General features: G+C 36.8%; 2 non-coding genes and 2 pseudogenes across 2 annotated transcripts; 2 read left to right on the top strand and 2 right to left on the bottom strand.

Moving 5' to 3' along the window:
- Positions 1 to 24,733: 24,733 nt before the first annotated feature.
- Positions 24,734 to 24,985, bottom strand: LOC126020602 (40S ribosomal protein S27-like; annotated as a pseudogene).
- Positions 24,986 to 33,208: 8,223 nt separating this feature from the next.
- LOC126021472 (U1 spliceosomal RNA) lies at positions 33,209 to 33,372 on the top strand. Its single transcript, XR_007499986.1, has one exon. It is a non-coding gene; the product is annotated as a U1 spliceosomal RNA (small nuclear RNA).
- Positions 33,373 to 33,816: 444 nt separating this feature from the next.
- On the bottom strand, positions 33,817 to 35,317 carry LOC126020587 (tubulin alpha-1C chain-like; annotated as a pseudogene).
- Positions 35,318 to 71,473: 36,156 nt separating this feature from the next.
- LOC126021388 (U4 spliceosomal RNA) lies at positions 71,474 to 71,611 on the top strand. Its single transcript, XR_007499911.1, has one exon. It is a non-coding gene; the product is annotated as a U4 spliceosomal RNA (small nuclear RNA).
- Positions 71,612 to 72,089: the final 478 nt, after the last annotated feature.

Genomic DNA, 72,089 nt, shown 5'->3' with positions numbered 1-72,089 from the left:
GATATTTTGTTTGACAAGATTCAGATATATGTGAGATGTGGAGGAAAACAGAATATGATTCCAAGTTGTTCATAGACCCACTGATGAGTGAGAGGGAACATAAATAAATATATTGGTATATATTTGTAAGTCTACAACCTTTAAACCTACTGAGTTTGAAAACAACTCAATTCAGCTCATTTTAGCTCACACAAACTTCCTCTCTTCATGCTTTGCCTCTGTGGTTTTGGTACCTAACTAAAGGTTGCTGTGATTTTTGCCCTTTCTGAAAAACCACACATTGACGTTGACTGATAATTGCAAATTAGTTTATTGGATACTCTAATTGACTTGTGAGCAGAGGCCAATGGGAATGCCAGGGAGGGAAGAATGAGCATTGTTTCTAGTCATAAACAAGGACAGTATAGTGGAGACTGTACCAGAAACCAGGCGAGTTTCCTCTTCATAACAATTTTCTATTTTGTTTAGGTTGAATAAAACAGCCTAAAGAATGAAAAAGATACCAAAAAGGAGCCATACTTATTATGCTCATTACTCAGCAAAATGGTCAAATATCTTTTACATTGAAGAATAAAGGGCATAGTTTATCTAAGTAAACTCAAAGGTGGCTGGTAGTGGGAATAGTCCACCATACATTCAAGGCCATAGAAACTAGATTCTTTTTTAGTTCTGCTAATTCTATAGCTCAGCTTCCAACAGAGTGCAAGGTACCAAATAAAGACTCAATATTGCTGAGTACCTTAAGTGATTGTCCCATGGGAACACAGAAGGAAGCAGTGAATTAAGCTGTGATAGATTAGAAAAAATATTCTGGTCAATAGCAATTTTTGCTTATTATAAAATATGCAAGATAAACTTAGATTTTAAAAAATTTTTTTTAGTTCTTGGAACATATCTGCTCAAAGGTTACTCTTGGTTCTGTTTGCAGGATTCATTCACTGACTGTGTATGGAGGAACATATTAGATTCTAGAAATCTTGTGTTTCCGTGTGTCAGACAAATGCTCTCAATGCTGTACTTTCACTCTAGCCCTTAACTGTTTTTATTTTGCTCATAGTATGAGATAATATTTCTGTTGTTCCTGAGATTCTTGTTTTGTCATTGCTACCGTGTTACAGCTTGAAAGGTATATTTAAGACCAATGGGGGAGAAAAAATATATATATTGAAGTAATATAAGCATTGTATAAGATATTTTATTTTAATTGTCTTATTTTAATTGTCTTTCCAAAAACTATAGTAACATATGACATCTTACTAAGTATAACTTTAAATCACTTGATAATTGGAGTATCCCATTAGTAATATTACGTGTTCAATGATTGTATAGGCCTACTCAGTAAATTCAGATGACTCTAGTATGGCAAAAGCTTTAATTAGATCTTAATAAGAACTGTGAATTAAATTCGACTGCTATGAGAACCTTTTTAACATATTAATGTGTCCAGATAACAAGGCATAGTATAGGTATTTCAAAAATAGATAATAATAGAGAAGGAATATGGTCTCAACTGGCTTTTACAAATATTGATAAATTTCTCTTTATGGGTTTTCAAGTATTTTTATGGATTATACCTTTCATAATTATTAGAAGATATGCTCTAATAAGATGTATAAAAGTAAATAATACATTAAATTATGAATTGATGCATATTTGAAAGCCAAAATGTAAACATTACCCATGCTGGGCTTTTCCCTGATTCCTTGCTCTCTTAGAGATTGCCTCAATATTCCAGTCTATAAACTACTTAGCACACACCATGGCTTACTTACTCAAAGCTTTGCCCAAGCTGGGCATATATTTATAGCTAAGGAGGTAAAAGTCAAAATTAAGAGAAACAGGAATGTTACGTGGTGTTGGAAAAAAAAAGTTCCCTGTTTTCTGCAACATTTTGTATTCTTCAATATAAAACCTATTAACTTTTTTACGTTCTGGAAGAGGAGCTGATTGGTTTGATAAATTTTTATCTGTCGAATATGAGGTTTATAGAGAGAATTCAAAAGTAAATGGCAGTTATACATTTGAAAATAAGACCACTTCATAAAGTACAAGTAATTCTGATATATTTTTTATGAAATAAGTTGGGTTTCACTAAACTATGTTATACCTTCAATATTAAATCTGTACTTTTCAAGTCTAATGTTTGATGAGATTCTGTAGTCAAAACTATGGCTTTCAAAGCAAATGATATATTATCCATGCAAGGAGTTAAATTAGAGACTTATCTTTTCTTTCTTCCTCTCCCTCTTTTTATTTCTCTCTCTTCAAAATAATGATACTAGTTAAGATTTCCAGACACAAAATATATAAAAGTACCGATCCTATAGACCCATGTTACTTTGCCTTTTTATTTTAAATTCAACAAGGGTATTTATTTTTTAAATAATTTATTTAAGTGCCATGGTTGTACAAATATTTGTAATTGGGGTTCAGTCATGGAATATACACTCTCTTTCACCAGTGCAACTTTCCCACCACCAATGTTTCCCATCTATCTCTGAAACCTTTTCTTCTGCGTGGATCCCATCTACTTTAATTCAGATCCCCTTTAAAGATTATTATCTGTGGACCTTTGGATTATTCTCAGAGTTCACAGGATGCCATATGACCCTGATAGAGAAATACTGCATTAGATGCTATTCCTCCTAGTCAGTGACTCTCACGCTAGCAGTTTTTCACATTCATCAGAAAAAGCCTGATGTTTTCCTGGTTTCAATCTCTAAGAGAGATCAGGCAATTCCTTTGCCAGCATTTGCTAAGTGCTGAAAACACCTTAGCACAGGATGTTCTACCCATACGATAAATTATTGTAATTATCATTCCGATCTTTGCTGCACCTAGTAACATATACAGCTCACCATCCATCTCATACTGATGTAGGGATTAATGAGATAATATCTATCAGACACTCAAGGCTCTGTGGAATCAGGAGTTTGTATAGGTACAAGAGTATCTGATTATTATGAGCTCCATATATTACTTTACCACCTTACTGTCCTTTTCTATCAAGTAGATGTAAATGATTGATCAAATTTACTTGAAAACAATGAAGCATACAATTGCTTTTGAAACTGGAAGGTGTGAGTGTGTGTGTTCATATATTTTGGAAAATCATGTGTCTCTTGTCTTTTAGTAAGCATATATTCATTCTGAACTATCTTGTTTTTATGTAATATAAAGTTATGTGATAATAAATTTTAGATCTTGGTTTATGAAGCTAAGTAGTTTTGAGTTACTCCATTAGCAAGAAAAAGCAATAAAGTGAGATATCAAGTTATTTTAGTAGCCTTGTGGCAAGATTCTATTTCATTGTTGTCATTTAGGATTTGACTCAATATATAGACACATTAGCAATAACTGAATGAAGTGATACTTTATAAACATTATAAACATTTTTCTTTTCCTTTCATAATATTTTCTTATTTTAGGTAATTGAATATTTAATATTCTTCAAATTAAAAACTGAATTTTGAATTAGTAGCAGGGTGTGGGGAGTGCTAGCATCAATCAGAAAGATTAAATTATGTATAATGAATAATGAGAATTAAGTGCCATTACTGATGTACTTTGAGAAATTTGATGAAAGGGTCTGGAACAGACAAGAACATTCTATCATATTTTGTACCAAGTATATTTGTTAGAGATGTTCTGTCTGTTCTCTCTCTATATCATTTTCCCAGCCATTTTTCCATCCATATTTTCACCTATCCAGCTATTTATTTCCATTCTGTGATCTGTCGAGGAGATGATAATTGTTAATAAGCAAAGCTTCAGAGATGGAACGTCTATGTGCATATTACTAGCAATATGCCTGATACAAAATAATTTTATGGAATGCTGCCTCAGTTTCTATCTCTATACAATATAGAGAACCACAGTTTATAGAGATCCTGAGAGAATGTTTATTTTACTTTTGGTGAAATAGAATTTTTTTACTAAAATTTATTTATATAGATGAGAGAGGAAAGGAGAGACAGACATGTGTGTTCAAAGGAGAACATGAACTTCTCTAGAGTGGAAACAGGCAAGCAAAGAGACAGACAGTTAAGCTAGTGAAATATGTGTCCAAGGGGGAGCATGGGCTTAAAGAGCAAGCAGAGAAGAATATTCTAAAACTGTCATTTAAAATGTCTAAAATAAGGTTCAAAATAGAATAAGGGCTCACTCTTTGTTGCAGTGAGGATCATGGCCTCATAGCAACAATAGGAACACAGTGTATTTTTTTTTCTTAGTTATGTTGGGCTGCAAGGAATGCATTCTAGCTAAATGCACAAACAAATATAAGTCTTCTATATCTCTGGTAAGTACACTGTATTGAAGGAAGATTAACAGCTAGTTTCCTTTTTATCCATACCAAATAGAGATTACTCCTGGGTCTGTGATCATAGATTACTCCTAGGGAATCTAGAGCAGTCAATAACTGGTGGTCTTCATGTAATTGCCCAAACAGCTATACTATTTCTTAGGCTCCTTATTTGCCTTTTTTTCAAAAAGGTCAATACACTGTAATTTACAAAATTGTTTCAGGCATTCTGTGTTCCAACACCAATTCCTCCATCACTGTGACTTTCTCTTTGCCAATGTCCCCAGTTTCCCACCCCTCTCAATTCTTTCCCCTTAGCAGTCACTAATGTACTTTATCTAGCTTGTTACAACAAAATGGCAAGTTAAATCAATAAGAAATAGATCAATTAAAGTCAGCTTGTGATCATTGTTATATCACAGCAGCATAACTTAAGTTGCCCGAGTATTTACTGGGTGGGTTGATGCTGGTTGAACCTACTTTTTTCCTACTCACTAACCCCGGTGTTCTTCTATGTAATGTTCCCATCAAATTTGCTGTGGTGCTACTGGGCTGATAGTACCTTGAAATTTGGAAGAGTTGTGGGCTTGCATATGTATCTACTGGACTCTAGGGGCTGTGGAGTTGGGCCATTTACATGTCAGAGGAAGTTGGGTGTGGTGGCTGTTGGATCTACTAGAGAAGAGGTGCTCATCAATGTTTCCAGGCCAGAGAATTTTCAGATGACCTGGGACAATATGACAGCTTCATTATTGCCATTATGTATTTTTAAATGTATTGACAACTAAGAATAATTTTCATTTATGTTACCTGTAGTCAATATTTACAAGGTCAGATTTCTTCATTGCCAGCCAATGCTAAGGTCATTTTATTACCAAGGCCTTGGATAATGTTCTACCATATCCACATTTCACTCACTGGTGGCTTTTGATGACAATTATGGAGATATCTCAGTCTTTTCACCTCCCAACAGGAAGGGATCCTTGTTGGCCTGCTGCTCAGACCTGGATTTTTGTAAGTCAATGCACTTGAAAGCATTTTTATTTGAACTCCTAAGCTTGATCTATTGCCTTTTCTTGGCAATTATTTCCCAATTCAGCTGCTCAATCACCAAACACTTGGCTGTAATTAATCCAGTGTGTGGGTTAACATAAATTCTTTGCTCTGCCAATATTTATGAAATTGGAGGGACAGATACATCAACAAGTATAATAAATATGATAAGTTTTGTAGGGAAGTTTATATATTGTGTCAAGGTGAAAAATATAAGGGAGTCAGAAAAGCATTTGGAATGAAGAAGATGCTAAATTGGATCTTTGTAATAACATTTTATCCCACTTTCTCCTTCACTTCCTTCTGTTACACCACATCTTTCACATTTTAACTCCTCTCAATACTCAAAGATTAGAATCTCTTAGTGTTTCTTAGTATTTCATGCTCAATTTTACATTACAATTCATTGGCTTTTCAAGTAATTTCAATTTCCCCCACCCCCAATCTGCAAATTATAGCATTGCACTACTTAGTGGCAGATAGGAAACCTTACATTTATTTTCTGTTCTGTATTATTGTTCCGCATGGTTAGCACACTCTGTCTTAACTTTAGAGGTGATTTTTTTTGACTTTTCATCTCTGAACTCCCTTATCTCTCTGCCTACAGTCTGTATGTAAATTTCCTACAAATTGATATTAATTTATATCTCAGAATTCCCGATACTGCGAATTATATACATTACCCTAGATCTTATAAAGGCATTACTAACAGAGCAAGTCTGAAAATGAATATAATGCTCCTTTCACTATTCTTCCCTGCCTATCTACTTCCTAGTTTTTATTCTTATCCTTCTGCTTATCAGAAAATTCACTCTATAGTTTCCACTGGCAACCTAGAAAATTCTTCCTCCCTCTGCCACTCCCCATTTACAACCCATAATTATGCATTACTATATATGTATTGTTTCCCTCCATAAATCTTACTAGTGCATATTAATTACTAAAGGAATAAAATACTCCTTCGTGCTCAAACTTGCAAATAAACTAAAATGTTTAACCTGAACATCTTATTCTCTTCATCTGTAGCAGACAGTCATCAAAGAGATCAAAGTAGGTGATTCTTTTCTCAAAGACCCATGGGGTATCATCAATGGCTTGAGGATTTACTTATTGATTCTGTTCCAGAGAGACCTCTCCCAGGGCTCATAAATGGATGGTGGTCTAAGGAAGAAGAATTATTAGCAGAGACATGATAAGTGAGAGAGCAAGAGATTTGAGGGGGGGGGGAAAGATGGCACTGGTGCAGAGAGCAGAAAGAAAACAGACGCCAAGGGGGACATGGACTCTATCCTGGTCTGCAACTGAGGCTATTAAGGGAATTTGCATTTCGTATTCCTATACGTCCACTGGGACTAGAGTGTGATTGTGCTCATGCTTGGTGTGATCAAGTTCATGTACACATCGATACACACTTAGGATAGATCCAGGCATAGGAATTTCTGAGGGAGTCATCAGAATTTACTAGAAAATGCTGCTTTCTTTCATCTCTGGTGCCCTGTTTTTGCTTTGATGGGGTCTTAATGGGGCATGTTGGAGGGCAGTTTAAAGTTTCTTGATATCTGGATATCAGGTGAAAACTTATAAAAAGGTTGTTTTTGCTTAGATGTCACCTAATAGTCCGAATCATCTCAAGATAAGTCAATGTTTTCTTTTTTCAGATAGTTTCTTAAACACATATCATGACCTAGAATAAAAAATGGCTATACATTTTCTAGAGTAATAATTTTTTGCAATGAATTACACACTTATCTGCTTTATTTTTTTTAATTTTTTTTGACCAAAGTGGATTACACATCTTTCACAGTAATTTCTAGGTACAAAGTGACATTGAATCAGGGGCATTCCCACCACCAATGTTGTCCTCCCTCCACTCCTGTTTCCAGCATGCATCCCATATCCCCCTCCTTTACCCACCCGGGTTGCTAGTATAAGTGGTCTCCTCTGTGTCTAGCATGTTGTAGATTGGGTCTTGATTCTGTTGTTGTTGGCTTTGGATTTGGTGTTTAAGCCTGATCATTTTTTTATTTCTACTTAATGTTCATATGACTGTCTGATATTGATACCCTCCATTATTTCCCCCTCAATTTGTGAGGTGAAAAAAGATGGTTCAAATTATATGGTTCTGTTTGAAGGAAAGAAAAAAAATAAAATGGGACAAAAATCAAACAAGCAAAAAAGAGAGGAGTCCTTCTAGAGGCTATAAATATCAATTTAAGAGAAGAAAGGGAAAAAGGAAGAAAAACATAAAAAAATACTAAAAAATTTTTTTAAAAAATCAAACAAAAAACTCAAAAAGCACCACAGCAATAAAGACACCAACCACACAATAACCACGGCCCTGAAATAAAAACAAAACCAATTCATTATGATTTTCTTGAATCATGATTGAATATTTGCATATCCACTTAAATTGAGATTTTGAGGACCTGTATCATGTTTCTTGAAAGTTCTGAGATATCTATGCTTTTCTCTTTTTGCTTTTGGACCATAGTGGTAGTATTAAGGGCTTTCTCATTGCCACATGTTCAGGGATCATTTCTGATGGGGCTCAGGAAACCATTAAATGGTACCTAGGATGAAACCTGGTCAAATTTGCCAAGGCTAATAGCCTACTTTTATGCTATCTGCATCTACACATTCAAAATTATTTCCAATTTCTTCCATAAATAAAACAATCAAATGTTTCTGTGGAGAATGGAAGGGACCTAGAAATCATATTTATGGCATTTGTTCTGTTGATCTCTTAAATTAGTCTGCTTAAATTAGTTGTAGATATTTTGATGATTGAATTTTTTATTTTAATTTATTTTTGAAAGGTTATGTGGCCCTGTGTAGTGGCTTCAGAGGCTTTTCAGCACTATTGGCATGAGAGTTGCTCTGGGCATGACACTATATGGGGTCAGGGATTAAATTGGTGTTAGTAACATGCAAATTAAGCACCTTCTGAATCTCTGTCCTCTCTCTGTTCCCAGATGATTATTTTAAAACTTATATTTTAATTGCATTTTGGGGGAAAGGAATCTGAAATAATTATATACATCAATAATCACATGATTGTAGTGACATCTTCAGTAGCATTATTATTATTCTCATCACCAGCATATTTGCATCAATGGAATAACCATTTATTAGAATAACTCTCCAACAGACATTGTGTGAATCCTTCTCTGCTGCTATTGATCCTGAGAAATTTCCCTTTCATAATGGAAGCTGAAATATATTTGGTTGTTGATCCTTCCCTATGCCTTTTCACCAGCTGTCTGCCAGATTTGTCATGGGAAAAGAGTTAGGTGCCAGAAAAATCCCATTCAGCCAGACTGCCATACATTTTGAGCTGAGGAGAAAGAAACTCTTTAACTGAAAACAAGACAGCATGGTGGGAATTACAGGCCATTGTTTCCCTTGATTTCACAGAAGAAAAATGTATAGACATCCATTGGGGACAACTTGATGTCACCAGTGGGAATCTAAACTAACTTAACTTGTCTTCTCCCTCATCAACTTCTTGATCAAACTACACATGACTTGGGAATTGGTGGCCCTGGGGACAATCCAACCCCAAGTTTTATGAGAGGGCGATTTCCCCAGAGGCCACTGATTCCAAAATGAATCCATGGGGATAACACTTTTTAGAAGGCTATTACTCTTGGCACCGACAATTTTGGGAAACGGTGGCAGGGTCTCCAAGAAGATAACAGCAGAATATTGACTTTAAAAAGCCACTGACTATTCCTGTGGACTTTGTTCCCAAAGAGTTCATCTTAAACCTATTTTTTGCGTTGGATATGAAGACATCCAAGAAATGAGTAAGTTTAGCTAAAGAGTTGATAGTCTGAGGAGAGAGGGAGAAAAGGTGATCAAAGAACTCTTAACTTCTAAATTACCAGAATGCCAGTGGGTGGGGGTCCTATATTCTCTCTTTTGTCCTGTTATGTCTCCCAGAGGAAGACAATCCATAGAGACTTTATATTAACTTTCTATTCTCTTACACCTTCGTTTTTTAAGATGTAAATACCCACTTTTGCTTGAATAGCATTTGATAGGTATTGGCCTGTTAACATCTGTCTTTCCTTCCATGTTGATTGCCCCTGAACAATAAATATTGTAGTGGAGGTCAGACAAGGCTTTCAGTTCACCGCAATATGGGCAGCCCTTGACCCCCTGCTTTTCGCTCATGACTGTCTTGTTTTCTTAATCCTCTAAGCACCCCTGCTTCAAGCCTGTTCACCCAGAGTTCATCCCCCCACCATTGTACAGATTCCTGAATTAAGTGAACCCATCATTATCACCCACATCAGCTGACAGACTGGAGAAATAGCATCATCCTCATTCTCTCAAGTTCTTTCACTCCTATTACTTCTCTTCCTCGAGTCCCACCAAACTCATTCCATCTTCTTAGTTTAAATTTATAAAAAGCACGCTTATGACATGAGAGGCTTCAAGCAGAAATAATAGGGATTTAAACAAAGAAAACTGACAAAAAGTACCCAGGGACAAGTTTGCCTGAAATCTAAATTGTTTTTATGGGCACAAACCAGTTTTCTTGCTGGTCTCAAGCTGTCACTTTGGGTTATTTTCATTGTAGTTGCTGTGGAGCTTTGCTGCAAAGCAAGCAGCTAACAATGAATGAAGCAAAGGAGGAGAGTGGCAGATTAGTGCTCAGGAAGCTTTGAGTCAAAAACACATGAAAATATGCCCACATGTACATATGGGCACTTATACATATGCAAACTGTCCAAACACACCCCATGCAGTTGCCCAAAGCAGGACACACTGGCTCCCTATATTTGCAAAGTACCCACACTCCATCCACACAAACCTTTGGTCAAATATCTCCATTTCCATTTCTTGCATATCCAAAATGAGGAAACAAAGTCTGAAAGCTTCTTTGCATTCCCAGCTATGAGCAAAGAGAGAAATCAAAATCATTTTCTCCCTTGTCTGAGTCTGAGTTAAAAGAGATGGATGGTTTTGAGCATTTCACCTAAGTACCACGAGCTCTCCTCTTCCCCATTTCTTTCTCCACCAATCGGTCATCATTAATGTGCGTTACCTTTGTCTGCAGGGAAGAGAGGGGCCAAACCTCCTCCATTAATCAAGCACCAGATGGAGAATTAGAATCTGCACAATTGGAAAGCAAGAATCCTAGCTTTCTGTCCTTTGAGATTTATGCATATTACCCAAAGGTCAGGCTTATTAAATGCTGATGGTGTGCGAACAATTAGGTTTAGAAATGGTGTCTCTTCTGAGACATGCGTATGTGTGTGTGTGGTTTGTTGTGTTGGAATGCCTGAGCAAAAGTATTGACCCTATACCTTCCAAAGTGTTTTTCAAAACATGTTTAATTTTAAGTTTAATCCTTGTTTAAAATCTAGTGGGATTCTAAGATCCAGTGCTTACTGAACACTAGCTATCCCCTGGTGTATATTTGAAGTACACTGTACTGGGAAAGCCTGTTTTAATATGTATGTGCTAAGTACCAAATGAAGCTGATGGGGTCAATGTTCAAGGATTGACCATTTCCCTTTCAGTCCCAGAAAGCAGAGAGGAGTGTGGGAGCTTTAGGTAGAACAGACTTCACACAGGTAAAATTCTAAGAACCCCATTGACCTTGTTCTCTGTAAAAACAGAAGCCACACATGTGTGTCTGAGGGTGTGAGTGTTTATGTGTGTGTTCATAAACATATACATATATTTCTCACTCCATACATATACATACATATGTAACACACATGCATATAGTATTCGTATAGCTAGCATGTGCATACCATATATACATATATATGTACAAATATATATAGTCTATGCCTCTATATTTATGAATACATGCATATACTATATATACTATATAGATGCATAGATTATACATGTATATATAATATATATGGAAAAAAGGATTGAGAGATAGCAAGAAAGGTTTATCTTGAAGAAATTTGTTTATGAATTAAGGACTAACAAAACAGACGTCTACATTATTTATTCATAGATATCACAATTGTTCAGCATTCACTTATTGGTTTCCACTTTCTTTTGATTGACATGCTTTTTTGATTCTGAGTTTCCCTGAATTTAGCTATTTTAAGAATAGCTAATGAGAATCTGAGGATTTTTTGGTCTTGGTTCTTTAAGTACTACTTTGGTTTTGTTTTTGTTTTTTGTTTCTGCACCAAGATGGATCATCTTTCCTAGTTTTGCTGTTCTAAGTTCCTACTCCTCAGCCCCTTTGAAGTCTGTGATTTATTTCTTTATTGCTAATGTAGGAAAATTTTGTTTCATGGATTACAATTGCTTCAAATCACACCTTAAATGTGGACCCTTGCAACATTGATTGATGCATATAATTGAAATACTGAAACAATCGTCTGAGCCAACTTTTCATTACAAGCTTAAATGTTCTCTTGAGGATAGGGCTTAGGAAGACAGAGGTGGGGAGAGAGAGGGACAGAGGTTATGTAAAGTACTTGCCTTGTATATGGCTGACTCAAGTTTGTACCTCTAGTATTTCCAAAAGCCCTGTCAGAAGTGAACTCTGAGCACCGAGAGAAGAGTGGTTGGTCTTTGAATACTGCCAGATGTGATTCACAAACAAAAAAATCCTGTATTTTGGTGAACCTTTGTCCTATGTTCTCTCCACTTTATAGAACAAATGGGTAGAATTATGTTAATCATCATTTTTTAGGGTCACAACTTCCAGGTTGAATACTACTTATAAAGTAACTTCACTCTCTGAAGAAGACTTAAAAATATGTCTCACTTGCATAAAAATTTAACATTCTTCCCATCACACATATTTTGTCCAACTCATGTGAGGAGGGACTCAAAATAAGATGATTTTGTCATCTGTGGGTTGGATAAGCTGCAACACACTAGAGATAGACTTATAACTGGTTCTCTTTGGTTTAAGAGTGGACAGACACTTGGCTAGTTAAGTCAAGATGAGTCAGATTTCGAGTCCCCATGATCAAGCCTTTCCAGAGAATACAACAATGAACTGATTGTAGAAAGTCTAGAAAATTGTTCCCAGGAGCCACCCATATATCTATTTTCTGAGAATCACGGTAGATTTGGAAGCCTCCTGAATTCCGGAACCTTATCTTAAGCAATGCTGAAGGAAGACACTTCAAGACTTGTGACCTCCTGGTTCATCATGTCTCATGCTTTTATGGCCAGCAAAGTACCCATCAAAGGACACTCCTGCAGTAGTATCTCAGAATGATAGTCTAGGTTCATGTTTATTCAGGTGTGCACAGCCAGCCTGCCACATGCTAGCAAACATTTCCTTCACTTGTTAAGTATTTCCACACACACCCTTGTTTATGCTCTCAGAATTTACTCTGAATCCAACTGTCATAATCAATTCAGCAGGAAGACCAGCATTACATCTTTAGCATCAAGGAGGAACAAATTTTAAACTTTAAAGAGAAGAATTTGATGTGCTAAGAAAAAGCAAAGGTGATGACGTGTGCAATACAAGCTCAGTGTAAACACAGATTTCCATTCCCACCTCTTGGAAGAAAGTGGCAAAGATGAGAGAAAAACTGGCAGTGATTTGTAGTGTAAACATTATAACCTGCTCGAAAGCCTTACAAGAAACATGTTGGGGAGTGTGACCACCAACTGTGGAACAGTCCGCTCCTCACTTTCCAATTCTGTTTTGCTTTTCCTTCTTTCTCTCTCTCCCTCTGTTATTTTCCCCTTTCTATCCTCCCTCTACTTTTTTCATCTCCTAACTCTCCCCAGATCTTGCTTTTCTTTCTCTTTGGAATGTTTGAAGTGTACCTACCTCATAAATACCAATCATCATACTCACCTTGGACAAAAATCATGGCCCCTTTGGTTAAAAAAATAGCCTAAGGACACCTGCTTTCCTTCCTTCTTCCTTTTTCAACCAGTTTCTTTCCATGCAATGGGGCCTAAGGTTAAAGCATCCTTGGAACAATAAAGTGGTTCTATTTCATTTTAACTGGCAGCCACAGGAAACCCTTACACAAGGAGATGTCACTAGTTTTGCGGGTCTCTCTGAGTCTGGCTGGGAGCACATAACAAAAGGCTCTTTGCCTAGCACAGTGTTTGTTAGTGACAAGAAATAATACAACTGGCTCTGTTCCTTTGCCAGGTCTCCATCTATCATTAAGACCCTTGTTAGCTGTTGATTAGACTTCCTGGATGTCAGTGATTACATTGCTAAAGCGCTAGCAATGCTTCATCTCTGTGGTTGCAATCATTGTTTGTGAGCAGGTCAGCTTGGAGGAGTAATCAAGTAACAGGAGATGCACATATTACCTGGCTCACTCTCAGATGCCTTTTGTGGTGCTTCATCATTTCCTATTTGTATGGCCCCTGAAGTCAGACTCCATGAGTTTTTAACTCATTGGAATGGTGGCTATGTGAGCAGCAGCCCTTGCTGTGCTGTGAGGAAACAGTGATAGTAGCTTTCGACCGGCTCTCCTGTAGAAGAAAGTCTGAGATACATTGGGCCAATTGGAGGTTGACTCTGTCAACATTTTGGTTTCTCAAATGATCAAAGGAGTGATTTGAGTTGGATTTATGTGATATTTGTTAACACCAAATCTCACATCTCTTTGCCTTTTTAATACATTGTTAAGGTATTATAGGAAGTTATTCATAATTGTTGATTTAAGTAAGATTATATTAGTGTATACTCTAACTTGGATCTCATATATATTCTTGTTTCATTATTTAACTTATTAAGACATTTATAAATGCAAAGAAATCACTGGCTTGCTCTGTGTGTATTAAAAATGCCATGCAAGAGGACTTGTGAAGGAACTGATTTTTTTTAATATTTTACTTTGTTTTGTTTTGAGCATCACACTCAGTGATGCTCAAGGGTTACTTGCTATGCACTCAGAAATTGCCCCTGGTTTGGGGGGACCATATAGGAGGCAGGGTATCTAACCAAGGTCTATTCTAGATCAGATGTGTGCAAGGCAAGCACCCTATGACTGTACTATCACTCCAGCCCCTGAGGTTTACTTTTTCATTGTGGACAACTCTAGAATTTGTGCCACACCACTTAAAGAAAATCTCACACCTTTCCATTGCCCTTTGTTTTTAGATATACAGACATCTAGTTTATTAGATCTCTTAGCTAGAAGGATGATAGTTTAAAGAGAGAGAGGCTGAAAAGATGATGTAGAGATTTTTAATTTCTAGTTATCCAAATTCTGTGTTCTCCTTTTACTTCTCTGCACACTTAGAGGCTTGTTTCCTCATGGACATGCTTCAGATTTGGCTTGTTCTTCTCTTATGAACTTCCACTGATGAGCTTCAATTTGGGTGTATTTCTAAACACCACTGTGAGTACAATCTCATTACCTCTACCTTTCTCTTAAATTGAACCACTAGATTTCTAGAAGCCTAAGACCATGCATGCATGCTCTGCCCGAGTTCCAACGTGTGGATATTAGTGGGGATCAGGTCTTATTGAATTCATTGACTACAATTAAGAGATGCTCATCTCAGTGACTCAGTGAGGAAGGCAGTTGACACTGAAAACCAAAGACTGTGGAATCTCTTTTTCTTGTCTAAACAATAGATGGTGGAGAAGTCTGTTTTCTAGCATTCTTTGAAGTCAGCATATTCTGTGTGCGCATAAGTTAAATGTCAAGTGTAATTCGCTCAAAATTCAACTCCCAAGAAATCAAAATAGTAAGGAGGTTGTCTATAGAAAACAATGTGGGGGCAGACTGCAACACAGAGGAAACACTGAAGGATTTGAAGTTTGAGGGAAAGTAAAAGTGTCAGATGTATAAATAAAGACAAGGCAAGTTCAAATACACAGAGAGCAAACTGAGCAGAATGTGAAGAAAAAGGATTGAAGACTGTGAAGTGAAGCTCAGGCAGTCTCCCCAGTTCTCTGACTGAGGGGCTTGGTTGTTCTCAGGAGCTACCACTTGCCTAACTATAAGGAGAAGAGAAGCAAAAACAATTGGCTGGAGCTCACAAAGAAAGTCTATTAATGAAAGATGGAGGCAGCCTGCAGAAAAGGAGAAGGGAAAATAATGTTTGCAGCACTGACTCCTGTTGACCTTCTTTTATCAGGAGCCTCAGAGGTCCCAGTGGGATTTTGACTGGGTTAATGCGAGGAAAATCATGTGAATTTATAGTGTAGGTGCATTGCAAAAATAAAGAAAATAACTCTTGACCTCTTGTCGTGGTCAATTTGGGCTGCTTTAGCAACATTTCAGAGCTCGGGTGTCTTAACAGAAAATTTATTTCTATTGTTCTGTAATGTTCCAGGAGCTAAGATGTCTGAGATCAGGGTATTATCCTGGTTTGTTGTAACTGGTTTTATCTTTAATTTGCAGATCACAATTCTAGATTTGTAAATGACTGTAGTGTGTGTATAATTGGGGCTAGAGCACAATGGATAAGGTTTTTGCTTTGCATGCTGTCAACAAGGGTTTGATCCCAGCATCCTATATGTCCCCCTCCTCTAGTCTGCCAGAAGCAATTTCTGAGTGCAGAACCAGGAGTAACTCCTTTCTGGTGTGACCAAAAATCAAACAAACAAAAAACACAAAAAGTGTATATGTGTGTGTGGGTAATTTCATCCTTCTCCAAATACCATTTTTTCTTGGGTTGGCTCAGCAATCAGACTGACAAAATATAACAAAATGACAAAATATAACAAAACAGTAACAGCATCAAAAGATAATAAAATGGTAACTTTTATTAAATAATACATGATTCTAGATTAAAAACCAGCGATGCAAAATGAGGGTGTTTACCCTGAGCAAAGCAATAGTGTAGTGACCTAGGCTTTCAAAGAGAAAGCAGAGAGATTCACATGATGAAAAGATAGCCCATGCAGCAAAATCTAGGTGCTCTATAATTAGTGGTTGGCCTGTCATATCCAGAAACTCTTCAATGAGACTACTATTTATGATGAAAATCCTACTCTAGATTTTACACCCAATATTCTTCATTTTAGGTCATCATGGGAGTGATAGTTTCTCCAGTACCTATAGGATTTTCTTGACCTCAGTTTAAATAATCCACACACTAAAATGACACCTCTTGGTAAAGTTCATTCTGAAAGTTTAAGGAAGCTTATTCAACAACTTCTTCCTATGTCCTTGTACACATATATTTACAAGGAGACAGATATACAGAGAGGCATATGTAGAGGGGCAGAGACTGAGAGAATAAAAGAGATAGAGGGACAGAAGTAGGATTCTTCTCACAAAGCCCCAGATCCTCTAATTAAGTGCTCTCTCCTCATGACATGATCAATTTCCTGAAGGATTCATATCCACATACCATCACACTGGTGACTGGAAATTCAACAGAAGATTTCAAACCACCAGTTGTTTCCCTAGTATCCCCAGAGAACCTGGTGTCTCCATGACTCCTAAAGCCCTGCCAGATGTGGCTTCCACAAATATCGCACCAGATTTTGGCCTCAGGTCACAAGTATTCATTCAATCCATAATACATCTCCAAGGAAACACTCTGGAATATAACATATTGAATGAGGTCTATTTTGATACGAGATCCTGGACTAGGCATCATTTCACTGTCAGTGATAAATGGTAGTAGAAATAATGGCTAACTAATGCATGTTTCTCTTCTTCATCACAGATAAAGGGGAACTTAGCTGATTATTTTAGCTCATAATATATGATTATATATGAAGACTCAAATTGTATGATTAGATTCTCATCAAATCCTCTCATTTTATTAATGATCGAAGAAGAGCCAGGCTGTTTAAGAACCTCTCAAAGTAAATCAATGTGGCTGACCTCATTAGGAATTCTTGATGCTTGTTGGGGGTCACACTCAGCTGTGTTCTGGGTTTCCTCTTGGTTCAGTGCTCATAGATTACTCCTGGTAGTTCTTCAGGGATTTTAAGTGGTGCTGAGGATTGAATCTAGTTCAGCAATCTTCAAGACAAGCTTCTTACTCACAGTACTGTTTCTCTAGCTCTGGATCTTTTGGATGTCAACTCTCAGCCCAGTGTATTTGTTTCATTTTTGTATTTTGTGTTTCTTTTTTGTATATTTGAATTTGGTATAAATTAGGAGTTATACCTCTATCTCTAATAAATTTATTTGGAATATTTTTACATTGAGTACATTTCTTATCTTATATCATAAATCCTTCTCGTTGAAACTTTATACATATATTTGGATCCCATGATTTTTTTATTGTTGTGGACTAAGTAGCTTAGATATTTAGTTATGTCCTTTCTTAACACCACCAATGCACCAGTGTCCATTTGTCTCCTGTTTCCTAATATTTCATATTATCTTTCTTCTCTTCCACATAGTTCTTTTTTCAGCTCACTAAACTATGGGGCAAAGAGTTTTCATTAAGCAGTTCTTTTGTTTTTGGTTTTGGGGCCATATCCGGTGATGCTGAGGGGTTACTCCTGGCTATGTGTTTAGAAATTGTTCCTGGCTTGGGGGACCATATGGGACACTGGGGGAATCAAATCGCAGTCCATCCTAGGTTAGCACATGCAAGGCAGACATCCTACTACTTGCACCACCGCTCTGGCCTCAAAACTTTATACATATTTCTAAAGGTTCCATTGTGATGAGAACTCTTTTTACTGTTCACAAAAATATAGCCATGCCTTTTTTTCTACTTTGAGGTTCATTTTATATAAAAAATATTCACCTTGACTATTAACATTAAAATCTCTTCATTAAAAAAAACTTCAACTTCTGGGGTCAAGGAAATAGTACAGGGGTTAAAGAATTGCTTTGCAAATGGCCAACCTGGTTATAATCCTAACACCACATGTTGTCTCCCCATATGTCTTGCTTTGTATGTGGCCAACCTGTTTATAACTCTGACACCCCAAGCACCTCAGAAATTAACATTGAGCACAAAGTCAGGAGTAATCTCTGGGCACACCCAAGGATAACCTCAAACAAAAATGATCATATTATAACTCTCTCATACCACCCCTCAAAGAATTACAAACCAAACAAAAATATGCCTAGTTTTCAAAAGCATTCCTTTTCTGAAAAGGTTTGACTATCATCACCTTCTAGTTTAGACACGGAAGAAAGATAAGTATTTTATTTGTATTTGCATAAAATGAGTCATCTTTCATGGATTGGAAATCATTTGTTGTTCAAACTTTGTCATTAATGCCCCCTTCTTTTGCCAAGATTATTGGTTCTACTTATTAGTGCTTTCTTGTGAGCTCTAGTATCCCACCATCAATGATCATCCCAGATTATAAACTCTGATTGTCTCTGATATTGCTTTGTCTTCCTCCTTTTCCAGTTTTTTTTTTTTTTAGTTTACCCTAAATCTTGAACTTCTTTTAGCTTTCTAGACACTCTCTCTCTTTCATGATTCCCTGAAACTTCTCCATTAGGGCATGTTCAATCTGTAACAAATTCTTTTTAGGTAAGAAAGAAAGAGCTAGTTGGAAATGCTGGAAAATGGCTTGAGAATCTTCTCATTTTATTAGGAAAAGTTAAGCCCTTCTCTACCAGAATCTCCATGAATTACACTCACTCAATAATGTTCTTTTGATTACCCTAAAACACTTCTATTTTAATTAAATAACCCAAAGTTTGAGGTTCAAGAGGCCGAGAAACAGGCTTCCAATGTCTGTTTTGTTGAAAGTGCATATTTCAGAAAGGAATGTGTTGGGTTTGTAATAGGTAACATTTCACAGCCACACCTTTATTCTCACCTGGAAAGGCTGGTTGCCAATTATTAAAAAACCTATATTATCTTGCTATATTTAGGAGGTTTTACTTTTCCTCCTTTGATGGCAATCAATGGTTCTGTGATTATAACTCTAGCATGTGCAAGGGCTAGAGTATAAAACTTTTCTATCGATAAAAGCATCATTGCTATAAACACAGACTCCCACTTTTTATTTGGCTAGTTTAAGGCATCAGCTCCTGCACATTCTGTGATGTTTATCTGACAAGCTGGATGCATTTCAAAGTGAACTTTCAGGACTATAGATATGAACATTTCATTTTTTTTTGCTGCCAAGGATTGATTGACTGTTTCTATAAATAGAATCCTAGGGAGAGAAAATGTCAGAAGTCATCTAGACTACTCTCCTGTTTCCAAGAACTTAAATTTAGACCAATTGCACTCAAAATTTGTTTCTTTTATTCTGTTGTTTTCCTTATACTTGTATCATGGAAACCTCACAGCTCAGCTTGGTGTTTCTCAGACAAGCATTTCTTCTAATACCTAATGCAAATCTCTGCCTTGATGTACTTTCATTCTTTGGAGTAGCCTTATCTTTCAGCTAGTACTGCTACAGCTTTTAGACTTCATTCCTGAGTTTGATTACAACGGCAGATTAAATTAATCATGTAAATTATCCAGAGACCAAATAGCAGGCCCAGAGGCCTGAGGTGAAACAGATCTTTTTCAGCTAGTGTCTAAATCCTCTAGAAACCAACAACCATGACAGAGCTGACTGCTTCTGGTGCTTCCTGGATCCAAGGCCAGAAAAATGAAATTTTCTGGTAGAGGAATGAAAAGGGAACAATAAGGCAAAAAAAAAGTGGGGCTCCACAGAAACAAAGAAATAGACACCTTTAGGAACCTAAAAAGTGGGTCTTTCCATTGTAAGAGCAGGGCTTTCTGCCTACGCCCCAACATGCTGAAGTGTCCTAGAATGGGAACCTACTGAAACTTTACCAGCATAACAGAGCTCATCTTTTTCAGTTCCTGGAGTAATGCATTTCTTATACAGTCTTCCAGGAGGAGAGAAGAGGAAATCTTTGGATTGTCCTTTCACTCTATGGTCAATTACTACGGAAAGCTCATCAGTGGTGAATGTGAAGAGGGCAAAAAGTTCCTCACTGGATCTTATAAGCTCATTGAATAGAAGTTTAAAAATAAGATTTCATGAAATAGTAGAGGCAGAAGGATAGTGGTGAAAGATCAGGAGCCATCTAGTAGTAGTGAAATGTAGTAATTTTATATATCAATTTCATAAGCTGACATGAGATGTTGTGACTCAAACTCAGGTCCCGAAGGAAACTCATCCATTGAACTATCTATCCTTTTCTTGCAGTTTTATGTTTATTAAAAATGACCTACATGCTTTATAAAAAGATAAAACATATTTATACTTTAGTCCATTATTTAATTGAGATTACCCTTGTTTTATAAATATTTATAAATATTTTATTTCTTTTCTTTTCTTTTTTTTTTTTTTTTTTTGGTTTTTGGGCCACACCCGGCGGTGCTCAGGGGTTACTCCTGGCTGTCTGCTCAGAAATAGCTCCTGGCAGGCACGGGGGACCATATGGGACACCGGGATTTGAACCAACCACCTTTGGTCCTGGATCAGCTGCTTGCAAGGAAAACGCCGCTGTGCTATCACTCCGGGCCCATATTTTATTTCTTATTTTATTACTTTTATACATGTGTAGCTTTGTTTTGCCAGTTTATTTCCCTGATAGAAAGTCAGATAGATAGTGTTGTGTAGGTGACCATTTCTTTAGCATCTTATAGATTAGAATCATGTATACTTAGTGAAAGACCTATTCTATATTACTCTCCCTAAAGTTATAATTTTATATATCAAATAGCCTTTGTTGGGATGTGTAATAAAGGTAAAATGGACTGGAATAAGGGATCTTGATGTACTAAAATTTTATTATCTTTAGACAAGGTAAAATTGCAACTCCTCTTTTTTTTGGGGGGGGGCACACCCAGAGGTGCTCAGGGGTTACTCCTAGCTGTCTGCTCAGAAATAGCTCCTGGCAGGCACGGGGGACCATATGGGACACCGGGATTCGAACCAACCACCTTTGGTCCTGGATTGGCTGCTTGCAAGGCAAACGCCACTGTGATATCTCCGGGCCCGTAAGTCCTCTTTTTAATGTACCATATTTTCCGGCATATAAGACGACTTTTGAAATGAATAAAAGTCAACTGAAAATCGGGGATCGTCTTATACGTCGAGTATAACCCAAAAAACATTTTGATATGCCGCTAAACGAAAATCGTCTGGATACTGCCACGAAATAAATTTTCCAACTCGATCCTGCACCAGCCCCTGCAAGGCTGCTCGGACCACCTCTCTAACTCAGCCAATCCAAGCAGGTTTTTAATGCATGCAAATTATACAGTGTTCTGTACCCGAATCTATACTGTAAAAAGCGTGCTCAGATTGGCCAGAGTCAGAGAGGAAGTCTACTATTTTGCTTGTTGTGATTGACTCACTGTGGTACATACAGTTGCAGCACAGGAATGTTCTGTCTTATACAATGAATATAGTTTTAACTGTAAAACTAGGGGGTTGTCATATGCCAGAAAATACAGTATAATCAAGATAACTTATGATCTTTCTACTCATACTTTTTTTTTTTTTTGAGAGGCCATACACTCTGGTGCTCAGGAGTTAATCTTGGCTCTGTTCTCAGGAATCTCTACTGGCCAACTTAAAGTACCATATGGGATGCCAGTTTTCAAACCTATTCAGTCACATGCATACTGGCTATACTATCACTCTGGACCTACACTTACAATTTTGAGAGATTAGGAAGAGTGGTACACAGTTGACAATTCAGTATAGGATTAGAATTGGTCTTCAACCTTAAAGAGTTCCCTTAAATGTGTCAGATACGCTATGATTTGCTGTAACACATATATTTATCACCTGATATTACCCAATCAAGTAACTTCTTTGTTCTGTGTATCCTACTTTCTGCCTGTCAAGCCATTTCTTTTAGCATTATGTCTGCTAAAAAGAATCTCTTTCACATCACTAATATATTGTGTCTATGTGTGTCTTTAAAATGCCCCTATAATTTAAAAAATGTTTTAAATGATTGCTGTCATCATTTCTGTGGTGACCAAACACGACAGCAAAATTTCAAAAATGTGCAGTATTTGATGTCCTATTGTGCCCACTCTGATACTGTTTGAAAAAATCTGAAGTTTTACTGTGAGGTTAAAATGACTACCATTGTGTTTTCATTTCAAAATCAAATTGTCAAAAATCAATAAGCAGTTTCTGAAAGACAGGAAAGAATTCTATAAGGAAAAGAACCTCAGGGTCACATATGCTTTTTCAAAAAATCTATTTAGCTTTGCCCATTTGGGGTAAATACTCTATAACTTCCTTTGGAAGTTGAGATACTCAAACAACATGAAAGACTGAAGCTTCCAGAGACTCAGACACAGTTAACACAGAATATCTTTTTATACATGGACTTCTGTCCTTCTATAAAATTGTATTATTTTTCAAAAAACAAATAATTTTTCAGTAGAAAATTTACACTCCAGTATCTGGGATAGTATTTCCTTTTCTGGTTGGGGTTAGTAGGCTAAAATTACACACAAATTGTTGAGCATCATTTCAGTGACTGCTGTCAATTTCATGGCAAGCAAAAGGAGACCTTTCTGCCCAGATTATAGATAGGCATCATGATTGACGCTGTACTACGAAGGACTGTTGGGATGGAGTGAAGAAAATTAGGAACCCTAGAAATGAATGCCAAAGCCTCTCAGTGTGCACAGGCCAAAGATAGGTGTGTCTGAACTGTAATAAGACTCCATTTGCATCTTTATTTCTTCCTTTGCCTTCTTTATTCAGTTTTTGTTTTATTTTTGTTTCTGAGCCACACAACGCTCAGGGGTTACTCCCGGCTATGTGCTCAGAAGTCACTCCTGGATTAGAGGAACATACGGGATGCCGGGTATTGAACCGAGGTTCATCCTGGGTCAGCCTCCTGAAAGGCAAATGCCCTACCACTGTGCTATTGCTCTGGGCCCTTCTTTTTTTCGTTTTTATGTTAATATCCAATGCTCAGCTAGAATGTGGTGCAGTAGATGCATACAAACATAGATATCAGAATGATACCAAAGAAATTTCAGTTAAGGAGCAGAGGAATAGTAATGAATTAGAATGTAGGCTTAAGTTGTGTCCAACCTGAATTCAAATTTTGAACCAGATGGCTTCCAAAATCTATATTTCCCTGAGTGCCAATAAGTATGTCCCTGATGCTCTCAACATCACTGAGGTGACCTGAGTGACCTTGGTAGCATAGAACCCAATAGTACCACATTCTTGGGTCCTTACATTGGACCACTGTCCCAAGGGTGCCTGGAGTCTCTGAAGTCTCTTTGAAGCTTGGGAGTCTTTTCATCTGCAAAATCAGAAAGTCCTCTATGTTCAAGGCATAAATCCTCTATGTCCTCTATGTCCAAGGCATTGTCGATGGAGCCTAAAATCAAGAAAGTTATATGTATTTGTGCATTAACGTGCTCATGAGAAAGGGATAATCATATATAAATGCCCCTAAATAACACATGCATATATGAATAAAATGCAAATATAAAAGCTTTTAATGTATTCACATACATACTAAAGTATAATATATGTATGTACTGTAGAAAGATCTGCTTTAAGTGCAGGCTGCTACAGCAATCTTTAGGCATTGTGACTTCAAAACAATAGCAGTTTGCCTCTCATAGTTATGGACCACTTTCTGAAATAATAGTCAGGTTTTGCTAATATACTCTTCCATATTTCAGACAGTGGAAATCATGAGGTAACACTTTGTGGTCTCTTTAATGGACCCCAATTCATAGCCTCTTCTCAGCCCTCTAGAAGCCTTGGGAGTCACAACCACATTTCATAGCTGTTACTATGTCAACTCATTGGTCAGCTCCATAGACTCTAACTATTCTCAGAAAAAATGCCAGACAAGCTGCTAAAATTCATGGGTACACACATATTATAACTGAAAACTATGAAGATCCCTCAGAAGGGGGTGCAGTCTGGTTGGCAGCCCTGCTTAAGCCCCAACAGTCTCAATCACACTAGTCATGACTATGCCAATGGTCCAACTTCACTGCTTCACCACTAATCTCTGCAGACATCTAATCAACAAAAACTCCTGGTGTGATGATTTTTGGCCTGAAAACTCTGGGGTCTCCTCATATGGGAAGTGATTCAATCTCCCCATTTTACTTCGTAATTATGAAAGCCTGGACCCAAAATCACATTCCATAGTTGTTGCCATGTGAACTCATTACCCAGCTTCACAGAGCCTAAATTCATGGAGTACATGGCTGCATGTGTATCCCCACAAAACAACTAGATTCCTCAATGTTGAGACCCTAGGAGAAACACACCAAATTACATATAAAAGTGGCATTGAAGCTACTTTTGTTCAACAACCAAAAACAATAACAGAATGCACAACTAGTAACACAATTTAGTAAACCTTCCGATTACGATTTGATGACTCTACTGTGAGATATAACAATTTTCACAAACTTTCTGTACTAAAATTTTTGTGGTAAACATATTTACTTGTAAGAAGAAATATATATTAATTTTTTATTCAAAATATGTTCATTGGGATGGTTTCCCATTCATCTTGATTCAGGGAGCTTTTAGTGCTGCTTCCATCTGAAGGAACATCTTTCTGTAAGCCTTGCTTTTCTTCATGTAGGTTGGTTGAGGACATTGAAGCATCCCATACACAAAACTACTGTCTGTGCATGGCTGAAGAAAGTGGTAATCTTATAGCACCCTGGGCATTTGATGTCCTTGAAGTAGGAATTGGGGCTCTGCACCAGCCACTTCTTGTGCTTCTGCTGCTCCTCCTCAAGCAAGGGGTGAAAGAGTTCCTTGGTGAGAAGCATCTTCTCAAGGGGAGGCCATCACCACCAGAAAAGTATTATAAATTATCTTATGCCTACCAAGGAGGCATACTTGTGGTGGTTGGGAAACTGGAGACAATGGTGGAGGGAATGTTACACTGGTGGGAGGATTAGTTTTGGAATACTGAAGACCAGAAACAACTATCATAAACAACTCTGTAAGCCACATTTTAAGCAAAGTAATTAAAACAATAAAGACTCAAGTTCCATTCTTAGGACACTATTTTTGTGGTATAAACACCTCCTAAAGAATCTATCTCCTGGGGCTGGAGTGATAGCACATTCGGTAGGGTAATTGCCTTGGATATTGCTGACCCAAGTTTTATCCCCAGCATCTCCAATGGTTCCTTAAGCTTTCTAGTAGTAGTTTATAAGCACAAAGCCATGAGTAAACCTGATCACCACTGGGTGTGTCAAAACTTAATGAAGTAAAAAATTGAACAAAAATAGAATCTGTCTTCTAGAAGCATCAAATATGGAGACTTTGAGTGAGGATACTAACATTCAATCCATAACAACATTAAGAAAAGTTTATGAGAGATGAAAACTCATCTGTTTCAGCTTGGGAAGTGATCAAAGACTTATGTGGCTGCATTTTCCTTGTTTCTAACTGTGGGTCATAAAATAAAAGATTGACAACTGCATGTGAGCTCCAAGAGTACTAATGATGCCATGGGTCACTAGGAGTAACTAGAACCACTCCATTCCTAATGTTCCCCCTTGTTCTTTGTCATCTTTATTTTAGTTTTTGAGGGATAATATTTCAGTTCATGTTTCCACCTCAGTTTGTTAGAACTACAGAGCAGCTTTGTAGATAGTGAATTCTGCTGCACAAGTTATATTCTTGCTCTGCAACTACAAAGTTTTGATTCACAGCACTTTGAAGGATCTTGGTAGAATTTTCACAAAGTGTCTTATGTGCCATAGATGATCATCGAATGTTCTATTTCATAGTCAACCATGTTCAACAGTCTTTGATGTTTATTTAGTTGCTTAGTCATCCTTTTATTCATGTATTATTCTTTCAAAAACAGTGAGGACATACTTGCTGCTTCTATGCCTTGTGGCCAGTGGTTTTAATCTTCTACTGACACACACATTTCCTTTCATTAAACCAGAAAAACCAGAGTTAAAATTTGAGGGCATAGAAAATAATGATGCGGGCTCCAAAGGAGAGTTTCAATGAGGAGAAAGTCTCCATTTCAAATGCTAAAGAGAACTATAAATAGATGAATTAAATAAGTCCAACCCTAATCTACAAAATTAAATATTTGTTTTCAGAGAGATTAGAGAGAACAATTTACTATTCTCAAGTACAAGGTATTTTGGGTGCCTTTATTAGCTGGTGGTTTTTCATAGAATAAAGAGAATGACTTTTTGAAAAAGAGAAACAGCTTCAGAAATAAGAAAGCTATTTGGAGCTGGAACAGAAGAACTCCAATAATTGAGAGTTTGCCTGAAACACACTGTTTATCAGTGAAGGGAAAAAATGTCCAATAGCATGTGAGAACCACTGATGAATGAATACCTTTAATTGGCTATTTATTTAGTCTTTCTTGAATTCCTAAAGGGCATTTCTTGTTCATATTGTGTTTTTGCTTGCTAGGCTTCATGTAACTTACTGATATTTGATTTATGATTATAGCTATCTTAATTAAACCATCTTTTATTTACTCTCTTGGGTCAAAGCTAAGTGTAAATTTTAATAACTAGTTTATCACATGTACCATCATCATGGAGAACTGCGTTCATGGGAAGCAAAAGGATGGATTTTACTGATGTCAAAGAGATACTAAGTAGCCTGGAATGGGTGATTCAGAGTAAGAAGATGACCCCTGGTAGGACTCTGAGAGAGAGGTTGGAGAATGGCACCTTTTAAAAATGAAACAGACTTATGCTCTGCTGGCTTTTCATGATTGGTTGGGAAGCATCTACATTGGGATTTTTTTTATCCAGCGATGGCCACTACACACTATATCCTCCTTGGCCACTGAGATGATGCCATATAACATACATTTGGTGAAACCAAAAGAGAGAGCAAAATCAACCATTCACAGACAACTCTTCATCGATGGGTTTGTTCAGAACTTTCTGGTTGCTTTTTTCATGCAAAGAACAACTATTTTACATGACCCATGTGTGTTCTGAAATATAATAGACTGTATCTGAACTGTGGCATACAATACATGGAACGTTACATGCTTCTTTTCCTTAGAGATGAGTTTAATGTAAAGGTGTCTTATTTATCATGTGGATTTCACATAAGAAGCATTTTCTTCAGGTTGCATCTTTTTTGATGTTGCTAAAAAGAACTTTCAAGTTCAACATGGCTTTATAGTGATTATTTTGCCTATAGACATAGTACATAATAGAAAAACCATGTGCCGGAGTTCCAAATCTTTGATGTTGACATGTATTATAATAGCAGTAGATAATTGTTTTAAGTCCATTAAGGAATGAAATGGGGAAAAGCCAATTTTCTTTGTAGTAGTTTGGGAGATAGGCAGTGATAAAAGTGAATTTAGTGAAAAGGGATTTCTGTACTTTTAGCTTTAATCATGCCATATAAATGCTAAAAATTCTGGAGGACAAAATCAGTAACAGCCAAACCTCTCATCTCTTCAATGCATATGACAATTGTAAAATTTGAAGACTAGAATTTTTAATAGTATTTTAAGGCATGATAAGCCTATTTCTTAATTTAAACTAGATAGTTTTATGATATGTTAGTTATTGCACCTCAGAAAGTGTTGCTTTCTGAAATGCAGAGTTAGCTTCATCTTTGATTGATTTCAATGAATCTGAAGTCAGGGTAGACTGTCTTGGCCATCATCAAGCTAAGAACCTAAGAGAACTGAGACTTAAAATCAATGTTGGTGACAGCTAAAGTCATACTCAGTAGATCTGCAAATTTACTAGGTGCTGTTTCTTACTAGTTGACCATCTTAGTGGATAACTTATTAGGTCATCTAAGTAAGTAGTCATTTGAATGACCATTCAGATTTGGGGTATATTACCCAGTCCTCTCCTTTTATGTCTTTGGAAGTGACAAAGATGATTTTAACACTAATAAATATGCCTGGTTACATATTACTTATTTCTCCCCTTTTCTCTATCTTCACCTCTTTCTAAGTGATAAAAATGTTAAACATGACAAGCATCTGAAATAAAATTAACAGAATCCTTATACGAAAACCTGGTTTCTTTATCTTAGGTATTATCTCCACAGCAAAAAGGTTCTTCCCACTATAAGAATTCTCCTTCCCACCACCAAGTGAGCATAGACATTTGCATCTCAAAAATATTCACATATAGGATTCTTCTAGTGTTTATGAAATTTTCTTTTGTCATAAGGTGATAGTAGTTTTCATAAATATGGTGAAAAACACTACCCCAGAGAGAATAAATGCAAGACTTCTTATTGTAATAAGTGCAGTGGTGACAAATGTGAAGATGTATTTGTCTTTAGAATTGATTCCTTTACTGGATGTAGAAGAATATGTCCTCATTTCAGAAGATACAGACTTGGGTAGACCACACAATGAGCATGTTCAGTGTTCATTTCTCTTCTCTGAAGCAATAGTCTTGGGTAGTATGGGGGACTACATTTCTCAGCCAGTCTCCTTCATTAAGTTCCCAGGTATCACTGGGAACACTTTGGGTGACAATCTGATTGTGCTTATAATGGAAAGTAGTTTTTTTTTAAAAATCAATGGAATACCCACTTGATATTTTCTATGCTTTCCATAATAACTGTTTTAGTGTATGTATTATATTCTTATATATACATAAACAGAACTTTCCATATAACCAACATTTTCAGTTTCTAAATTATCTATTGCTAAATTAATTAGAAAATCTCTTAATGAGGACTTCATGTCTCTAGTTCATTCCCACAAAATAATCAACTATCGACCAACAAATGATACTTTGAATTCAGATACCTCAAGGTGCTAGTTAGGAGAATTTCATGCAGATCTTTCTTCCCAAGAACTGGCTAAAGTAAGTTTTTAAAAAATATTACGAGGTATGATCAATAAAAAAGAAATAGTAAAAAATATTTGTGCAAACAGAAAATATTGCTTTATTTAATGTAGCACATAATCCAGAATTGTGCTTCTAAATAGATTAGATATAATACTTCTTTTGAACCAAATTATTATACAATAGAATTTTGTAAATCACACCTTTTTTTTCCAGGTCTTTGATCTGTGAACATTTAAAATTTATCTAGTTATAGTTTCTTTACAAAAGGAGTCACTAATGAATCTAAATATATTCATTAGTTTGGAAAGTTTTAGGTATTAATTATAAGAAAGTTTAGGGTTACTATGTTCAACAAAGACTTGTTGGGAGTTATTTGTAATAAACACCAGAAAATTTAAGAATAAAAAGACAACATTCAGATAAGTAATGAATAAGCTATTTATGTGACTATACAACTGCCATATTCTAATAAAATTGGTTGTAATAACTAGTATTCTGAGGGTCTTACTATGTCCTGGGATTTTTCTTTGAATTCTTCATCTTTTCTTTTTAAAATCTAATTTACATCTTAGAACTAGGAGCTCTGAGGACATATCTATTAGTGTCCCTGTTTTATAGATAGAGGGACCAAAATAATTTGACATTATGCCTATTGGAACAATGAAGACAAAACTAAATTGATTCTACCTATCAGGCTGGAATCTATCAGCCTTTTTTATTCTTCCCGGGCTAATGTGACTTGATTTTCTGAATTCTATGGATCCTTTTGCATTCACCTGAACGTACTGGAATTCTTGTTTGTTTTTTTTTTGTCATAAATATTTCTACTTGGCATTAGCAACTCATGTGCAATCCACACAGCTTGCTCTCCTTGTGCCATTAGAAAATGTGAAATGAATTGATGCCTGTGTGCAAATTTATACAGACTGGTAGGATCCATGATCAATTTTACTAAATAAAGTATTATTTTTTCTTCTAGATGCATCTGAGTGAGTTAAATACACCAGCTTAGATAATGAGCAAACAAAGCTAAATGTACAATGAAATAATTTTCATCCTGGTAAGCTCAGCTTCTTCACTTCATTAGTTTTTAATTAAACCTTTGTCTGATTAAGTTATCCATCTCATTTCCACAACCTTTTGCTTACCAAATGCCCTTCATTTGGTTCTTAACAGCCTCCATGCAGGGTAAAAAAGCAATATTGCTGTCTGGATTATTCCTATGCACCTCATCTGTTATTTTGGTTTAAAGTAAATTTTAAAAAATTATAAAAACAATACAATAGGATAGGAATAGACGAGTGGAATTTACCAGAACTAGGATGGCTCAGGATTTGGTTGACAATTCTAGGGTACCCCTGGTTCTTGACTTGTTAAGACATATAGGAAATGCTATACCAGGCTTCTAAACCTGTTTCTGATGTTTCTGAAGATTACTCAAAAATAAGTTTAGCTTCTTCACTCAATAATAGCCAAATGCATTGAATGCATTCAAATGCATTGAATCCACCTCAAGCCCTGTCCTCTCTAACTTAATTGGGGTACCCCTCTCTAGCTCTCTTATGTTGAACCTGCTAAGACCTAATTTTTCCACAACCTTCTCTGTGGGATAGATTCCTCCTGGCTCAGTACCCTGATGGCCTCCCAAACTCTTAGCATCCCTGTGTCTCTTTTGGATGTTCCTTGAATAAACTTGTCTGCCACCATTTCTTAGTCATCTGTTCCTTAGAGTGAAGAGTTCCTGTGGATTTTCTTTATTTTTCTGTTTTTTTTTTCTTTGTGAAAGGCCATGCTGAGATGACTTGAATAGGCGAAGGGATTAAGCAGAAAGGTTGTTTATTTTTTTGGTATTTGCATTTGTTTGGGGGGGTCAAACCAGGCAGGCTAAAAGGACCAGTTGAATCCTGCGAATAGGACTTGTGTTGGGTACATGCAAGGTAGTAAGTTTGTTACTCACTCACCGTAGTGTCTGTCTGACCTAAGAATAAACGTTTTTAAATGGGAGCAATTTGAATGGGTTCAAGAGAATTATTGTACAGTGGATTGTTTAAGAGTTGTCTTTACATGGCTGCAACATTTGTACATGTTTCATGTCAGTTACAAAACATCTGGCTTCAAGTTTAGCAAGAGGACAATTTTTAGACAGCTGATCAATATGCCTTTTTTCCCTCCCCTTCTTCTAATTATGTAATTATCTACTGAGCTATTCCAAGAACAACCAGGCTGAGCTCATTTCTTCCCACCTTTCAGCTGACAGAGTTCTATTCCCTATGTGGTCTTCTCCTGCTCCCTAAATTTTAATTTATTAACTGTTTCACCTGAAAGTAATCACCCTTGAAGTTAATTCCCCAAATAAAACATCTGCCTTTTCCCAATCAGACAGCTCTAAGTGAGGAAATGCACCAGGAGAGCAGAATCACATTCTCTGTTAGAAAGCAAAGACGCTTCCGAAGACAGGCTGCTAATAACAGCCTGACCAGCTGCCTGAGCTCTTCCAGAAAGGAGCTGGTCCAGGCACTGATGTAGAGTGTCCCTTTTTGTGCTCCTCCTCCTAGTCTGTGACATTGGTTCACCTCCTGCTTCTTTAATCTCCCTCCTGTATTAACTCACCCTTTGGACAGGCTGCAGGCTCTGAAGTCATTGGTTCTCACCAAATTCTATTTTCCCATAGCATCTATTTGCTTGACATTTGTGAATTTCACATGCTTTCAAGCCATCTATCTCCAAAGACCTTTAGGTGCCTCTTTCCAATTTGATGAAAGTCTTCAGAAGAAACTTCTTCTGCTCAAGCCACCCTTTTCTCAAGATTTGTTGGAAGTAAACAAGTCTGAAAAGGCAGGTGAACACCTTCTATTGGAGAATAATTTTCTCTCATTTAAGAAAAATGCGCGAGAGATGCTAGAGATTACGTCTGATTAACCTCCTGATCCTCTTGTTTAATTTCTCTGAAGCCTTGAGTTCTTTGGAGACTTTAAGCTGTGGCTGGTCTATTTAAATATTTAAATATTTATTAAAATGTACTTTATTAAAAGATTATATATTACACAGTTGACATAGTTGATAATATATATATATATATTTGTTTCCAGATAAACAAGAGCAAAATTATTTAGAAAAGAATAGAATGGGAAAAAATAGAAGGAAATTTGTAAAACTTATTGTATCTCCAATAAGATCATTAAGTTTTTGTCAGAAGGCTTAGTAACCTCTTGTTGTTAACTGAACTTTCTGTTATTTCAGTTAAGTACGTAAGCTAATCATTGCCATTTAAATTGGTGTATCCCAATGGGGATGACAGTATAAACAAAAGAAATTGTCTATGGCCATGAATGCAGCTGCTTGATATAGGAATTTGAACCACTATTGCTGATACTGTAGATTTTGTGGGCATGGTTTTGTTTGCCAAGTCTCTCAGAAGTAGAAGAATATGGTGGTGTATTATGTTTGTTTACAGGGTACCCACACTCACTACAAAAATGGTCCTGGGGATATCAGCCCCAATACTGGCATACCTGGAGTTAGGTCAGACTAGTGTCACTGCAGACAGTTGTACAGGATTGATGAAGCAGGGCCATAAGCAAAGTGGTTTTTAGCCAGTGTTGGCAAAGTGGGTGGAGAGCTTGGATATTTGAAATAATTATAGGTATTATCAGTTAGCAAACTTTTTCTGCTTTCAGAAAACAGCTAAACATTCCCCATATCTGTTTGTGGTTGTCATCTCTGAAGAAGAGATCCTGTAGCAAAGGTCCTGGGGTTAGTTTCCAGGGTCCTCCAGAGGTAAACACCTTGCTAATTTTTATGTGCAGATCTGTGTTCCTCCTATAAGAACCATATTCAGGCATGAGAGAGATAGCACAGTGGGTAATGCCTTGCATGTCCCTAACCCAGATTCAATCCTTGTATAGTTACCTGAACCTACTAGGAGTGATCTCTGAATTTAGATTCTGGAGTAATTCCTGAGCACAGATACAGAAGTAAGTCTTGAGCACAGCTGCATAGGGCACCAAAAAAAATTTATATTCAAATAACTGATATCATCAAGTTATCAAGAATAATAGCAGGTAAATTTTAAGTGCATATAAAACTCTATTGCTATATCTGTGCAGATTACAAAAATGGAACTGGGGATTAAAAGAACTCTCTGAAAAAGTTGTTATCTTGTTATGCAAAGAAACAAAAAAAATGACTATGGTGGCCTGCATAAGAAAATACAGAAGGATACTTACCTGGCAGGGGAGATACCATGATCACGAAGGTGGTTTCTCCAGGGCGAGGCTTATCCATTGCACTCCGAATGTGCTGACCCCTGCGATTTCCCCAAATGTGGGAAACTCGACTGCATAATTTGTGGTAGTGGGGGACTGCGTTCGCGCTCTCCCCTGAAAAAAAAAAGACAATACAGTAGGATGGAACTTTTGTGGAGAAAGGTGTTTTCAGAGACAATGACAATGACAAAGACAATCAGAGGCTCTGAAAAGGGCAGAGCATTCTCTTAATATGTCTGAGAGGGCCTTGCCCATCACATGTCATCTGGCACTGGGGAATTACTGATGAGAAACCTTTGCTCCTCCTGTCTGCACTGTGAACAATTCAACAACCAGGGTTATTATAGCTATTAAAGAGAGACTTTCAACTGAACTGCAAGTCTGCGGAGTTATCCTTGAATTAATCCCCTTGCCCCATGACTACAAGATGACCCAGAATATCATTGAGGTGGTCCAGACCCTTTTTTTTTACCCTTAAAATAATACTTCTATTAATAGATTAGAACTAGTGGACAACAAAAGACAATTCCAAGACAACAGGAATATAAAACTGGAGACAGATTAATATTCTTTATCCTCACCCTCTTCACCAGCACTATCTGCTGCAACCTCTTCATAATCCTTCTCAAGGGCAGTCATGTCCTCACGAGCCTCAGAAATGTTGTCAGCCAGGCCCAGAGATATAGCACAGTGGCGTTTGCCTTGCAAGCAGCCAATCCAGGATCAAAGGTGGTTGGTTCGAATCCTGGTGTCCCATATGGTCCCCCGTGCCTGCCAGGAGCTATTTCTGAGCAGACAGCCAGGAGTAACCCCTGAGCATCGTCGGGTGTGACCCAAAAACCAAAAAAAAAAAAAGATGTTGTCATCCTCCATGCCCTTACTCACGTACCAGTGAAAAAAGGCAAGCTTGGCATACAGATCAAACTTGTGGTTCAAGTGAGCCCAGGCCTCAGCAATGGCTTTGGTGTTGCTCAGCAAGCACACCACTCTACTTTGGCCAGGTCCCCATTAGGAACCACAATGGGAGGCTGGTAATACCAACTTTGAAGCCAGTGGGCACCAATCCACAAACTGGATGCTGCGCTTGGTCTTGATGCTTCCATTGCCACAATTGACATATTTGGAGACCATATCAACACGATATAACAGGCAACAAGCCATGTATTTACCATAGCAAAGGTCGCACTTCACCATCTGATTGGCATATTGGTGATTTCTGCAACAGAAAGCTATTCATAGTAGGCTTTCTCAACAGAGATGACAGAGGCATATGTGGCCAGAGAGAAATGAATTCACCAGGTTGGTCTGGAATTCTGGCAGATCGACAATCAGGGCCCCATCAGATTGGAGACTAGTGATGGAGGACACAATCTGGCTAATAAGGCATGTCAGGTGAGTGTAGGTCGGGTGCTCAATATCAAGGTTTCTACAACATATGTCATAGAAGGCCTCATTGTCCACCATGAAGGTGCAATCAGAGTGATTCAGAGTGGTGTGGGTGGTGAGAATGGAGTTGTAAGGCTCAACCTTACAAACCTGGGAAACCTCCCAGGAAACCTGGGAGGCTGGGTATATGGAGAACTCGAACTTAAGTTTCTTGCCATAATTGACAAAGAGATGTTCTATCAGCAGGGAGGTAAACCCAGAACCAGTTTCCCCACCAAAGTTTCTATGAAACACCAAGAAGCCCTGAAGCCCTGTGCACTGGTCAGCTAGTTTATGAATTCGGTCCAAGGTAAGGTTAATGATTTCCTTGCCTACAGTGTAGTGCCCACAGGAATAGTTATTGGCAGTATCTTCCTTGCCTGTGATGAGCTACTCTGGGTGGAAGAGCTGGCAATAGGTGCCAGTGAGATTTAATCAGTGATTGTGGATTCCAGATCAACAAACACAGCCCTGGGCACATGTTTGTCAGTTCCTATTTCACTGAAGAAGGTATTGAAGGAGTCGTTTCCTCCCCTGATGATCTTGTCACTAAGCATCTGGCCATCAGGTTGGATGACATTTTCTAAGAAGTAGAGCTCCCAGCTTGGCCAACGTGAATGGAGATGCACTCATTCATGCTTAGAAGTTGTAGGATGTTGTGGAATAGGAGAAGGCAAGGGGTCAGCTTCAAATATCTCTCACTAACATACTGACAAGAAGTCTGGAGAAGAAGTGTAGTGTAGTGTCATGTGTTGTATGGTGTTGTGTCATGTCATGTCATTTCATGTCATGTCATGTAGTATAGTGTAGTTTGGTGCAGACCCTGTTTTGTAAAATAGCCTGCTTAGAAAATTTATATTTTATTTGTTACTTTTATTTTGGGGGTATGGATGTTACACAATCCATGATTACCCTTCAAACTGCACTCAGAGATCACTCCCACTGTTGGGGATTGAACCCAGGTTAGTAGCATGCAAGGCAAGCACCCTACCTGCTATGCCCCAGCCCCATGCTTGGGAATTTTCGCTTCTATATTCTCTTGCCATCATCCTACAAATTCCCTATTGCCCGCAATTTATTATATACAAAGGAACTCCCAACTGGGTCTATTGGTGAAACAGACTGTACTATACCATTTTTTTAGCATGCTGCTTGGTTTTACATTGGCTCTTGAGAATTTCCATAATAGAAACTAGGGTCAGTAAAGTTTTGTGATCTTCCTTTGTTTTTAGTTGGGGGTGCTCATGATTTTAAGGTTAAGAATTCTGAAAGCTCTGAAGCAGTGTTTATCATTCTGGCGCCCCCCCCCCCAGCCCTCGGGGGATGCTGGAATGACTAGGCAGGGAGAGGTAGAAGCTTCTGGCTCAATTGTGGGTAACTTTTTATTTGCTTAAAGAATACAGATTTCAAAAAAAAAAAGAATACAGATTTCAAAGAGGTTACTGTGTTGTATTGTTTTTTGTTCTTGGAGAAGATGTTAGGTCAACTAACTTTAGGTACCTCTATGTCTATAGGTTGGACTGAGTTTCTAACAATATCCACCATTTTTCTAATCAAAGAAGTGAGAAAGATCATCTGAAACCACTTTGTGTCTTAGAGGGATGTCATTTAGTGGTATTGTTTAGATGCAATTTTATCAAGGAGCATATCCTCCTCTCTGAAATGATATATTTTTACTATTTAAGATGAAGTTTCTTTCTTCTTTATTATATAAAATTAACCCCTTTCTCTCCTTGATGCCCAGGTTTCTTAAAGTAGCACAATTATCCTAGGTCTATGTGCTTTTATTGCTTAGAATTTACCACCATGTAAATTCTCCATAATATTATTAAATAGAGCTTTCTACTGCTAAGTCCTCTGAGCATTTTGCTTACGAGTTCAGCTCAAGAAGAACTCAGAAGTTTTCCTGAAACAAAAATCCATACAAAGATTTATTTTTTCTAGATTAAGCTCATCTATCACTTTACTTCACATAATGACATTTTGTAAAATCATCATCCTCTATGGGAGAATTCCAAAGACTTGAGACACTTTGCAGGAAATCAAGACTGATTTTAGAGCAAAACTCTATTCAACCCTTTTTAGAAAAAACTCCAAAAAAATAAGCATGCTGAATCACATATGCTAGAAGCTATATGGAGAGTTTTTATTAAAAAATAAATTTGAGGGGCCGGCGAGGTGGCACTAAAGGTAAGGTGTCTGCCTTGCAAGTGCTAGCCAAGGAAAGATCGCGACCGTGGTTCGATCCCCATGGTGTCCCATATGGTCCCCCAAGCCAGGGGCAATTTCTGAGCACTTAGCCAGGAGTAACCCCTGAGCATCAAACCGATGTGGCCCGAAAAACCAAAAAAAAAAAAATTCGAATTAGGTGGTTTGAGTTGTCAACAACTAGGAAGAAAAAAAATCACGGTGGCTTGTTGATTCACTCAATAACACAATAGGCCTAGCTAAAAGCTATCACCACTTCCTCCTACCATAATTATGTGACTATTAATTTTAAAAGTATCTCCATTTCCTTCTGTAGGTTATACTTTAATAATTCTTCAAAAATTCATAACATTTAAAGTCTATATAAAGAAGGTATTTAGTCTTTAGATACAAAAATAGAAGCACTGCGGGGGCTGGCGTGATAGCACAGTGGTAGGGAATTTGCCTTGCACATGGCTGACCCAGTACAGACCTAGGTTTGATCTTCAGTGTCCCATGAGCCAGTAGAGATTTCTGAGTGCATAGCCAGGAGTAATCCCTGAGTGTCACAGGGTGTGGCCCAACAACCAAAAACCAAAAAATATAAAAAAGAAAGAAAGCACTACAGACAAATAATGGTCCAAGTCTCTTGCTTCTTTTCCTTGAGTTCAGAAAACTGTAACCAGTGATAAATGAAACAACCCCTTCCAATGTAATCGTATTTGTTATCCATACCTCAAGTTAATTAGTCAGGGAATTGACAATTTGTTTAAAGATTGGGGTCATAAATAGTCTATGTCCTTCAGTTTGCTCATCAGCATAAACAAGACTTTTACAAAGAATTAGTTGGACAAACCAGATCTCATAGGCTATGGAGTGACTCTTTCATAGTTTCTAGTCCAACTGAATATATATATTTCCAAGAATTTTATTTGAGAAAGTATGAACCCCAATTTGGTGATAGTATGTGATGGGTCTTTTGAAAGCTAATTGTGTTCTGAGGGTGGTGCCCTCATGAGAGGGATTAGTGTCCTCATTTACAAGTTGTCTAGTAAATTTACTGTACCTGAGTCAGCACTTGGGCCTTGTCCAAAACTAGGTTTCCAGTGCTGCTACTTGTAATTTCCTGACAGAGCTTTGAGAAATGAACCTTTTGTTTATATTTGTCTATGCTAATTTCCTTAGCTACCCCAATGAAGCCAGTTTCCCTTTAGTAAAAGATAATGTTCTTTTTCAGAGAAGACTTAGGCTTCTGGTTTTCCTTTTCTTTCTCAATGCGGCAGCTTCCCTTGCTTCCCAGTGATGACTAATATCACATTACATCCTATTCAGGTTTTAGAGACTTCACCCTTGGAAGACAGCATTGACATGCTGTCCTCCCTTTTTAATTTTCTTTACTCTCCTTTCTGTATTAAAGAATAGTATTTTCAAACAACTATTCAGAGTGCAAGGAAGTGATTTACCTCTCTAAAGGAATTTTGAGCACAAATTTAAGTCCAATTAGATCCTAGACACTAGGAATTCTAAGCAACTTCCTAGAAAAAAAAATTAGTTGTTTTCTTCTTTTAATTCCCTTTGACCTCCAAACAAGTTGGATTCTTTCTGTATTTGTCCCACATTCTCTCTGAAATAAGCAGATGTGTGTGTGTGTGTGTGTGTGTGTGTGTGTGTGTGTGTGTATGTGTGTGTAGGCTTGGCAATAAGCCCAAGACACGATCTGAAAATAACTAGAAACTACAGAAGACCCTGATAAGAGTGAACAAAACCCACCTAATTTCAAGTATTTTTTCTTTGATAACCCATGAACAAAGAACTCTCAGCTACACCAAAAGCTCCAACCAGTTAGAATAGGGCTATAAAACCAGACTTGTGGGCTGGAGTGATAGCACAGCAGTAGGGGGTTTGTCTTGCATGAGAGGCCTGGGGCAGACTTGAGTTCAATCCCAGCCTCCCAGATCATCTCTGAGGCTACCAGGAGCAGTTTCTGAGTGCAGAGCCAGAAGGGCGCCACCAGATGTGGCCCACAAACCAACCAAACAAAAAATTGCCGGACTTGCAAAAATAAACCCTTTGCAGTTTGTGTTTTCCCTACTTTTCTAACTGTGCTTCTTCTTTCCTTCCCTTTCTGACAAAATCCATTCTAGGGTCACCCATGGCCACAATTCTGGCTCTGTAATTTTTTTATTTCTCTTCCTTTCTCATTCTGTCTCTGTGTATCTCTCTCTCTCTCTCTTCCTCCTCTTTCACATTTCATAGCTCAAATATGTTGCTGTACTATCTGTCTTCTTTAGAAAATACTTTCCTAGGTGTATAAACAAGATCTTGAACCAGATGAGATTAGGATTCATTTTGTTTATTAGTCCCGATCTCCTGGAGCAAGCTAGATGACTAGTTCCAACCAGTCCAACTCAGTGATAATTGAGTGCTGAATCTAAACTCTTACAAAATTCCAGGTTCCATGAAGTACAGAATGATTCTGTTCTCATTGATGTTATTCAATTATCATACATCCAACACCTTTCTAATAAATAATTTGCAAGCATGACACTTGCTCAAGAAAAACACAGGCTTGAAGAGGAAGCCCGGTCACACTTCCATAAGCCAGCTGCTGGTCCCACTATGTCCCTCACTGGCTGTATGACCTTGGCCAAAGCCCATCTTCTTACTTTGTAATGTCTATAACCCAGGCTGGGGACAGGCTGCTCAGGGTGGTCTGTACAGTGTGATGACCTTTCTAGACTGAGGGTAACTGAGAAACAGTGCTGCCCAGGAATATATTGCTCCATTTTGTTTATCTCCTAAAATAAAAACTTCTCTCCTATCTTCAGAAGGTAAGAAAGAACATTGTCAGAAGAAACTAGTATCTTCTAAGATCTAAAATGAAAGTCTGTTTTCTTAAGTTAAATGAAGGAAAAATTAGATTGAAAAAAACCTGGCTGCCAGGTCAGAGAGAAAGCAAAGCGGTAGGGCATTTGCCTTGCACACAGCCAATCCAGGACTGACGGTGGTTCAAATTCTGGCATCTTGTGCCTGCCAGGAGCGGTTTCTGAGCATAGAGCCAGGAGTAGCCCCTGAACAGTGTTGGCTATGACCCCAAAACCAAAACAAACAAACAAATAAAAAAACCCACAAAAAAGACTGGCTGTCAAATTGACACATGTCCTTTGTCCACTCTTTTCATATCCAAATGTATCACTGACTCTTGAGAAATGATATCACCTAATTGTACAGACCAAAGCACTAATTCCATGTTCTGTTCTTCTTTCTATAAAGGTAATTAAATGTCTTGCCCCTTCCTAAACTCAAGTCAGCTTAATTCTTTCTCAGTCACTATGACCCTGGTGGATGGGTAGAGAACATTCATTCCTGACATAAGAGTAGCATCCTCATTCTGACCTCAAAGGGCTGAGATGAGATTCCAGGAATCTGAGAAAAAGATTCAGAAAAAGAGAACAGGAATAAGGCACTTTCCCTACGCACAGCTGATCTGTGCTTTATCCTTGGAACTGCATATTGTCCTGAATTCTGCCAGGAATGATCCCTGAATAGAGAGCCCAGTGTGAACCCCCCAATGCAAAAAATGAGTTGAGGATTCTTGACTAGATCTGAAGCCTGGCACATCCAATGGCCTAAACAAATCATTTCCTCTCTCTTCTTTCTGTGTGCCCAGGCTGATGTATCCTCCATAATCCATCCTGATATGTTACTCCTGCAATCATCACTGCATCTCTTACCAATCCCAGAAGAAGTGAGCATAGGAAAACTGGGTCTGGATCTTTCTGAACAATTACAGGACATCATCATGCTAAAGCATAGGCATTACATCTGGATTGTGCACTGACAGACACAGCCATGGACACAGAGGGGAAGTGGAGAGATGTTCTTCTCAATGTGACCAATATTATTCTAGTTCAGTGCAGACTTCAGTAAATAAAACCAGTGGCATCACTGTGAGCATCTTGGTGACTTTAATTATTTTACTTGGATGCAGAGAGTTTTCCCTTTGGGAATGTGCAGTCCATAAATTACCCACAATATAAAGTAGAGTATCTTGCAACTCTTTTATTTCCCCCAGAACTGAGCATGGGTTTGGTATTAGTCACAATTTTTCTGCACCCACACTTCATGCTTAAAGGCTCAGAATCGGAGGAAGGCTGTTGTGTCATGTTGGAAGAGTTCTTTGCCATGAAAAAGTTTGCCTCTGTCTTAAAACAATATCAGTGATAACCTACTTGTATTAGGAAATGCTACATAGTAAAAGGGATAATGTTTGCAGCACCCTTGATTTCAGGGCCTAGGGAGTAGGAGTACAGAGAAGAAAAGAAATCAAGGTGAGAAGGAAGAAAATAAGAAAGAAAAGAGATAAGGGAACAGGGTCTGGATTTTGGTTACTGTATATAGTTGAGTATAAGCCGAGCTTTTCGGCACAAAGTTTATGCCGAAAAACCTGAACTCGGCTTATACTCAGGTCATACAGGTTATTTGCACGTAGTCTCGAGTGGTCTTCTGGTCAGTTGAAGGGGGTGGTGCTTCAGCTCAGTCCAAAAGTCAAGGCTGAGCTGAAGAGGTAGGCCGCTTAACTGAACTGGATGCCACTGAACTATTTAACCCACAATATTCTGCGCTTTGTAAGAGACTGACAGCAGTGATGATGATATCTGCGAACTCAGTGATGATGACAATGTCTATGTTGATACCCTCACATCAGATTCAGCTGAAGTTCTATTTGGACAGACAGATGAGGAGGAGGGGGAATCCAGTTTTGAAGGATTTTAACCTTTGTGATTTTAGCTTGATTACCAGTTAAGCTAAGGTTTTTCTGCACTTTATTTAAAGTTTTAAAGTTATTGTGCCATTTTACAATTTTTCTTTAGCAATAAATATTGAAAAACCTTTAACCTACTAAATCCTCAATTATTGTAATTGGGGTGTATTTTTTTTTATTTTTGAAATTTACCAGTGGCTGCTGCATTTTCCACTTGTCTTATACCCAAGTCACTAAGTTCCCCCAGTTTTTAGGGTAAAATTAGGGGGGGTCGGCTTATCAGGTTGGCTTATACTCAAGTATATACGGTATATTGAGGATAAAGGAGACAGCTGTAGCTCTAATTCCAAAGTACAAACTCAACAACACTGTGAACATGAGATCTAAGCTGAAACCACTGAACTTTACTGTGCCTGCCAAGGTAGCAGCAGAGAGTGGGGAGGTTGGTTGTGGGGTGGGAGATGACAGAGCAGTGGGGATGGTAGTTGACACTGGTGGTGGGATTGGTGTAGAAATATTATATGCCTAAAACTCAACACTAAGTAACTTTGTAAACTACAGTTCTTTAATTAATTAAATAAATAATTAATTAAAATGACAATACCAACAGTGTTCCTTGAAAACTGTCTTACATCTTAGTTAAATCATTTCACTGCAGACAGCTTTAGGTTCCTTATCTCAAGCTATCACTATGTTTAATAAAAACATGTTTTAACTTAGATTCCTTTGTGCATTTTATTTATTTTGTTTACATTTTCTCTGAGAATTTTTTTCCTTCTTACCCTTCCTTCTTCCCTCCCTCCCTCCTTCCCTTCTTTCCTTCCTCCCTTCCCTCCCTCCTCCCTCCCTTTCTTTCTCCCTTCCTTCCTTTCTCCATTCCCTCCCACCTCCCTCCCTCCCTTCTTTCCTTCCCTCCCTCCCTCCCTCCCTCCCTCCCTCCCTCCCTCCCTTCCTTCCTTCCTTCCTTCCTTCCTTCCTTCCTTCCTTCCTTCCTTCCTTCCTTCCTCCTAATTTCCTCACTTCCTTTTTCATTTCCTTCCTATCTTCCTATTTCCTTCTCTGCATCTTTTGGAAAACTTTCTAAAACATGAAAGTATACTTCATTTTAATGACTACTATTTTGCTATTACTTAATATGTCCTGACTTTATATCGTGTCTCATATGACAGGATTTAAAATTGCCAGGTAGAGAAGCTGGCTTCATTTTCTTCGCTTTCCTTCTTTATTTCTTTTTCTTTGTGTTAACCCACATTCTATAGAACAATTCAATGAACCTCACTCAGCTCAGCCACTTCTTCCCTCTTTAAAAATTCAGGGCATTGCCATATTGCTCTGAAACATTATTTTCAGAGTAGCAGTTTCCAATGCTTAGAAAGCTTTGAAAGCATCCCACTTCCATTTAAATGCATATTTCAAACCAGGCTTCCAAATGTCCAGTGGTTTAAAAAAAAAAACACCTTTTGGTAATATCCTCAAAGTAAATCCCAGCTATTGATTGACAGAAATGAACTCCTGGGGTGTTGAAATGTACATCCGCCCTTTATTGCCACATTCACTCAAGCACTTTACAACGCGCACTCAAATCTGTTCCAATAGCCCTTTGGACATGTTTGTCTTGTCGGATTCTGAATGTATTCATTTCTGACGGCCAAGGGGGTCGTTTGCTTCTCTTTAGGGTGCTCAGTTGGAACTGACATCTGTTACAGACACCTCCTGCCTCACGAAACCTTTTTATTTTTTTAAAGATTGATGTGACCCGGGGCAAACTGAAGATGAAAAAGAAACAAAAGAAAAGAAAAATAAAGGAAGACAACAGGAAAGACAGATCTTTTCCACCCCCCAAAAATGTTTTCAAGGTTGCACCATGCATTTTTTTTTTTTTTTTAGCAGCGGTGAGGACAGACTGTTCTCTGCCGACCCTTCAATCGCCTTTTCTGTAGGCGCTGCCTCCTGCAACCCCATCTGGAGCCTTGGCACGGACTTATGTGCTCTTTCCCCTCAGAGGGGAAGATCTGAGGTTGGAGATTTTTTTGTGAACCCATCTCCCCCTACCCCCCGAAAAAGACAGTGGCTAGTTATGCAAAATAAAGTGTGTGCTTTGGGAAGGGGGAGATCTGGGAATAAAAAAGGGGGCACTATTGTGATAACAGTGTGGCCAAGTTGATTAAAGAATCACCCAGTGGTGAAGGTTAAAACTCTTCCACCTGAGACCTTCTCAACCGAGCACAGTAATTAGTTATTGTCTGGGAGAGCAAAAACCATAGGGAAACAGTTGTTACCTAATGTCTTAACACATCAACATTTTTTTTCTGACTCAGGCAGAGAGTAGGTAGAGACCATCCTAATCCAACAGAGAGAAAATTAGCAATACAAAACATTAACCATATTCTTTCTCAGTGGCTATTCTTTATAAATCCCATGAGTCCACATGTCATTCTCATTCATCGGTGATATTTTGAGAAGATATGGTAATTTAATTGCTAATGTGAAGATGAGGAAACAGAATTGCATGTTATAATTATTTTGGGGGGCCACACCAAGTGACGCTCAGTGGTTATTCCTGGATATGCGCTCAGAAATCGCTCCTGGCTTGGGGGACCATATGGGACACGGGTTTGAACCCAGATCCATCCTAGGTCAGCCGAGTACAGGGCAAACACCCTACCGCTGTGCTATCATTCCGGCCCATACCCAACAAACACTAAACAATGGAAGAAGCTGAAAATGATCTAAATATATGGTAAATGCAATGAATACTATATATACATATAAATGTATATGTGTATAATGCATATACATATAAATGTATATATACATTTTTATATTTTATATTATATATTATATATTATATTATATATACATATATTATATTATATATACATATATATGCACCTTATATCAATGGGGGAAAGTACCACCTCTTTATGGTCTCCTGAATATCTTCCTTCACTATATATAAGAACACAATCAAATGTCACTTGTATCTGTATTGTATACTTGGTGTATTTTCCTCACAGAAAAGCTTCAAGTGAGGTGGAACTGAAAAATATATTGAGAATTAATGGTATACAACTACTGATAAAAGATTCTCTTTCTGTTCAAGCTGACTTTCAAAGGGTGAATTTAAATTCTGGAAGGCTGTAACTTGGTTTTATTATCATTGTTAATAATGAAGTAATAGAATAATAGTAGATTATTTCAGAACTGTTGGCTGATCATTTATTTGGCTAATATAATATGAATATTTTAAGGGAATACCAGTTTGGAATAAGCACAACAATGTGGGGATATCAGAAAATGCTTCTATGCAAATGAGGCAAACCTCAAATCCAGAAAGTTTTTTCTCCACAGTGCAAACATTCACTGGGGTTTTCCTAAAGGCTCTAGTTAGAACAGATCATCTAGAAGATTCTTTTTTGACAGCTTCAGGAGGCAAAGAATGGTAAAGAACAATGCAAGAAAATTCATCTGGAGATTTCTCAAAGACCAACATGGAACTAATCTGGTTTAGGAGGAGAAATTAAGGATGAGGAATCAAAATGCAAAATACAATTATAAGAGTGGCTATATCTAAAAGTACTAGTCACTAAGAAGTAAATTAAATCACACACACACACACACACACACACACACAAATCACCTGTTCTCCCCCCACCTACCAATCATCTCCTCTGGAGGACTAATTGCTTTTGACACATGCAATTTGGATGCCAAAAAGCCAAATCAGGATTGTGGATGTGGTTCGAGATAGAATGAGAGCAATGCTTCTGGTGGCCCCATTTGGTTAATGGAGACCAACATGCAAAATGGCCAACTGCGCTCTGATAACTGAGCCAGAAACAGCAATGCTCATGTGGAAGACAGCATCTAGTTGGTGTGCTAAGTATGATTTTTATTAACAAGGCTACTGTCAATTTGATTGCGGGAAAGAATATTATTTGGACATTAAAAAATGGAGAGAAGATGGAAAATAGAGTGATTGCAAAAAGTGGTGATTCCAAAGAGAAGTAGAATTTTAGGGCAATGATATTGGAACAAAGGTATTCCATTTGGCACATTTGATTTGAAAAATGGAAACCTCTCCTCAGAAATAAATACATATATCTGCATGTGAGCCAATGTTTAATGTGTCATTTCAGGTATTGATTGGATTTATTCTAGAATTAATGTTCCACATTGTTCAAGAAATCATACTACATAGTTGAATGTGTCCTTCAGAATTAAGCTCTAACCATGATTAGAAGTGGACACAATTCTTTAGCCTTTCAAGTCCTTATTTCAACATTCAATGCTTTTATGTTTACTTTCCAGTGATTTACATTGAGACAACACCTCCTGAATGGAGCCAATTTTTCAATTTCAGTGCTTTTGTATGAGAATACTTTTTATTACTCTGTTCACTTTGGGTATAATTGTTTGCATTTGTTATATGTACAAACACAACATCTGCCTCCCAGTGAGTTCCTGTGTTCACTAGTCAACAAAGCAATGAGGCATTTGAAATGCAAGAAGCATTTCTCAAAAGTAGATGCTGGTTAATAATTCTTCATGCTCGGAATGTCGCATCTCTTGCACTCTGAGTCTATTAATCTTGAAAATAATATAAGTTACAGAGTTCTCATTCTCTGCCCTGAAGAACAAAACAGAAAAGTGAGTGAGGGGAAAGGGAATTCAAAGGTTTCTTATTGGACTCCTGCAGAAAACTATATTGATGAGTGGATATTAAGTAAAGGTATAAGTTGTCTTATTAAAATCATATTTTATTCATTGGATTAAAAATGAATAAATTTAGACTATCAATCTCATACAGAGATTTCTTTTACTTCTCTTCCTTCTCCTCCTCTTCCTTCTCTTCCTCCTCCTCTTCTCCACCTTCTTTTTTTCCTCCTCCTTACACTGCACTAGAGTCTGTAGTGATCAAATCTTACTCTTGCCAATGAGAAATCACTACTAGCCTCAGAGGAACACAGGAGATGCCAGGGATTGAATCCTGATTATCTCGTGTAAGGCAAGTGCCCCACCTACTCTAGTTATCTCTCTGGCTCCAGAAGATTTTATTCTAAAATATCGATAATTATAAATAAAGAAGAAAAATGAAGTTAACTCATAACCAGCTAAAATGATACTTAACCTCAATAGGAAAATGTGCACAATAAAAATAGTAAAGGAGAAATAAATTTGTACCTTTTGATTTAAATATAAAAATAAATACTATGTGTAATAAAATATAAATTGATATTAATCTGTAAGACAATTTGGTAAATTAAGCCATAATTAAACATCACAATATAAATTTAGCAATTTCTTATTTTAGACTTTCTTCTCAGAAACATTACATGCCTATAAGTATACTTTTATCAAAATGGTTGACATATTAAGAAATTATACACACATTAAACATATATTAATTAAGGTTGGTATACTAAATATAGGTATTTATATTAGAGATCCTCAATAATTATCATTATATATGATATATCTAGGTATATTAATGAAATAAGGGGCATACAAAGTTACCTAGGAAAATTTAATTTTCAATTGAAAAGTATTTTAACAAAATTTGCAGTCAGTCATTTTGAAAATTATGCTAATAAATCTTGTTACAAAAAATATTGTTGTATCTACAACAAAATGTCAATAGTTGTTATGTCTGGATAAAATAATTTACATAACCACTATTTGATTTTTTCTGCTTCTCAGATTTTTCAGTTAATATGTACTTTTTAAATAAAAATTATAAAAATATACAAATTAACATAAAAAATAAGCATACGGTATTTTGTGACATTTCTTGAGTATGGCTATATGTAAATTGTCAATTTCCAATACTTTTGTTCTTTGCTCTTTGGATATATATCTCTTCCCACCACTATTTCACCCCCCCCCCCCCGCAATGTAAGAGAAGCATATTAGATGAAGCAAACGAAATGAGCAGATGTGGATGAAAAGTCCATAATAAATTACATGTGTGGAAGCTATGGAGCAAATCTCCAATGGCATACTTGCCAATTCAAAGCTCGATTAACAGCAAATTCGCAATCTGGTAAAAATAATGTCCAAATAAAATGGTAATATGCTTTACAGTGCCTCATGCTAAAAATGTAACTTTAAGAAGGAGATGGATAGAAAGCAATATTTATAATTCTTAACTTTTCCTCCAATGCTCCATGGGGTCAGAAAACAATTTTTTATGAAAGCAAACAGTTATGTATTATATATAAATAGATCATACGTCAACTCTATCTTTTAAGAGAGTTGTGACCTTAGGTTTACTGAGTCCATGAAAACAGAACCCAATCATCACTCACTAATAGTCATTCAAAAAGTGAACTTTTTTGAACGTTCCTTCTAAGCACATTACACCCTGGAAGAGGGTTTAAAGGTTATGGCCATTGTCCTCAAGTACTATGTAAACAATTTGGTACTGAGATTAATGGAACAGTTAAACATAAGTAGAATTGTCCTCCTACATCTAGATAAATGAGCCAGCCAATCACCAAATTGTCAAGGAAACAAGGAGGAGAAAAAAAGGACTTCCTTTTTTCCTTGAGTCCTGACCCACAAAAGGAAGTGCATTTTGTGAATAAAGGAGGAAAGATTGGGCCAAAAAAAGAGGTATAGACATGGAAGCTTTTCCAAAACAAATGATTTCTGGATGGATTTTTATGGGAATGTGCCAATGGGAAGCTCCAAAGTTAATGATGAATCTTCTCTTTGAGTTAAACTGAAAGGTACAGAGAAAGTATACAGGGAAAAGGAATATAAACCATTGATGACTTTAAGATTGAATGTTTAGCTGGTGAGGTGGCGCTAGAGGTAAGGTGTCTGCCTTGCAAGCACTAACCAAGGAAAGACTGCGGTTCAATCCCCTGGCATCCCATATGGTCCCCCCAAGCCAGGGGCAATTTCTGAGCGCTTAGCCAGGAGTAACCCCTGAGCATCAAATGGGTGTGGCCCCCAAAAACAAAAAAAGATGGAATGTTTATAACTATGTTATGTTTTATTTATCCATTAAATATATTTGTTGAATTCCTGCCATGTCTCAGGAATTGCACCAAAATCTAGTACTTTAATGACAATAGGATATATAGTTCTCTCCTCCTAAAAAAGTACGAAGAATATGGTGTTGATAAAACTTGGTATGATTACATTTATCTTTAACTTCATTTTTTTAAAAGGCATATATTATAAGCACATAGGTCAATTAAATAAAGCAAAATTAAAAAAACACTTTATTATTTCCTACTAAGTATGTTGTGAAAATAAAAACCACTGTGTTGGGGACAGAGTGGTGGTGCAGGTGGTAGGACATTTGCCTTGCACATGCTAACCTAGGATGGACCGTAGTTATATCCCCTGGCATCCTATATGGTACCCTAAGCTAGGGGCAATTTCTGAGTGCATACCCAGAAGTAACCCCTGAGCATCACTGGGTATGGCACAAACAAACAAAAATTCCACTGTGATCTTTATGTGAGTCTTTCCTTTAACCATAAATAACAATATAATAGATTTTAACCTTTTCAGAACCCATAGTCAGAAATATATTTTACATCAAGTCTCGGTACACCCAAACACAAAGAAATAAATCAAAAGATTTATGAGCAAATACAAAATTAAAGATGTCAAACTATAAAAATGGGAGGAAGACTGAAAATAAATATTACTTAAATAACATATCACTTAGAAAAAATAACAAATATACTATAATTCACACCATGCATACAAATAAACCTTAATAATAATAGACTTCTTTAAAAAAATTAAGGGGCCAGAGTGATAGCACAGCATATGCATTTGCCTTGCACATGACTGACATGAGCATCCCATATGGTTCCCCAAGCCTTCCAGGAGTGACTTCTCAGTGTAAAGGCAGGAGTAACCCCTGGGCATAGCCAGAGTGGCCCCCAAACCAAAAACCAAAACAAAAGGCATTCTAATTTAGAAGAAAATGTAGGAGCTAACTTGAATTCTGAAAGATGTCTTAGCCAACACATGGAAACAAATATCTCAATGGCCAAAGAAGCTGTCAATGTTGACAACTAAAACTATTTAAAAAATGTCTCTAAGGGCTGTCGAAGCAGTAGGGCATTTGCCTTGCACATAGGTGACGCAGGATGAACTGAGGTCGATCCCAAAAACAAAAACAAAAGTCAAGTATAAAATAACATGGAACACTTTTTCTTCATATAACCAACCAATATTAGAATGATTAAATATACATTTCTTTGAGAAAACAACATAAATTGAAGAAAATTTGAACAGATTGACATTAAAAATAAAAAATAGAAGATACTCAACTTCACTAATTTCTAGGCAAACAGAATGAAACAACATTTTATAACTTGTATAAAATGTTTGGTAGTACTTTTTTTTGTAGCATAAATGTGGTGGAGGAAGGGACGCTCATTCACTGTTGGTGGGAATATGAACCGGTCCAGCCCTTTTAGAAAACAATATGGACACTTCTCAAAACACTAAGAATTAAGCTTTTATATGAACCAGAAATTTAACTTCTTGGTTTCTACCCCAAAGATCCTTAATATCTATCTAGAAAATGATGTCTGCTCTCTTTTATTCAATGCAGTGCTACTCACAGTAGCTAAAATCAGGAAGCATTCCATGCCTCCAAACAGATGACTAAATAACTCAAGTATGGTATGTAAACACAATTGAATGCTACTTGGCTATACAAAAATATACATTCATGCAATTTTCTGCTACATGAATGAATCTAGAAAGTGAGCTGAGTGAAGTTTGTCAGAAAAATATGGTCAGACACAGGATGATCTTTCTCATATGTGGTATGTGATTAAGCATAGGAGGTAAATAATAGATGATCAAAGGAAAAGAAAATTGAGAACTGGGCTTTAGCAGGAAGTTGACCCTAGGATGAGGGTTTGGGGAAGGTGGACACAGTGTAGTGTAGAATGCTGAAAACCATACCATCAATAGTATTATGAACCAAGATGCCTAAAATAAATTTTAAAATTATTGGAATATCTCAGTACAATTTCACATTCATGATTATAATTTGTTTAGAAAAAGGGTATAGATTTAATCAGCAAAGGAAAAAATATAAATTAACAAGTTCCATTTCTCAACAAAATTGGAAATAAGTCAACCATCATTACTTAAGGAAGTTAAATCATCATGATATACAAATTTATCTAAAAATAGTTCAGTGTTCTCAGAAGTATAGATATTATGTAATATTTGCAAATGATGACCAAGAAGTTTTATGAGGGAGACCTCATTAATAATATTTTAAACCAAAAATTCTTGGTTAATAAAATAAATAAAAATAGAGTAATGAGTTTGGGCTTTATCTGAATGTAGCCTACTCTAGTAATATATCAATATAATTATTTTTATTTTAGAAGAGGAGTTTCCCAAGAGATGCTTAAGGATCCCAGAGGCCTTTCCCAGAAATTCTTAACTAATCATTGATCAAATGCAAATATCTGATGATGTGATACAACAAGTCCTGCCCAGTGATTATCTATATCACCCTAGGGATACTCAGGGAACTTCAGGTCTACACCAAGTGATGCTTTTGGAGTCATTTTATGTTGGGGAATTGAAGTGGGATTGGCCACATGCATGTTAAGTACCTTCCCCCTTGTAATAGTTTACTGACTTGTCAGAACTTCTGATGTGCATTTGCTTTGTTGCTTTTTCATTTCTGGAATTATGGAATAATCTCTATTTTTCCAATATCTGGTGGTAATCTGTGACTGTCAGTTTCCCATGATGATATTCTAATATAAATTATTATGTAATATCACAATATATCATTTATATAATTATCCTTCTTTAGTAATTTGCCTTCTTTTTTTCATTTTAAGACCACAGCGGATTGTAATAAGGGCTTACTTCTGGTTCTGCATTGAGGGTCCTTTCTTAAGGTTTTAGCTCAGGAGGACCATATGGCATGACATGAATTGAACCAGTGTTGGCTACGAAAAAGCCAGTGCCTTTCCTCCTGCCCTACCTTTCTGGCCCCTGAATACAATTGCTTTTTTTCCCTTTAGCTGTTCTCCTTTTGTCTCTGTGACTACTTCTATCCTACTTCAACCCAACACAGACATAAATTCAGTAGCCTTTAATATGATAATCATAAGTATCTCTTGTGCTCATAGCAATCTGATTGCTTCATGAGCTCTAAATGCTTAAATCCTCACAGTATTTAATGAGTTAAGTATTGTCATTTCCATTTACCAATGAAAGTACCCAGGCATGAAATCTTATCCAGGTCACTTGTAAATGGAGGTTGGGATGTGGCAGTGACTACATGAATGCAAAATCTACCCCTGTTTCCTAGAAGGGTCTGCTGCTCCATGTTATTCCTCTCCTCCAGTATTTTAATGCTTCCACTATACTATGTATAGAACTTTATATTTGTATTTATCATATTCTGGAATGGTTTACATATCCATATTTTTCATAAAACTATATCCACATTTTGGAGATTTGATATGCGCTTGTGAAATGTTCCTACAAACTAGGGATGAAAGTCACTTATGTAATACATTGATTAGGAGATTATCAAATGTAGATTTTCCTGAGATACATCTTAAATAGTGTGTTTTGGTCTAAGAGTAATATGGATAAATTTTTATATACTTTTGATTCATATTTTAGTAAGAATATGGAATGATTCAGTCAAAACATATAACTATCTTATTTTAAATATTTGATAATTTTAATGAAAATCCCATTTTAGGGTTACTATGCAGAATTGTATTCCCTGGATGGTAGTTAGATTTTCTTTGAGGAAACTCTATATGGTTTTCTATAGTGGCTGTGCTAATTCTCATTTCCTCAATAGTGTACCACAGTGTCCTTTTCTCCAGATGCTCTTCAGTGTTTGTTTGTTTTCATTATACTTTTCTTAACTAGAGGAATTACTTTTGGATAATATTATTTTGATGTTGAGAACCATCTGTTATTATGCACTTATTTATTTTTGGTCAAACAATGACACATGTATGTCTTTTTTGTTTTCATGAGCAAATCCAGTTTCACATTTACTTTGAAAGGATGATCCTATAGATCACTGAAAAAAGAAAAGATGCCCCTTTTATTTGATTCCCTTTTTAAATTATTGAACTGTATGGATAGTAAGAGAAAAATATATCTTGGGGAGTGTCAAATTTTTCTAACCTGTCATGGTTTCTTTTTAACTTAACACCTTTTAGAGGGTTGCTCAAAAGCATACTGGCTTTTGACAAAATAAGGCTCCATCCTTATTTCTTAGACTCAATCACTAAAAATCTTTATAAGCTCTACCTTTAGCTTGTTTTTCTTTACACATTTTTCCCTACTTATATCTTTTGATGTGGGGTTTATTTGACTGCCAAGGCCAAGAAAATGACCCTTTCTCCCATTAAATCTTGATGCCGGCAGTTCAAGTTAACAAACCCGTTTTCAAGTAGATCAGGAGGACCATATGAATCAAAACGATAAGCATTTGAGCATAAGCCACTGACTTCTTCTGGGGTTTAGATTCAACTATTTTAAATTCAATAGAAAATTGTGGCCTGAGCCCATGGTACCAAGTTTTGAATTAGAAAGATTTTTTTTATGATAAAAGTACATTATGAGTTGGTGCAGAGGGTTAATCCAGAACTGTTATATAATAATAATAAAAAATAATCTTGCTTTGTGTTCTGTCAAACACAAAAACACAAAAGCCTCACCAAGGAAGCAAACATCCTCTTCTGTCAGTCCACCCTGAATGAAAGAAAGCAAGCTGAAAATTGGGAGAAGAGTTGATTTCACTACATGTTTATGTTAATAGGGTATTTGACTTTTGAATGCTTCATAAACCTTGTTATGCTCTATGCTATTTGAGGGAGTAAAACAGCTGGAATACTGCCAGAAGCCTTAATTGGAATCAGCTTAGCAGGGGCTGACAAGGTTTCCTAGTGTTTAGTTTCAAACTTATAATAAAAATGCAAAATTATGTGCCATTTATTTTCCAGTCCTCTTGGTGTATGCCTGTAAAGGTAAGACTTATCTGCATTAGAAAATAAGCTTTTTTTTTTTTTACCCCCCGTCTGCTCCAGGCTAGTTTTCTGAATCCAGCAGCCTGGGTATTGTCTCATCTAATGAGCTCTGGCCACACTTCTAAAGCCACAGAGATGGTTATGGAGATTCTGCGATCATGCATTTTGATTATTGGCTAAATTATTGCTCAAATGTCCATCCCATGGTCGAGTAACCTAGCTCTGTGGTCAATCTGTCAACCATGTGTGACCAAGGACACAGGGACATGTTCAAAATGGCTCTGAGGTCTCTTAGGGATCTTGAACCGAAAAGTCACACTTGCTATTGATCAAATACAGAAGCAACTGCGTAGTTCTGATCCTAGCCACAAGTCATTGAGGAGTTTAAAGCTTTTTTTTAAAAGACAAATTTTAGAAAATTTATGCTTTTTATTTTGTTTCTTATTTGTCTTGTTAATTTTAGGTAGCTCTGGCATTTCAATCTTTCTGGTTATTTTTCTATTGCTAGAGCCAGCAAAGAAGAGTCTAGCTTCCTACATAAATTTTACATGCTATAAAAGATATTGGGTGCTATTGATGACAGTAACACCTATGTAAGATATTGTTTTATACTGGGATTACTAAACTGTTTGAAATTTAAGCAAAATCACTTGGAATGAGTGATGGTTTAATTTTAATGCAAATGTTGTCTGGTTTTGATGCAAAAAAGCAAGCTGATGTTATATTTTTATAAAAATATCTATAATAACACAGACAAGGAACAGTTTCCAATGTGTTTTCTGGTTCTGATTGTAAAGATGTTGGACTTCTCAAAGCCATCTTAACCACTGTGAGGCAAAAATATTTAAACCAATGCTAATTAGATCTGTAACTGAAAGGAGAAGGCAATAGGAACCCCAGAGGCCCAGTGCTTGGAATGCAAACAGTAGAGTACTCGTCTTGATAGTTCATACAACAGAGACTCATACGCAGAAACCACATTAAGAATCCAAGCATGCCAGAAGAAGTCTGAACAGTAGTTGGTGGATTGCTGGACTTTCCTTGTAGACAACTCCATGGAAAACCAGTCAAAGTGACCCTCCCCTAATACTATGAGGTCTACTCTAGAAATTAATCCAGACCAGAGTTAAGATGATAAATTCTTTTTCTTCCAAGTGATGATAGTGTGAGGAGAGAAGAAAAAGAATCTGAAATAAGTCTCAGAATTATTTTCTTTATCAGACCTGCTTAGAAGGAAAATTGGATCCTAAAGACACGACAGGATAGAAAAGACTTTAGATATGTATTTGATAAGTGAGTTATGCAGCAGTAGAATGTAATGTAGATACTTTGGGGTATTTAATAAAATCTTAACAGCATACTGGGAGCTGTGGCACAAAAAAAGGCAGACCAAAGAACCTTTAAGTAACTTTGTTTTGGGGACAGATTGAGGCTCAGGGTTAGAACCTTTGCCTTGCATATGTGAAGCCTAAGTGTGATCCCTTGAGCCATATTAAATAGCAGAAACAAAAATCTGTAGCTTTTTGTTTATTCATATTTTATTTCATTATTTTATTCATATTTTAATAAGAACATCAAACAATGTAGACAAAATGCAACTCTTGGGCCTTCATTTTAGCTTTAACTAAGATAATTTTAGGGAATTAACCAGACATAACCTGCAGGGCTATTCTCAAAGCCTCAGTCCCTGCTAATTAAACTGTGGGTCAATTTGAAATCTCCAAAGATTTGGGAACAGTAAACAATTTCTGAATGTACCGAGACAAAAATTAATTCAAAATCAAATACATAATCAGTGTGAGTTGTTTGGGGTTATCTATTGCCATTGCTTCATTTTTTCAGGCAAATAGGACGTATAAGTGCAGAAAGTTGAAGAGGGCATAAATGATTGAAGAGAAGAAAAATTATAACTCCTATTTCCAGAGTTTCCACTTATTATAGTCATCCAGATTCTGAAATAGAAGGAGAAATAGAAGAAACTCTTATGATAGCACCCATTTTAGGGGAATGTGAAATCTATTGTTAAAGAAACTCTTAAGAAAAAGCCAATTTGAGGGGCTGGAGTAATAGCACAACAGAGAGAGCTTTTGTCTTGCATGCAGCCAACAAAGGTTCTATCCCTGGAATTTCAATATGGTCCCCAAACCCTGCCAGGAGTGAGTTCTCAGTGCAGAACCAGGAGTAACCCTTGAGCACTGCCAGGTGTGTCAAAAACAAACAAACAAAAAGCCAATTTACAAAAGAACTAAATGTAATATGTTTTTGTGGGGATAATTGTGAGGAAGATTTAGGTATAGACTAGACCTGTTTAATAGGTATGATTTAACCCCTGGAAGAAATGAACAATGGTGGATATGATGATTCAGGAACCTGTGAGATAGTTCAGAGATAGAACACTTGATGCATGATGGTTTGATCTGGGAAAGTATATTTAATACTCCAAGCACCACAGGGGTGATCCCTGAGCAAAGAACCAAAAGATAAGTCTAAGGTATAAAGGTCTTGAATGCTAATATCGGCATATCTACCTTATAGACCTGTGAGGATCAACTTTCATTCTTCTCAGGCATTCAGTAGCAAACACATTCACCTCAGCTGATGACCAGGAATGAACAGTTCCCAAACTGATAATCAGAGACACTTATTCCATTCCAACAATGCTTATAATTAACAAGAAGAACTGAGATAGTTGTGAGGTGATGTCTTGGGTGCAACATTATGGGCAATAAAGTGGCCTATAATCTCCCTTAATCAAAGCACTCAGTGAGAGAACAGAGCAGTCCAGAGTCAAGACTGAGAGAAACTGATCATGGGGTAATGGCGCCCCTATTAGAGCTGTCCTTTCTCTTTTCTGGAGCTGTGTCTCTGAAGCTTTCATATTAAGGGAATCCCCAGTGCAATTGCTCTATGGGATTCCTTTTGCCAGGTAGTTAGGGAACAGTGTCACAGAGGGGATCCAATACTTAGACTAAGAACTTGCCAGTAGAAAAATACATTGGTTCTTTTTAAACACAGGCTCATATTTTAAAGTATTTTAAAACATGCACTTTATGAAATGTCTAACAAAATGGGGCCATATGGTTAATTCTGGTGCTGGCACTTTTTTCATCTCTAATTTTGCATTTCCTTGAAAGGACCAGAATTGAAGCTACCTCTTCCTGTTTTCTTTAGAAGAACATCCCATCAACTTCAGTTGTTACAGCTTAAGCATGTCTATATGGATCTCACCTTGGTCCCTAGTGCCTACCAGAAGATTCTAGTAACTTAAAGCACATTCCCTAGAAAGCTCTAACCAACTGCATTTTCTCTCCACTTCATTACACTGCCTATGAATTTTATCTTTCTTATTAGGCTGGCTTTTGGACTTTTGGATAGTTGACCATTTCCTGCCAACTCTCTCTCTCTCTCTCTCTCTCTCTGTCTCTGTCTCTGTCTCTATCTTACCTATCTATGTATATATATACATATATATATATATATTAACATCTATCCAGTGGTCCTCAAACTATGGCCTGCGGGCCACATATTGTATTTGTATCTGTTTTGTTTCTTCATTGCAAAATAAGATATATGCAGTGTGCATAAGAATTCGTTCATAAGTTTTGTTTTTACTATAGTCAGACCCTCCAATGGTCTGAGGGAAAGTGAACTGGCCTCCTGTTTAAAAAGTTTGAGGACCCTTAAATGCAGATGCATGTATATGTCACCTTGTTTATATACAAAAATATTTATGGCATCTTATATACATAAACATATTTTTGTTGCCTCATTTTTAACACCCAACTTTTAGATTTATGAGATGTGTCTAATTATCCTTTTGTTATGCACATGTCTTTCCCCCCCTCTCTGTTACCCCATCTTCAAGTCTCAGACATTGCAGTATATTTTAGGATCAGAATTGAGAGTGATGGATGACCAGGCTGTATACAGATGCTAGATCTACTGCTCAAAGTCCCTCTGTCTATTGTACTTACAACCAGGTTGCAGATAAATGATTAAGCCACATCTGTAGAACATAGAAACACTATGACAACCATGAAGAATAATCTGTCAGGAACAGGGAGAAAATGGGGAAAAACACCTGAAAATTATTCTGACCGGAGGAGTCAAGAGAAGGAAATGAAACTGAGCATCTAAAAGGGATAAAAATAAGATTATTTTCTTCTGTTGAAAAACTATTTTGTTGTTCTTGCCCTTTTAAAGAGCGCGAGCTAAAGGCCTACTTGCTAAGTCCTCTGTCTGACATTGCTATTAAAGAAATGGATTATAAAAGAGCAGAAAACACCAGCCCTGGAGGTTCTGGGAAAATACTGGTCAGGGGGAATAGGAATTGGAAAGCAAAGACTGTTCGTGTTGAATTTATCTTCTCTAGTGCAAAGGCTTTTTGCCTTCCTCTCCCCCTCAAGCCCCTGGGTGGGAGCAATGAAATTCACTGACATAACTGGGCCAGTTGCTTTTTATTTCAAGTATGCTGTGAGGAATACTTGAAAGCAATCATCTGTGCTCAGTAATTGGCTGATAAAGCTCAGTATCCTAAGCAATTACAGTCACTGTTCATTCAGGAAATCCACCATACATCATGTGAAAGCAGGGCAAAAGTGTAAATTATTCTAATAGTAACCTGTGTAATGCTAGTAGAACATAGTGTTACAATGTTAGGAGCAGTAATTTCCACTCTGAATGGAAATTCCGGTGGGAGAGAACAGGATCAAGGGGAATGGGAAGGAGAAAGGTCTGCAGAGCAGGGAGAGAACTGCTGAACTGAAATTATACCCAAAGCAAATGTGCTGGCAGCAAGTCACCCACAAATGAGATTTTTGGGGTCATGATAAAGTATACAAAGAGAACAAAACACAACAGAAAGCCATCTGTGATGAAGGGAATGGAGATACAATGACCTGGTGTGTCTGACACTGACTGATGAACACTGACCTGTTCATCATGTGGGACTGAAGAAGGCAAGTGGGTATTGCTAGTGATTGGCAGAAACCAGCCAACACAATCCTGAATGATTAGGTGCCTTATAAAAAGGGGCAGCTGAATATGTGGGTGTAAGGCCCAAGAATAAGAAGCACCTCATTTTTCATGGTCACATATTAAAATCAGAGCTTTTAGAGTTGGATAGTATTCAATAAAGCTCTCATTATTTTATTTTACAGTCAAATGTTTAAGGCATGAAAAGCTAGGTGATTTGTCTAAGATAGTTTCTCTAGCAGACAGCTGATCTGAAATGAAATTCAACTCTCTTGATTGTAAATTCCGTTTATTTTCAGTGTATTAAATGGTCTCCTCTTTCATTTGTCTTCTCTGAGTAGTTGAGATTGTATTACTCAGTGGCTGTTTATTCAGATTTATGTGTACCACAGCTGTTTCAGAGGTCAGCATTTTAGGAGGTTCCTATCTGTTGCATTTCTAGGAATCTATGATCATTTAGTCACCATCAAAAAATCCCTACATGTTACAATTTTATGGATAATATTTTGCTCCCTCTCATTCTTTTTTTTTGTTTGTTTGTTTTTTCGGGCCACATCCGTTTGATGCTCAGGGGTTACTCCTTGCTAAGTGCTCAGAAATCGCCCCTGGCTTGGGGGAAGCATATGGGATGCTGGGGGGATTGAACTGCGTTCCTTCCTTGGCTAGCGCTTGCAAGGCAGACACCTTACCTCTAACGCCACCTTGCCGGCCCCACTCCCTCTCATTCTTATGTGATAACTGCCATTTGTTCTTTAATAATTGAGGATTAATTTTAATTACTCTAAACCTTACATGCTTTCCTAGAGAGGGTAGGTAGTATGAATCTTTACAAGATCAATTTGTTCCCTCACTAATATATATTCAATATATTCAATATTTTTCAAAGAATATGTATTTCATGCCTCCTAATATACATGTGTATATTCGGTTATAGGTAGGTTGTATGCATGAATGATTTTTCTTTGTCCCTACATCCTAAACCTTTACTTCCCTCTTCTTACTATGTTAAGGGTAACTGGATTCTTAACTTCATTAAATTTAAGAGACTGTGAGATCCTTAAGGTTTAATCAACCAATCCATAATTTTGTCACTACTAGTTAGCTACATGGGTCAACATATGAATATCAGAGCCTTTTATATTAGTGCTAGCATATCAGTACACTGGACCAATAAATCTAGCCATTCAAGACCTAATTCTCTGAGAATCTACTTTCAGACATATCTCCTGGATTAATGTTCATATTAATAAAAAATAAACCTCTATAAATAAGGAAAAATTGCAATTTTCTTGGTTTTGAAATGATTATTCAGAACAGCCTGAATAACTCATCCCGAAACATATGTATATTGCATCCTCGTCATGAGATCAGTGAGATAATGGGGTGTTTTGAGTGAGTTTAGAGAAGAGTTAGTATTCAGATATAGACAACTGACCCAAGAGAGGTGGCTCAATTATTTCCAAGAAGGAAAAAAAGCCATGTGCTGAGACTTATTCACGTCAAGAGAGGCTCAAAGGCTCTATAGTCAATCTTAGCTTTCTCTCAGATGATCAAAATGCCCTCTTTTCAATTTTCAGTTAGGGCCATTGTGAGTGGGAAGAGGGCTAAGTACTTTGTCCAATGTGTACTGTTATTATTCTGGAAATATGGAGGTGCCTTCTTTTATAAATTGGCAGGAGTTCCCACTGCTCTCTCTGCCTCCTGTCCCTCTCCTACATAGGTCACTGATATGTAATGTGGTACAATGACTTTCAATGATAACTCCCACTACAACTGCAAGGAAATTCCTCTCAGAATGAGTTGAATTTAGGAGGAAAAGTGTCCCCAAAGTGAAGGTATTCTCAACTATTTCTAATTTGAAATGCCAAGTCAGCCCCTTGGACTATAGTGGCAAGATCTTTGCTTCTCAGTGTTCTGTGATGCGTGTGCTGCCATGTTGAGATCTCTGGTTAGTTGAACAAAGACTGTGAGGAAAATCTGGGCCTATTGTCCTTGGCTGTCCAGATGGGACCTCACTGGCAGGAAGTTCCAGAGTCTGTCATGTAGGAAATAGTATAAGCAAATGAATTCTGAGGCCCTGTGGAAAAAATTTTATAAAGAACCAAGATGTGTCTTGGAAGGAAATTATTCATGTTAAATTTAAAAGTGTAAAGAAAAAAATATATACAGCCAAATCACTTTTCATTCCCTCTTCTATCTCCCTCACCTCCTTCTGGCTCACCTTTAGCATGAAATAAAAATTAAAAAAATTAAATAAATGTCCTGTGTTAAGAGGTTGTGGTAGTTTTATTATCTTTGGGAAGTATCTAGAAAACTTGCATTTTTTCTTGACCAAAAGAAAAAATCTACAAATTTTGACTTTTTCATCAACTCATTCTCTAGTCCTTTCTCCATTTCATTTCTTCATATGTTATTGTGATGCCTGGGACTGCAGAAACTTCTGTCAGATAAGGAAGAAAGTTTAAGGAATGAAGGGAATACTGAAGATTACAGGAGATGTGAGATACTCCATCATTAACTTGTTAATTATATATGTATATTTAAAATATTTTGTTGAACCACTACAAATATAAAAATAATAAAGTTCTCAGGAAATTAAAGTAATAATAGAGTTTCTTCATGATTCTACTCCTTATTATCAATCCCTAAGATATAGACATATGCATACCTTTGTTCATTGTAGCACTCGCGGTACATTATAAAGGATATAGAATCAACCAAATAATCAATGACAGATGAGCAGATAATAAGGATGTGGTATATATACACAACAAAATACTATGAAGTCATAAAGAATGATGAAACCATGCATTTTCCTGCACTTTGTGTAAGACAGAAGTATATCATATTTAGTGAAGTAAGTCAAAAGAAGGACGGATACTGTATGTTCTCATATATCTGTGATATATAGAATAACATGGCAAGGACTGCAAAGTACAAAAGTGGATAAGTGCTAGACTACATAAATGAAAATGCCAAGGCATAAGAGAAATGGATGGAGAAGTAGGAAGAAGTATCTTAGAGGTACAACAAGGGCAAGATTCAGGCCTAGGGCATATCAATGTTATACAGATAAGGTATATCTATCTAATAACCTGCTGGGGACCAAACTGCTGTGATCATGAGATCCAAATTTCAATAATTAAACTTAAAACAATAAAGAGGTGAACTGAGAAATGGGAGAGACCTGGTGACATGGATGGAGGGAAGTTGACACTGCCGCTTGACTGAGGTTGGAACAGTTTTATATGAGACACTATTACCACAGCTTTATAAATAATTGCACCTAAATAAACAAACAAAAAAAAAACACACTGGGGTCGGAGCAGTGGCGAGGGTGTTTGCCGTGCATGCAGCTGATCCAGGATGGACTGCGATTTGATCTTGGCATCCATTATGGTCCCCCAAGCCAGGAGCTATTTCTAAGTACATAACCAGGAGTAACCCCTGAGCGTCACTGGGTGTGGCCCAAAAACCAAAACCAAAACCAAAACCAATAAAACTCCAAGTACCAACAAATACAGTGTTACATGGTCCATTTGCAGGACTTTGGTGCAATACTGAACTTCTCTAGACCTTAGTTGCCCTAACCAAGCAAAGGAATTCATAGTTTCTTCACAAACATAGATGATCATATGCAGATAAGCAGTGTTGGTGAATGTAAATGATTTAATATAATTAAGTGTATTAAGTATAAATATCCTTACTGGAGACCTAAGATTGTTTTATACCACTTTTAGAAATCAAGTACTTGTGACATATTAATTTTTCTTCCAATTCTATCCACATATTCATCTTATAATATTTAGAAAATTATTTAACCTTTCTGACCTGTTTCCTCAATGGAACAATTAGAGTTATAATGCTTTCCTAAACATGGATAATGGGATTGTTCCAAAGATAAAAGTAATAAAATCTTTGAAAGCTTTTCAGAAATATACTGTGGTCTCTAAAAATGTAACCATGTCACAAGAGACATTTATATAGTAGACTAGAATGTTCCAACTTATATCTAACTTAGTTCAATACTAAGCATTTAATTCATTTGCCTTTTTGAAAGAAACTTTATTATTATGTTAGGTTTAAATATCTAATATTAGGCAGAAGAGGAGACTTCAAGGTTTTAAAATTTAAGGGTATAATATTTGAATTTGAAATTTTCTTTTAATCTCAGCAGCCTAACACCCTAGCTGTGTTCAGGCCTGTTGTTTATCATATCCAGAATGACCAAATTCCAGGAGGGACATTTTCTATGTTCCCTGAGTAACAATCTTGTCATAACTCTGCATTTATCATTGACTATTGCTGAACATGGAAAAGTTTCCTATATACTGTTAGCACCCAGCTCAATTTTCAACAGCAATATATATATGCATATATAGTATACATAACAGCAATATATAATATTCCTCTATCATTATAGTGAGTTCAAGAGAGAACAGGACTGTAAGCTTGGAATATTCTTGTTCAAGGAATAAGTTTCAAGTTAGAATATTTGCTTTGATTTTAAGGGTATTTGTGACCATGATTGAAAGACATACATTGAAATCCTGTTACATTTCCTGTCCATTAAGTAGTTTGCCAGAATTAAATATAAATGTCAGGTTTTTTTGTTTGTTTGTTTGTTTGTTTTTAAAAAAGGTGGGGTAACACAAACCCTGCCACTGCAGCACTTTTTCTGGTGTTGTTTTGTTTTATTTTTTGTTTGTTTTTGATATTATATTCCTTCTCCTTTTTCTTCCACTTTTTTCTTTTGTTTCCACTTTTGTGGATATTATTCGGTGATTTTTTTTTTTTTAGTAGTTGATATCAAATTTTTTCTCCTCTTTTCCTTAACCTTTATACCTACAACAGAATAGCATAATTTGAATCATTCAGTCTCATAAATTGAGGGGGTAAAAGAATGATACCAGGACCAGTCATATGAACATGTAATGTAAATAAAAAATGACCAGACTGGAACACCAAACAGACTAGATACCCAACCTATAACAAGCTGTAAGGTGGAGACCATTTGCACTAGGATTCTGGGGGGTAAAGGAGGGAGATGTGGGAGACATGCTGGGAACAAGAGTGGAGGGAGGATAACATTGGCGGTGGGAATGCCCTTCATTCATTGTCACTATGTGTCATAACTAATTCTGTGTAATGAACTTCAGTCACAAAAAAAATGTCAGTTTTTATATAGTATGAATAAAACTCTAATTTATGAAACTCTCACTGCCTTCATTCACCAAACCAACCAAGACTTCCTCTCGAAGACTGCAGGATCTTTGGTGGAAGTACCTTGTAGAGATTCTTCAGCCATAATTGAATCACTTTCATGACATTGTCAAAGTATCTTGAAAATACCTGAGATAAAGTGTTCTGCTTTTCCGTGCAACCTCTCCTCATTTGGACAATTCCAAATGAAGGAGCATTATATTATGGCAGGGTTTTAGTGTCTTAGTGGAATCCTATAAACATAGCATCATACTTCTGAGAGTTAAATAAATGATCATGTGAACTCCCTGTAAGCTAGAGCTAATCACATTCTTATTGAGTTTGTAGTAATTGGGTATGAGTATGAGTTAGGCCTGACTAAGAGTTTGTAGTATGTTGGGCTTTCACTAAATAGATTTTCATTATCTAAACTAAAATAAAAACAAAAAGGAAAAATGGGTATGTGTATAATTAGTAAAATAAATAAGTATATCATTTAAAGTTATTACTCAGTGATAGAGTGAAATAAAGAGGTGGTAGGAAAAGTTGAAAAACACAAATACCAAATAATAGGAAGAAACATGAAAATAAAATGATAGTAATTTTGAAAACCAACAGTATATCATTGTTTCAAAATAAAAATTTTAATAGTTGTATAAGAAAATGCTTGGGCCCTGTAAATAAGAACTGTTTTTTCAACATGAGACCATGGGTTTGATGCCTTGCGATATTCCCAAGCCCCAAGTGAGTGAGATTCCTGAGAGATTTTTTCAGAGATTTTCAGCAACACAACAGGGCACAATCCCAAGCATATTGCAGCTAAGTCTGTGCTAGTGCTATAGTTAAAGTGTGCATCTCCCAGTACCCACCACAATTAAAGGGGTTTGGATACCGAGGCCAGGAGTGTAATTCCTTGGGAATATGTGTGTGTGTGTGTGTGTGTGTGTGTGTGTGTGGGTCCAGCCCTCAGTGAGTACCAAAATCATAATGAGGAAGATCACCATAGCTGAGGAGATGTGATCTAAATGATCTCAGAGGCTGCGTTTCAGATCAACCGCCTAGCACTGTGACCCCCACTCACTGCAACAACCACAGCAAATGGAATGGGAAGGGGGAAAGAAGAATATTTTTTGCAGTGGAGAAACTGTTAAAGCATATGCTTTGCATGTATGAGGCCCCAACTCTCAATATATTAGATACAGATAAAATGCTAAACTATAATATTGTTTTGTACAGAATCTATCATTAAGTATGCATGGATACATATATGTTTAGAGAAATGTGCACATCACCACATTCTGATCTTATACATAAGGATTTGTTTGTTTGGTTTTGTTTTAGAACCATAGAGTCTGTCTCAAGACTTTCTCCTAGCTCTGTGTTCAGGAATCCCTCCTAGAGTCAATGGAGGAACTAGATGAAATCAGGCTCATTCAAATACAAAGCAAGTGCCCTTCCCACTGTATTATCTCTCTGGATCCTAAACAAGATTTTTCTACTGAAGATTGAGAATGTCAGGAAACGCATTACATTTCCTAATGTTTGGTGGACTTAGAAGTGGAGGTGACAGTCCAAGATTCCTGAACCATTTTACAGAGCAGTAGAGCATGTACACTAGTTCTATCTTGTGTGTGTATATTTGGATCCTTATTTGCATATTTAAAGGCTTTGAAATCCTCTATTGTAATTCACATTCTTTACAGTGGCTGTGTTATGGCTAGGGGTGTCCTATATAAGAACTGAAACTCCCTCTTTTACCCACTCCCCAAGTCTGTCCTTTCCAGACAGAGAGATCTTTCCTGATTTAGTTGCCCTTGCTTTGAACAGAGCCGACAGCCCTTGCTCTGACCATAAATGTTATTTTTAAACCTTCCCTTGCTTACTGTTACAGACTCTGATAAGGTCTTGGGTACTAGGACAATTCCTGCTGCTACTGCCTGTCTGTATTCTTATCAAATTGTTTCTAGGGAAGTTTCTGATTTTCTTATTACCTTCCTATCTACCTTACATTCAGCTAGCTCTGTCATTGTTAACAGCCAGAAATTAGACTGGATAGAAAAGCATTTATCGTCTCTAGAATCTAATCAAATTCAATCCCTAATACATGATCTGTAAGTACCATAGTATCAAGGACTTCCAGAACATGATGGGAAACTATAAATTGGATGATACTATTAAAACAAAAATCAGGGGAAAACATCTGCTCTATTTCTTAGGTGACATGAGTTGTGAGAGTCAAGACAAGATCATTCACTCTTGGTAAACAGACTCATTGGGTCTGATGACTGCCTCAGGTTTTCTGAATTTTCTTTCCTGTTTGATTTCAGCCTCCTCATAGGTCAATTCAGAGTTTAACCACAGATGACATTGGCAGTCACTAAGCACCTTTAAAAACTCCAGCAGACAGCAACTTTCCTTGACCTTTGATCCTTCTCCCCCAAATTAGATGTCAAGTCAAGTCGTGTTCAAATTCCTCACAACAACTTGAAGTTTAAGGTGTACTTCTTTAAACCGAAAACTGTAGCTTTGATTCTTCACACTGGCATATTTCCCAAGCTTGTTGGGAAGCTTGGAAACCTTGTGTCTGGTTCATTGCAATCACTTATTTCAATCACAAATCTACTTGATCAAAAAGAAAGAAAAAAGGTCAGGAGATCCTAATGAACTTGGAGGGATATTGCAGATTAAACAAAAATGGATGTTTTTAGTGTTTTAGTTTTCTCTCCCTGTCAGTGTGTGTGTGTGTGTGTGTGTGTGTGTGTGATTTTCCTAGATACCTCCTATAAAGGCTTAAAGAAATTATGTGTGTTCAGCCCATCATTGTGAATGGGTGAATAAACCTTACAGTTTGTTAAGTAATGTAAAGTCTATTAGAGAAGGGTGAGTTGGCTAATGTCCATGTTAGGTTCTTAAGTTAGCTGAATCAAACCTCTTAATGGACTACTTATTTTATGCTTTGTGCCAATGAATAATTAAGTCTCAATGTAGACACCTTTTGACCAAGCATATACTTAGTATTGGTGTTTGGATATTGACAGAGAATATTCTGTCTCTGTTGTCATCTTCTAGACAATTCCAACCAGAGATTTTAGTATGCTCTTTGTTAATAGAAACTGAGAAGGCAACTCTGGCCTACAGCCAAGTTCAGATGAGCGGTATTAATTTTACAACTGAAGGCAGTTTGTATAAGAAGCAACGAGGCCACATATTAGTGATTATTGCTGCTAATTTTGTGGTTTATGGAGCTTGGTTTTAATTTTTATATACAATCCAATGAAGCATATTAGTTACTCATATAAGTTACTTTGCAAGAGACTCATTACAAGGTGGGTTCAATTTTCTTAGAAATAAACTATTGTGCCCCCAAAAGAAAAATGATAATCAAGATGATGAAAAACAGACAAAAGATATCATCTTCATGTGTGGCAATAGAGGGACATTTCTAAATGAAAGAATTTTTAAAACTTCATGCTAAGTGCTAAGACAACAATACTATTAGAGAAATTTGGCCATATTTTTTCCACATAACTTTGATAACTTTGAGGAAATTAGCACTACACTGAAATGTGATGCTATCCTTTCAATATAAGCTTCCTTAATACTAGTGATATTAAACCTGATTTCTGAAATTCTGAAAGGGAATTGCTTTGAGAGTTGGTATAAGTTTCCACAGTGAGGAGCTGTCTTACATAAGACATGTAAGAAACAAATATAATGAGTTTTCAGTGTCATAAATGGATCTTGGTTGGAAACTCACTTCTATTGATGACATCGGTCTTTAGAGTAAGAGGAATAAAATTTCTTGCTTATCCTTTCTCTTGAGCCAAAAAAAAATGGTGGAGAGAACAAGGCATTAAACCAAAATTTTATGTTCTATAAACCTGGAAGTCACCCCTAACCCCAGTTTTTGATGTAGAGGAGAACTGATGAAAACTCATAAGTGGGAAATAGGAAGGTCAAAATGGAAATGCTTGGAAAGGATTGTCTGATGGGCAGCAAACCAGTATACATTAGAGAATGCAAAAAGACTCAGAAATTGGAGGTCCAGATACTTCATTCAGGGAAAGTCAGGGACTTGAAATGACCCTTTTATTTTTGGTCTGAAGACTTGGTCCCCCATGAGCTACCCTCACCTTATTGTATAGTTAGGCATTACTTCTGACTAGCACTGCATGTTTGTTTTGAATCACAGGAATTTCAACAAGGCAATAGAGAAAACAGAGAAAATGAAACATTAAAAACAATGTAAGAATATTTTTTGAAGTGAGAACATGCATTTTATGATAAGATGATCTCTCAGAATGATAATAAAATAAATGAAACTAGATATACACCAATATCCCTGATATTCATAATTGTTAGATTTCTAAATATGTGGAAAGAAGCTATCATCATAGAGAAGAAATATTAAACTACAATTTACTGCTATGTGGAGTTATTTGGAGAGGATTGATTCGAGTAAACTTAGAAGGAGGATAGACATAGAATGATTTATTTATACACGGGATAAAAAGAATTATACTAAAGAACAAATAAATACCAAGTGCAACAGAAACTGAAAACTAGTCATCAGAAGAAAGCTTATAAGGTGGAGGAGACGTGAGAGACAATTGGATCATAGGAAAGAATAATAGAAGAGAAATGATATTCTGATTGAAGGTGGGGTTTTGGAATATCTCATGTATGAAATCCTACAAATAAGAATTTTGCAAAACCATCATGTCTAAAATAAAATTAAAAAAGAACAATGGTCTTCAAACAATTGTAATTATATAAACAAACTCACAAAGCAAAAAAAATTTCTATGTGAATAAAAACTACAAACCTAGCCAAAGTTGAAAGATAATTTGGGAAATGCTGCCTTCAACTTATACCACTTAGAGCTAATTTACTTAATATTTCAAAGGTTTCTAGATATGAAACAGGAAAAGTCCAATGATCCAATGCAAAACGCTCCATTTCTAAACAGAAAAATCACAGAAAAATAGAAATGAAAATAGTATTTAAACTATAAAAAGAGGACAGCCTTTTTTCAAGTAGAAATGCAAATTAAAAAGAAAGAGAAAATTCAAATGATATAATTTTAAAATATGGTAATGATTAAATTAATTTAATGAACTTCTGATAAAAGAGAAAATTGGCAAATCTGTGGAGAAAATTATTATCTTATAAAATATGATTCCATTATATTTTTCTTATAAATGTAATTGCATATTGTTACAAGATTTTGCACTATAAAAATGAAAATACGACGGTCACAGTGATAGCCCAGTGGGTAGGGTTTTTGCCTTGCACATGGTTGACCTGGTTTCGATCCCCAGCATCCCTGACCTTGCCAGGAGTGATCTCTGAGTGTGGAGCCAGGTGAACCCCTGGGTCCTGCAGGGTGTGGCCACAAAACAAAACAAAATAAAAAAATAAAACTAAAAATATTCCAAAATGTAAGATGAATAAATTAGAACAGTTATCAACTAATAAATTAATGGAATAAATTAACCATTTTCGTGAAGTCAAATACCCAGTAGCAAGAGAGATTTGAAAAGGTATTCATGATTATTAATTAACAAATGAAACACCTTGTGCATTATGTATGCTTTTTATACAAGACAGTATAAAGTTATACTGCCTCTTGCATAAAAACTGTGAAAATTTAGTTTACAAATTAAATTATACAAAATTCCAAAATGACTTCATCTCTCCTGACGGCTGCATAGTATTCCACTGTGTATATACCACAGTTTCTTTATTTTCCTATACATGGATGTACATGGAATCTATTATGCTGAGTGAAGTAAGTCAGAGGAAAAGAGAAAAATGCAGAATGGTTTCACTCATCTATGGGTTATAAGAAAAATGAAAGGCATTTTTAAGAGTATCTCAGAGACAAGAGAGATGAGGGCTGGTAGGTGCAAGCTCATGAATGAAGCTCACCACATGTAGTTAGATAAATAACTACACTGAAAACTACTATAAACAATGTTAATGAGGGAAGTAGAATAGCCTGTCTTGAGTACTGGTGTGGGAGGTTTGGGGAGGAGGAGATCTGGGACTTTGGTTTGTGGGTATGTTGCACTGGTGAAGGGGGGCATTCTTTTCATGTCCTGTTAATCAATACAACTATAATCATATTTGTAACCACAGTGTTTAAATAAAAGATAATTTAAAAAAAGAAAAAAAACCAAAATTTCAAAATGGAATGTTCTCTGGATCTACTGTTTTGCTTGTTGTTGATACAGAATTTTATGCTAATTTGACATTTAAATTATTTGCAGGTACTTTTGGGGCTACAATAAAAACTTAAAAGCAGTAGTTCGTCTCAGAGTTTTGAGGGTATCTAGGCATGAATCCTTTGAATATATACACAGATGTGACAATGCCAATTAGAAATATTTATTGTGAGATAAAATAGGCAGTAAATTTAGGATCATGGGATCCTGTCTTTGATTGTGTTGGAAATTCCCAGTACCAACTGTTATTTATTTTATTTATTTAAATATCTTTATTTGAGTACCCATGGTTACAAAAATATTTGAGTTAGTTGGGTTCCAGTCATAAAAAGTAGGTATATCTCCCTTCAAACGGTGCAGGTTTTCCCACCACCAATGCCCCAACTTCTTCCTTCCCCCACCCCTGCCTTTGAGACTGGTATTCTATTTTCTCACACTCATACTAACATTGTCATGGTAGTTGTTGGTGTAGTTATTCTCTTAACTGCACTCAAAAATCTTTTTGGTCAGTACCACTTTAAACAGCTCAAGATTGTCCCTGGAGATTCCTATCAATTGCTCTGTTCCTTTCTGCTCGAACTCACTCTATCTTCTTTGTAGCTAATAACCTTGGAAATGTTCCAGCTTGTCACACTCTGGTGTTTTAAGAAAATAATAGGTAATTCATCTTGATGTGCTACATAAAATGGTTCTGTCACATGGATTACACTTTTTGAAGAGCACACATTTCCTAATTCCACAGTGGTCTGAAATGAACTGTCCTTAGAAACCCAAAGAATCCTGTTGATGGTCAAATTTGGGAGACTGGAATTAAGCATTCCATGTAGGATATCTTCAATTTCATGTGATTTTGCTCCAACCCAGATGCTCCAGTATGTAAGGTTTGATGATGACACCTGTGCTTCTTGGGGACTGAACCTGGCAGTGCACACAGCTATCCTAAGAATGCTGTTAGCAGCATCAAGAATGTGATCTACTGTACTGTTTTCCTGAATAGAAATACTACATGGGTCAGAACTGGAAAGTCAGTGTGGAGGTAGATCTGAGTAGTTGGCTGGGGGTGAATGTGGGTTACTGAAGATGTTGTGTGTGATCATAGAGATTGACCACAGTTCATGGGACACTAGGAATTACATACTATGATGTTGAAGAACATGACTGATGAGAATGATTTCTGGGGTTCCTCCCTCAAAATTACTGAATTGGGAAGCGGCAAAATGTAAGATCAAGGAAGAGTAGCCAGTGAGACCTTAGGAGACTGTAGGGTTACAGATAGAGAGAAGTAGATCTCATGGAGGAGAAGGGGGCAGGAGAAGAGAGCTATAAAAAAAAACCTCAAGATCATGCCCAACATTGGTAAGAACATTTTCACTTATGGAAGGTGGTATATATCCAGCCCATTGAACAACTTGAAAAGAAGGAATGGAAGCTTTGCGCAGTGGCAGTATCGTAGCCAATGAAGTTTATTCGAGGCGCGATTATTGCTAATTGAAAAACTTTTCCCAATACCCGCCGTGATGACTTGAAATATAGTTCGGCATTGGCAATTAAAAAAAAAAAGAAAGAAAGAAAGAAAGAAAAGGGCCCGGAGAGATAGCACAGCGGCGTTTGCCTTGCAAGCAGCCGATCCAGGACCAAAGGTGGTTGGTTCGAATCCCGGTGTCCCATATGGTCCCCTGTGCCTGCCAGGAGCTATTTCTGAGCAGACAGCCAGGAGTAACCCCTGAGCACCGCCGGGTGTGGCCCAAAAACCAAAAAAAAAAAAAAAAAAAAAAAAAAAAAAAACAAAAAAAAAAAAAAAAAAAGAAATAAAAGAAGGAATGAGGAATGGAAGGACAATGAGAAGTAAGACAAAGAATTTATTCATCTTATAGAAGCAAAACTGGAGAGGTCTGAGTTCAAGGCTTCATTTACTAAATAATTTGGAAGAGATCAGAGAAAGTAATAGGTTAAGAAAATAAATTCGGGAGGCACAAACTTTACAGCTGAGATGGAAAATTGCTCTTTTTGACTATTTCTCCACTTTCTTTTGTCATCATTCCA

This window comes from Suncus etruscus, chromosome 10, assembly GCF_024139225.1.
Source record: "Suncus etruscus isolate mSunEtr1 chromosome 10, mSunEtr1.pri.cur, whole genome shotgun sequence".
NCBI lineage: Eukaryota > Metazoa > Chordata > Mammalia > Eulipotyphla > Soricidae > Suncus > Suncus etruscus.
This window is presented reverse-complemented; position numbering and strand designations above follow the sequence as displayed.